Source organism: Lagopus muta, chromosome Z (genome assembly GCF_023343835.1).
Source record: "Lagopus muta isolate bLagMut1 chromosome Z, bLagMut1 primary, whole genome shotgun sequence".
In the NCBI taxonomy this organism is placed as follows: Eukaryota; Metazoa; Chordata; class Aves; order Galliformes; family Phasianidae; genus Lagopus; species Lagopus muta.
The window spans coordinates 35,907,511-35,965,616 of record NC_064472.1 but is presented as its reverse complement, the minus strand read 5'-3'; the positions used below and the strand labels follow the sequence as shown (position 1 = coordinate 35,965,616).

Here is a 58,106-nt window from a genome sequence, read left to right as displayed (position 1 = left end):
TCAGTGTATGCTCTAAGTCACACATCCTATCTTGCAATGCACCCACAGTTTGCTTGATCAGCCTTTTATGACTAATGTAGCAGTAGAATATCTTGTTGCCCTTAACATCCCTTCTAAATCTCAGATGCGGCTGAAATTTGGTTTTTCTGACCCTATCTCTCCATGCCTTGGCAGCGTTTCATGATTCCTCCTTTGTAGCTTCTCCTTGGCTCTCATTCTGTCTGCTGCCTTTTTGCACTGGAGAGCTAAGCTGGGAAGTCCCACAGCTGGCTTCCTGAGATATCTTGTTTTCCTGAGAATTGAACGTTCTTGCACTTGGAGTATGCCATCCACAAAGACCAGCTAGATTTTCTGGGTTCCTTTGCCTTTTGTAGATCCTGCCTATGGAATTCCACATACAAGTTCTTTGAATAAGGTAAAACGTGGTTGATTTGCAGTATCTGTGCTCACATTCCTGCATACGGGGAATAAAGGCTATTAATGCCAAACACATGTCCTTTTTTAAAGGCTGGAACACTGATAGTAACTGCAAAAGAATGCCATCTTCATAAGACACACTTTTCTTTCATAAGACACACTTCACACTTTTCTGTTCCTGGAAGAAAAGAAGAACACATTCTGTTTCTGAAGAATTATTTTCTGTTTGTTCTTTTCTTTTTTCCTATAAAATCAGACCAATTTGCAGTGAAAAGCTTGTCAAAAAAGAACAGCTATGCAGAACATTAAGCCCAGTCATTACTTCCAATCAGGAAAATATAAGTGCATTTATTTGTCCTTCACAGGAAATTTCTGTGAAATAATCAATCAGCTAATTTTCTACTATTATCTCTGCTAAGTTTATCTACGAAACAGATCTGTGCTTTATGCTTTCTGGAGGGTCTGACGTTATATAGCTACTGTTTAGATAATGTTAATTTACTACAATTGAATAAAAGACACACTGAACTCATGTAATTTGTCAGACTGACATTGTCCTCCTTCATTTTATTTTTAACACAAAAGCAGACAATCTTTGGAAACTATCACCTCCCCCCTGTTCAGAACTTTACAAACGAGCAGATCTTGTAGTCTTCAAACTTTGGCTTGGTTAAGGTAGGTGGAAGAAATGTGGGCCATCTCTCTTTGGAGATATTCAAAAGCTGTGTGGACACAAGCTTGAGAAACCTGCTGTAGGGAGCCTGCTTGAGCACAAGTGTTGGAGCAAATGGTCTCCAAAGGCCTCTACCAACCTCAGTCTGTGATTCTGTTATATTGCATAATGGGGTCTTTCCAGGTGGCTTGGACCAGGTGAGGTTAGAAAGCTGTGTGCAGTAAAACCAAGGATAATTTTTTCTAGTTACAGTACATGAAGCACATGTTTCATGACACATGGGAGCTGTCAAAAATTAATGCTATTGATAAAAACTGTAAGGTGATGAGGAATTAGTTGCAGGAGAGAGAACTAAGGACTGAATTAATAGATCATCTTTCAGGATAGAAAGATGTCAGCACTGGAACTAAAGTTCTGTTTCTTTTCTTTTTATTGCTTAATATTTCCACTTAGCACTGTTTCTCAGAAATTGTGCCTACTGATATTTGATGACAATTAGGAGGAAATATGATTCTTAAAAGCAGAAGTTTAAATTCAATATAGTTTAGGACCACATGAGAAGGAGAAGATGATGAAAAGTAGAATGTTTATGAACTACTAAAGTGCAACAACCATGAAAAAGATAAAAATGAGCATTGAATATGGCAAGAGATGTGTTTTTCAGGAGGAACAGGAGCACCTTAGTGGTACTGTCTGGAAGAACCTTGACTCTATGTACTGGTTATCAGTTCCAAGAAGGAAATTCTTATACAACAAACAAAATTTAAATTAGATATATGGAAACAATTCTCAAGAAAGATGATCAAACATTGTAACAGCTTGCCTAGGAAAGATGGTCTCTACCCAGGAGACAGGCAAGCATCAAATGGGCATGGTTCTGAAGTGTTTAATCCCAGTGGACTTTGCATTGTGCATGAAGTTGAATCATATGGAACCCACCATTCCTGTCCAAAACAAGTTATGCTATGCTTCTGGAAATGGAGATCATCCATTAAAAGATTATGACTGACTTGGCAAACTAAAAAGGGCAGAAGTTGAAAGCTGTGATTTTGTCCCATTTTTGTCTATACCTGGCTGTTGACTGTGGAGCATCATGTATCACTTCAGCTGCTGCCCGCCAAGGAGTCGTCTTGGTGGGAAGCATGAGCTCAGAGCCCAGGGGAGAACAAATGGAGACGGCTGACATGGTCACAGCAGTTGTATAGCATGCAGCCCTGCATTACAGCCTTGCTGTTGCTGGTCACAGATCTCATGCTTTGTGCTGACCTTGGAGACCTCAAGGCTCACACTTGTCAGGCTTGCAATGTCTGAACTTTTTGTGTAACTTTATTTTACTTGATCACAAAATCAATTTATTTGAGTGTTAATGACTAATTTTTATTTTTATTTTTACTTCTGCATAGTAAAACCATAGTTTTATATGGATAGTAGCAACAAGCATTTATTCCATGCAGAATTAAGTATTTTCACCTCTAACACAAAGACACAGCATAATGAAATACAGGCCTGGTTTTATAGCAAAAGCCTTGAGAAGTAAGACACAAGATGTGGTCCAAATTTATACAGACATGAGCTTGGCACTGGGAGCAAAACAAAACAAAACAAAAAAGCAGAAAGTGACATAAGTAAATACCACCATACATAGTACATTCGGGTGTAGCAGGCTGCAATGGACCACTGAATACAGGTGTGAAAGCACAATAGTGGTAAACATACAAATTACCTCAAGCGGATCTTGCAGAGAGAAACTAAAAACCAACAGCTTCAACCAGGAGGCTAACATTGTCTGATATTGCCCTTTCTAGGAGCTCAAAGCTATTGACTTCAAGACTCAGAGGAGCATTGGAAACGTAAGCATAGCACCAGGAAAACAAGAGTAGTGATTACAAACTATATATAACAGTTTCTATTGTATTATTACCAAGAATCTTCTATACGGAAGTTTCTAACTGCAATATTATCCATTCAATTTCTGTAATAATTGTATCTCTATGACTAATGGTTTTGAATTAGTCTGTTAAAATTTCCAGCATCCTACTTAGATTTTTATTTATTTACTTATTTATTTACTTGTACATAAGATATAATTCCTCTTTGTCCATAAGCAAAAATTTGAGAATGAAGTCCAACTGGCTCAAGGGCACAGTGGATGGACACATCTCAGTGGGTCATCGTGCTGGCCACTGCAGGGGTGTAGTGGGGAATAGGGTTTTTGTTTATAGCTGTGCTGTAACGGTGCTGATGTGGTGCATGGAGAAGTCCCCAGCATGAGCTGGGATGGCAGGTCATCAAGCATACCCACTCTCCAGCCTCCATTAGGCAACTTTTGACTTTTTTTTTTCAGTTCTGGAAGCAGAGTCAGAGAAATGTCACAATAAATCAGCGTGATTGTACAAGTATAATTGTATTATTCAGAAAAAATTACAATTAGACCAGCTAGGCTGATTACCAGCACTTCTGATAGCAGTAGTTTTCAGAAACCAGCTGCAAGATTAAATTATAATAATGTAACCATGGTAGTCAAAATACTGTTCATACTCCGGTAATTCCCTGAAAGATTTGGATATTGGGGCATAACACTGAAAAACAAATCTGAAAATGCTGGTAAAACAAGCTGTAAATGACATTGTTTGTGGGAAGAAGGTTTGTTTCTCAGATATTCCCAGAGGTGATATATACCTCTGGTTCCTGACAACATAAGCAGTGCGGGGAGATAGTGGCTAACCAACTGTGGTGCTATGTGAATTTTGGTTACTGAATTTGTTACTGTTATTACTGCTGCAAGTGTAGAGTCTTGCATCTGGGGAGGAGTAATTTCATGCACCAATGCAGGTTGGGGGATGAGCTGCTGGAGGGGAGCTCTGCAGAGAGGGACCTGGGTGTCCTGGTGGACGACAGGTTGGCCATGAGCCAGCAGTGTGCCCTTGTGGCCAAAAAGGCCAATGGCATCCTGGGGTGCATTAAAAAGAGCGTGGCCAGCAGGTCGAGGGAGGTGATCCTCCCCCTCTACTCTGCCCTGGTGAGGCCTCATCTGGAGTACTGCGTCCAGTTCTGGGCTCCCCAGTACAAAAAAGACAGGGATCTCTTGGAAAGAGTCCAGCGGAGGGCCATGAAGATGGTGAAGGGCCTGGAGCATCTCCCCTATGAGGAAAGGCTGAGTGAACTGGGTCTGTTCAGCCTTGAGAAAAGGAGACTGAGAGGGGACCTGATCCAGGTCTATAAATATCTAAGGTGTGGGGGGCAGAATGGCGAGGCCGGACTCTTTTCAGTGGTGAGTGGAGACAGGACAAGGGGAAATGGCCAGAAACTGCAGCATAGGAAGTTCCGCACAAACATGCGCAAGAACTTCTTTACAGTGAGGTGACGGAGCACTGGAACAGGCTGCCCAGGGAGGTGGTGGAGTCTCCTTCTCTGGAGATGTTCCAGACCTGCCTGGATGCCTACCTGTGCGACCTGGTGTAGGGAACCTGCTTTGGCAGGGGGGTTGGACTCGATGATCTCTGGGGGTCCCTTCCAACCCCTACAACTCTGTGATTCTGTGATTCTGTGATGTGAAAGTGGAAGGACGTGATGGGATTGGGCAAACTGCAATTTGCTTTTATTTATCTTCAACTAATTAGCAATCCATCAACTGCTAAAAATCAAACACTAATCAAATACAGTGTATTAATTCTTAGGTATCCTATTCCACGTGCTTCTTTTCTGGCACTGATGTTCACAGTCTCAGAGGTCTCTGAGATGAGAATCACCTAAATATATCTAAATATTTGTATCTAAAATATCTTTGATGAAAGAAAACAGAAACAAATTTGGCTAGTTTGGTCCAAAAAACATTGTCCTTTTATTTTTTAGATAAGAAACAATCCATTGTGGCCATTCCAGAAACATCTCATTTCTTTGCCAGAAAGGTGTTACCTATTAGATGGCATTTCCCTCCAACAGTCATGTTCTGAATGTCTTTGCCTTGCTCATTCTCACAGTATGTCTTGCTGTAAGGCAAACAGAACTAAGTCACTACCAGGTCTTGATGCCATAAGAGAGTATTCCTTCATTAAGAAAGGGTGTTGAGCCATGCAGATGTTTCTGCTGAAGTGAGGCTGTGAACTTAGTTAAAAAAATTTCGGACCAGTCCAGATCTAACCTGAGAAAAAATAAAGCTTTGTCTAATTTGAAGCTTATATGATGGTCAAGAGATTCTGTAGAAAAGGAAAGAATAAAAGCTCTCCTTCCTACCAAGACACATTCTCCAGAAATCTCCCACAGTCTAAACTCAGAAGAGCTTGATGAAATGCTAAGTAGAGCAGGAGCATGTGGAGTTTGCTTAGAACCTAGCACACATTTTCTGTATTTATATCTTTTTTCTCTGACTCATTCTGTTAAGTGTTTTCTCATCAACCAACCATTTATGTTTGGTGGAGAATAAGATACTGCCATTAATTCAAAGACTGGTGTTGTTCTTATGTTTTTAGATATCAAATAAGGTCAGGAAGTATAGTTAAAATATATTCCACATTTTAGAAAAATATATTTTACAGTTCCTAAAAATTATTTCAGCTTTGTTCAAATGGAGGGAGGAGACCTGAGTCAAACACATTTGTCCTCTATGCAGAATGACTAGAACAGCTACAGACTAGGGGATCTAAATTGTTACGTATTTTAACATCATTTGAAATTAAGGGAATTGGTTTAGATATCTTTTGACAGATGGCATACAACTGAAAAGCTAAATGGCATGTATGTTTTCTATTCACATTTCTGAAAAGTGAAGAATGAAGCAACACTGTCATCTCCAAAGCAGTCTTTACATTATAAACCGAACAAGAAACTGTTTTTCCAGGCAGATGGCTTCTCTCACCTGGTAACTTAAATAGTGCTATAGCTCAGTGACAAGTGCTGCAGGGGGAAGGCTTAGTTGAAGTCAAGGAATGAACCATCATGAAGCAGCAAGTATTTGGAGAGATTATCTTCATTTTGGGGCTGGTAAGCTTTGGCATACTTCCAAAAGAGCGAGAGCTCGATTTACAGCCGTTATTTTAAACACCACTCATGCATCTCCAGTTTTACTCCAGAGTGGCTTTGTGCATTGGCAAGGGGAAGGGATCACTTAACCAGCTCTGCTCCTGCTGCCTGCCCAACCACCTGCTCTGCTGTGCCCACTCCAGCCGGCCAGTGCTGTGTTTGCAGCACACACGGAGAGAAGGAAGGACAATCTTCCTCTTTATCTTCTTTACCAAAAAACCTCCACTCCCCCCCAAAACCACACTGATCTCTTTTCCTTCCCAGACACAAAATCTTATTTCCTTCCTTTCCAGCGAAGGAAAGATAACATGCTGTTTTCCCATTAGTTAAAACAATAAAACTCAATTTTTACCTTGGTCCTGGCAGTCTCTGTAACATTGCAAGCACTGTCTGGAATTTATAACTGCTTCAGGAAAAGATCTTATAGCTAGCAGGATCCTTCGTTCACTGCTCATCCTGCACCAAAATCCAGTAGTAGGCGCCCTCCCTAACTCTAGTGTTAATGCCTTTGCAGCCCTAAGGAGATGAACCATTTCACCATTCAAATGCAATATAGATTAAAACAAGAGGAAACCTTGATTTCCTTTTTTTGTTTTCCAGTTCAGTCTGTATTTAAATGCAAGCTCCCTCCTTGTCTGAGGCTTTGCATTGTTCAATGAGCTTTAATCCAGGGTGAATTTCCATGCTTTTCAAAAAGGGCTATACTGAAATGGCTTGAATAAAATGTGTTGTCATATATATACAAGAAAATCACCATGAAACCTTCATTCTAACCTCATTGCCAAGGGTTGTTGGTTTTTGTTGTTGTTGTTGTTGTTGTTGTTGTTGTTGTTTTTTCCCTACCTTTCAGAATTTTGTATAGCTAAGGTAGTTAAATACTTGAAGTAGTCTTTGAAAAATTACTTTGGAAAATGGTACTACAGCTAATTTCATCATTGTATTTCTTCTTTCTGTCAAGGTAATTTCAGATAAGTGAGACTTTGAGAATAACTAACAGCAACTGAAGAAAAAAAGTGTATGTTTGATGTTGAGATAAAAGCAGTTTTATACAAAAGCCCTTTTTTACACTTTTCCAAGAGTTATACAAGTCATGGTAGCAAGAGAAGGAAGGCATTTTCTCCTAACTGGATCTTGGCCACTGTATTGATCCAAGGCCAGCTAACCAGGAAGAATGTTTACTGCATTAGTTTTGTTAGCCAGAGCCGCACAACTGGAAACATTTGGGTGCACTTTCTAGAAATGTTTTTATTACCTGTTACATATCAGATATCCAATTCTCCTCTTGCTAAGTGGGGGAACTTTGGAAACCAACTCCTTCAGCTGCCCCCAGCTGGCAGCTCTCAGCACTTCACCTTCCTCCTGCCCTTCGCTCAAAAGATCCCTCGTCGCAACGGTGCTCCTGAGCTGCTCCTCGTGTCAGGCACAAGCCTACTGAGTGCCCACTGACCCCAGGCGTCTGTCAAAAATGAATTGGCCAGCTGGAAGGGTTTACCAGTGAGCTCCACGTGTTGAGGCACCAGTACTGCCTGGGAAAGGAGTGCGGGCTCACTGGTCATGCAGGTGCTTTTATCATGTACTTTGGACTTGTTTGATCAGCTTTTCTGCAATTTACCATCAGAATTCCCATGTAGATATGCGATTAGAGATAAACTGTTGCATGATACAGTAGCTCCATTTTAAAACAAGGATTAGTTATAACAAGTTTTCTGTTAGCAATGAGTTGCAAAGTAGCAAGTTTATTTTGGCAATGTAATTCTTTTGTGGGGTGAAAGAGAGCAAAACTGTGAACAATGACAATTGCAGAGTCTGTGCAGAAGTTAAGCTTTTGCTATCACCATGGTTACTTACTTCTAAGCCAGAAACAGGGAGGGAACACACTGTTAATTTCCTGGAAGCTGTTCATCCCATTGAAACTATGTTATGTTTAGAGTCAGCCTCACCTGGCTTTTAAACCTATTCAAATGAATGAGCCTGCTCTAGATGTTGGGAAAAAAAAGAAAAAAAAAACAACACAGAAATTAATGTTCCTGAGCTCAGAACTGATAACAAGAGAAAAAGGAAACAAGCACAACCAGTTGAGGCTCTCTTTTTTTAGTTGACACAAGAATTATTTGATTTCTTTTTCTTGTGGTGAAATCTGAATCCAAGGAATTTTCTACACCAAGTGTCGCAAACGGACACAAACTACACTATACAGTACTTCAAAGAGAGAAGCTTAGATATGTTTATTGATACACTAGGATTATACATACTGACATATCAAAACTTAATTGTAAATAAGGCAGTGACTGCATAAGATTTGAGGTGGCTGTATATGTACTTACATATTGACGGCACAGAGAGTGGGGTAAACACCCTTACACAGAAGGCCTTCCCACTGAGTCACAACGTTCAATGAGGATCCCTTTCTTTTCTAAACTCCTTCAACCATGCAGATAAGGAGCCTATGTGCAGCTGGATCTGTATGTAGTCCCAGGCTTGGGCAATGGTTTATGCCTGAGGGATTGTATGAGCACAATCTAAGACACAATCTTAGTGATGCTAATAAAGTTTACAGTCAATCTAAGATGTGATCTTAGCAAGGCTGACCAAGCACAGAACAATCAATCAGACACTTACTGAGGATCTCTGTCAGCAACTTGTTCTGACATTAAGGTGTAAAGGATCTTTGTTTGGTCATAACCTCAATAAGTATCACTGCTTGAGAGAAGATCTTGTCTTGCAGCTCAGTACCATGTAGGAGAGCTCAAAGGGGCTTTTGGGCTGCTTACAGTTGATGGGATAAGATAATTGACTCATAGTCAGATGTTGCTTTTTATGTTCATGCTCTATCGGCTCTTTCAGACCCTGCCCCCAACAGTCACCCTAAGTTTGAGAAAGATTTGTGGTTATTAATCTGTTTTAGCAAAAGTGCTATCAGTCCAGCTGTGCAAGGCCCTGTGTGCAAGGCCAGCTGAAGGATGGAGCAGAGGGAAGGAGAGGTGGGAGCAGGGGGAAGGAGCACTGTCATACCAGGCCACAAGGACTCTTTAAACTTGTAAAGCTTCTGATGCATGGGGCTTTTTCTAGGCCTTCTACAGTGATGTGTTCACCCTTGTGCCTTTCAAACCAGGAAAAAATTGTTAATAAATAAGTTAACATCTGGAAATTATGATTAAGAGAGTGTTCATGAAGTGTAAATAAACAGTGTTTCTGTTTATTAATTTACCTCTCTCAGCCAAAAGAAGGACTTTTTTTTTCTCTTCTATCACTTGCTCAAATTCTAATCAACTCACTCCTACTTAGGAAGAAAAGGAGGTGGTTATTCTTGGAAAGGAGCTTCCTCCCACCTTTATTCTTCTTGAACTTAAGAAATTCCTTGACTCCTATTTTTCAATAGCTTCTGGAAATTCCTATCCTAAAATTGAAAACAATTGGATCAAGAAACTGGAAGTTTCAACCAATTCATGCAAGCATCAAAAACTTCTTATTGGAATTGCATCATCAGCTTATTTGCATGCATTTTGGGTACCTTTCCATTATGAATGTCTGAAACTTAGTACTGAATAACACTGTCATCTTGCTATATGTTTTCCTAGTTAAGAAACATTTTACAGAGGACAACAAGTTGCCTTTAACTATTTCTTGTCCATATCATATAAACCATTTCCTGCTAGATCACGCTGGCAATATGCAGGTTATTGCTGCACAAAATGATGCAAGGCAAAAATGTGTATAGGTCTGTAGAGAGATATATTTTCTTTTGTTAGATACAAAATCAGCAATCTGAGGATTGTCTGCCATTTGATAATCAAAATTGGTTCTTTTATTACATATTAAGCATTAAGAATGGTGAGATACCACCAAATTTATTTTGTGATAACAAATATTAATTTTACATTTTCATATCAATAATTGCATTTGTATATCTAATGCTAATTTTGACACTCTTATGCTTTCCTCTACACAATAGAAGAGTTCTTGACAGCTGAATATTGCTGGTGTAACAAACCCATTCACTGCATTAAGTACAGTTAATGCAAGTGACTCATGAGTGGAATTGAGAATAAAATGAACATTTTGGCTGCTGCACCTTCTCTGAAAAGCAAAACAGCAAGAAACTATCTTTTGTTTTAAGTGTCTTAAAGAGTCTTAGACTTTATAATGGTTCAACTTAAAACACCTTCCAACATCTAAGAACACTGGTGCCCACCCCCGGTATGATGATACAAATATAGAAATACTGTTCTGCTGTTGCCATAGAAATGATTTTGGATCACAACAAAAAATTATTGAGGAATTTAGAGAAGATTTGACTGATGCTGTTAAATTTAATCTACTTCACTTTCAGTGCATGAAATTCAGCCAAAAGAACAAGTCAAGCCTCTCTGCATTAAACCATCTAAAAGGGATGATGAGGACTGTCAGGACAGTAAAAAGTTGAACAGATTGTGACAGTGTCCTTGCTATCCAGAAGGACCTTAACACGCCCCAAAGGTGAGCCTGCAGGAATATAATGAAGTGCGAGGTTTTGCACTTGGGTCAGAGTAACCCCAAACACAAATACAGAATGGGAGAAGAACTCCTTGAGAATATCCCTGTGGAGAAGGACCAGGGGTACCGGTGGATGAAAAACATAACATGAGACAGCAGTGTGCTCTTGCAGCTTGGAAGGCCAATGGTATTCTGGGCTGCAGCAGAAGACAGGGAGGTGATTTTTCCTCTCTACTTTGCCCTCGTGAGACACCATCTGGAGTACTGCTTGCAGGTCTTGGGCCCCCAGTACAGGAAAGATGTAGAACAGCTGGGGAGAGTCTGAGGAGGGCCACGAAGATGATCAGAGGGCTAGAGCACTTCCCCTACGAAGACAGACTGAGGGAGCTGGGCTTGTTCAGCCTGGAGAAGAGAAGGCTGCAAGGAGACCTTACTGCAGCCTTCCAGTATTTAAAAGGGGATTATAAACAGGAGGAGAGTTAATTTTTTTACAAGGGTAAATAGGGATAGACAGGACAAGGGGGGAATGGTTTTAAGCTCAAGGAGGAAAGGTTAAGATTGGATGTTAGGAGGAAGTTCTTTACAGAGAGAGTGGTAAGGTGCTGGAACAGGCTGCCCAGAGAGGTTGTGGATGCCCCATCCTTGGAGGTGTTCAGGAACCAGGTTGGATGGGGCCCTAGGAAGCCTGATCTAGTATTAAATGTGGAGGTTGGCGGCCCTGCCTGTGGCAGAGGTTTGGAACTTGATGATCCTTGGTGTCCCTTCCAACCCAAGCCATTCTATGATTCTGTGATTCAGTGACTCAATGATTGCATGATTCTATGACAGCTGGATAGCACATAAGGGTGGTAGGGAAGGCTGGTCAGCAACAGGAAACAGTCTGCTTGGAGATCTTTTAATCTGCCACTCCCTGAAAAAACAGAAAACATGGCTAAAATAGCAGAAACATCCCACTCCACTGTGCTGCCAGTTTTGCACCATCAGAAGATGCATGCTTTTGCTCAGCTGACATGGGACTTAGCTCAGAAGAGAGACTTTGCTTCAGAAGTGAGTATTTATTATATCACTTTGTTGGGTTGGAAAGAGGTTTAAACAAAAGTCTGAGAGCCGAAGCCTCTGAAGCAATCACTCTCCCTCTGTGACAGCTTTACACCAGAAACATGACTAGTTTGGATAAACAAGGTTGTTACCATTTGTGAGCAAATATCTTTGTGAATCACAGCATTATGCAACATTATGCTAATACTCCGCATGTCCATGAACCCTGGTCTGTGGAGGAAAAGTTGTTCTAAATGTGTATAGTTGAACAAGGCTCCATAGTCAAAATAATCACTAGCACAATACAAATTTTAAAATGCAAACTTCATAAAGCATTAGATTTAGTACCAAACTCCCATTGATTGTTATACGGTTTGGATTTGTACCAGGAAAAAACACCGGAACTTCCCGGAACAAAAAATGTTTTGCTGTACTGTTCTGTGAAGCACTATCCAGACCTGTCTTACTAATTAAAAGAACACATCAGTGAATGCTCTTATGCACATGGCTTATTGTCAGAGATTACTGACCAGAATATGAAATTAATAATAAGAGGAATAACAAAAGAGCTCAGTAACTGGACAGTAAGTAGTTTTCAGATTTCTAATCTCAAGCACTTATGTTGTAACTTGTCCTGCTCATGACCACTCTTGTATGCACAATTCTCCAGAAAGCACACTCCCACATGATTCAGGAACTTCTAAAGCAGAAAATACAAACCACCTCCCTCCGTAGACTCAAATATCATTCTTTGTTTCTAAATATTCAAATGATGAGCATACAGAACATTATGGATATTTTTTTTCCAGAGCCTTCAAATACGTAACTGACATTATGGGACATTATTCATCTTTTTGTTGTTGTTCTTTTTGCTGTCATTGTTGACATCTTTCTTTCAATAAAGGATTTGCTGTTCATGAATTTTATCCCATAGTGTATACAGCAACTAACTTTCAGTGACATACAGGCATTTCATCAGTTTGATATACATGGATCCCTATGTGCATGCTCACAAATTTTCTTACAGATTTGCTAAATCTGTGCCTTGAAATGTATGTATTAACAATGCTACAGTAATCTATATTTTTGGTACTCAGAACTGAGATTGCAGTAATGTAGAGACAATTTAGATAACACACTCAGTAAAAGGCAAACTGGGTCTGGCTGGGAAGAAATTGTCTTCATAGCAGCCCATATGAAGCTGTGCTTTGGATTTCTGTCTGATTCTGTCAGTAAGACACCAACGTTTTGATCATTTCTGGTCATTGCTTGGACATATGAGAGTCTTTTACTCTTTTCTACTCTGTCACTCTGTAAGAAGTAGTCTGGGAGGGGGACACAGCCAGGAGAGCTGACTCCAACTGGCCAAAGGGAAGTCCCATTCTTTATGATGCCATGCTAGTAATAAAAGCTCAAGGAAACGAGAAAGAAGGGAAGTTATCTTTGATGGTGTTTGTCTTCTGAAGTGACTTTCCATTTGATGGTGCCCTGCCTTCCAGGGAGTTGCTAAACACCTGACTGCCAACAAGAAGCAATGAATGAATGCTTTTCTTTTTCCTTGCTTGCTTCCCATCTTTTGCATTCAGTTAAGCTGTCTTTTTCTTAATCCACAACTCTTCTCACTTTCCTTCTACTTTCTCCCAATCCTGAAGACTGAAGAGCAAGTATGGGGCTGCATGGCCATGTGGCAGTTAGCCAAGGCTGATCCGCCATGGGAAGGCAAGTGCTTAGTTAGACAGACGATAGCATGAGAAAGTAACATTACTCTTCTTCACTTCCTCTTCTTGGCTAACTGAAGATTATTTTATTTTCTTTCTACCCTGACATGCACCCGCTTTTCTGCACTTTATTTACTAACAGCTCAGAGATTGTCCTGCAAAGCAGCTGCTGAAAACTTACAAGCTCAGTGGACTGTCATTTGGTAGCAGCATTTTTCATTTTTAGTTTCCTTCTGTCCCAACAGTTCTGAGCTGGTTTTCTAAGACTACCAAGGAAATTCACAAAATGAGGTTAACATACCCCATCCCGGGAGCCACACAAGGCCAGGTTGGATGGGGCCCTGAGCAGCCTGATTGGTGGGGAGCAGCCCTGCTCATGGCAAGGGCTTTGAGGTCCCTGCCCATCCAAGCCATTCTGTGATAATTTATATGTCATTTGCACATTGATTTTATTTTTAAATTCACACAAGAGAAGGCTAGATTTCTGAATGAGGACCTTAACACTCATTTTAAAAATTCACACAAATTCACACATTATCTATGTGCAGCACTACAGCTACCAGAGCAGAGCCCAGGCTGGGAGGCATGGCCTTTTAAGCCTTCCCTAAAAGCAGATTCCAAATCAAAAGCAGAGCTCCTGGCTCAGTTGTCCACTGTTGATCCCAGCTCCTCTCCTGAGTAGCTGTAACCCCTCTAGAAGTGCAGAATAGACACACCTTTCTGCACTGGTATCATCGTGAGACAAAATCTGGTGAAAACAAGGCATTTTCATGGTACAGAGCCTGGTGCCTTGAGGAACCAGTTGTTTCAAAAGCCTCTATCACACTTAGTACAAAGCCAAATTGCAAGCCAACCTTTTCACTTTGTTATAGTGACACCTGGTGTCACAAGGGAATTTATTCTAGAGAGGAATGTTGTCAGCATCACACCAGAAAGTCTTGCTTCTTTTCTTGGTGATACACTGCATATCACCAGCAAGCATATTTTGCAGGCTTTTGGATATAATATATACATTTTTTTTCAACACTGTTTTTCTTGTTCTGCATTCGTTAAGAAAAAATATATGTATTAGTATATAAAAGGTTATGCTTCATTTTACACAGGCTACAGAAAAAAAGCTCTGGTAAGGAATTGGTTAGGATTTAAGATTTTGGGATTCTACTGACACCCTCTTGCTGAGCTGCCAGCTGTGAAACTTTGCAGATCTTATGACCCTCATGTTTCTGTCTTATCTCACAAATTATACTCTGGATTAGGATCTCCCATTCAAGTTTGAGACCTTGTCATCAATGGAATATCAAAACACTCATGCAAATAAGAACGCGCAAGTCAAAGAAACCTCAGTCAAAGTAAGTAAGTCAAGCATCAAGTCCAGTGGAATATCTTGATGTTAAATCCATTAGAAAAGACATATTTAACCATCAATATATATTCAAGATCAGTAAATCAAGTTTTGTTGTCACACAACTTATTTTTAAGAAAGGGCAAAGGCGTCCCAGGTGGAGAATAACGTGACTCGGTGGTCTTGGTTATGAAGCAGCTTTGCATGGAGCAGAACTTTGCTCATTAACATTAACAATGCTGGACGATGCTTAAAGGAATGGGGAAGGAATGGCTAGGGGTGGAAACACCATCAAATTACAGTGATAACTTTGTATTTTGCCACTGTTATGGCCTAGTTTTAACTTCAGGAACTGGATTAGTAATTCTTTCTAGGTGATTTGTTTTTGGGCTCCAGAACAAAAATTACCCTGCAGAGCAGTTTCCATCCATTACAAAATTGCTTTCATTTTCACCTAAAATTAAGAGGCCTAAGACAAGAACAAGGTATTTCTTTCCTCACAGCTTGCGTGCAAATCTCGTTAAGAATGCCAGGAGGCAATAAACACTAACTTGTTTTCAGATCAATTATGCTAAAGCAGTAGGTTATTATTTGGATTAATTTCTACATGTATTACAATGACAGCTGGAACCTGTGAAGATGAAGAGAGGCGGCTGTGGGCTGTGTGAACCTCTGAATTTCCATACTCACAAGCTCAGCATTGTGTTTATTTCAGTCAGTGGCTTTTTCTTTGTTTTTCATCTCCACAGGGCATTTTGAACAGACCTGGCTCAGGAACTTTGCCTGACACCCTCAGATATTTGGCAGAGACCCTCTTCTCCATTGAAAGGCTAGAGGCATAAACACTTCATTTTGTGTTCTCATTAATGGTAAGCCAAACTTCCCCCCTCAGTGGGGAGAAAAACACTCACTTTAACCACTATGGAAGTGAGGTGGGGGCTGCCACATCCTTGGAGTGGCAGGAGAGAAGAATGGCCAATTGGACACATTTCTGGGGTGCTGGGCGAGCGCTGCAGCCCTTTTTGTGTCACAGTCAGTCAGCTGCTAATGGGATTTTTTGAAATAATCCACATAGTTAACCATCCTGGTTGTTTGGCTCCCACAGTCATCAGAGAAAAGTTAAGCTGTGGGGGTGTGATTGGAGCAACTAGCTGAATAAAGTGATTCAATATGTAATTCTGTTCTGATGCAGAAGAGATCATAATGTTACAAATGATCATAATTATTTGTACTCAAATGCAACCCAAGCTAATACAAAGACTGTGGAGAGTAAGAAAACTTTCTGATGAAACAGTAAAAATTCTGTCATTCCAGAAACCACATAGCTCAGAGATGTCTTAATCCTTCATGTTGCACTTTCCCAAAGAAGAATATTATGTCATAATGGCATCAGATCTTGACAAACCTAGACATTTATGCCAAATTCCTCATTAGATTGTTCTTTTCGGAGCACAGGATTGCAATTCCATAGCATATAAAGAATATATAAGAATATATTATGCCTTTTCTCCAAATGATGCAGGTACAAGCTTGTTCCATTCTGGGAGGTTCAGCTTCTTTTAAGAAAGACTCAGCCACTACTGATGAGTTGAGTATGAGACATTACTTATTGCCAGTGCATTCTTTAAAATCTTTGTCACATAAGCAACAGAAAATCTGCCACTGGTGAAATAATAGGCTTTACCTTCCCATGGGTTTTATTTTTCCTTGGAAATGAAAGGTTTAGGGTTATTCTGCACTTCTCTACGATAACAAGAAATGCCGTAGGGTCCTTTTATCTCTTCTCCAAGAATTTCAGCTTCATTTCATTTTACATACAACAACGTGTTGTTGCTACACAGAATAACCTGGAGAAAGGTAGTTACAGCTCATAGGCTGTATCAATTCTTATTTAAGCTAGCAATTTGCACAGTGCAGAGCCAGACTGAGAAAAAAGGAATTACTAGTGAGGAAGTCGGCTAGAGAGAGCAGTTCAAACTGTCACATAATCCCTCTGCAGTCCTTGATTTAACAAGTGTTACAAGTTTCACTATTGCTACACTTAAAAGCACTTAAACTGTGGTTAATCTTCATGGACTATTTTCGCACACTATGTCAGGCTTGCTCAGGAAGTACACAGGGAACAGTAAGAGAAGTGCTGGGAACATAAGTATGACAAACTTGACTCTCAGAAATACAAGCTGTCCTATAAAGAGACATTTAAAGTGAGTGCTACTATTCAGGAACACACATAACCATTTCATATTTTTGTACTAAAACATGGTCTTCTGTGCTGCAGTTGCATCAGTACATAAATGAACAGATAAATAACCAAACAAACAATTTGGTACTGCTTTCAAAGCCCTCTTAGTTATGCAATTACACCAAACTCTTTAACCTGGTTTTCTAAAAATTCCATCAGTGGTGAATTGAAATACGGACGATGCACAACTGAAATTCAAGTAAAATTCTAATGTGTTGTCTGCGGCCTGTATTGTATTGTGACTTCAATTTGTGAAGTTAGAAACACTGGTTTGCTAACTTATTTCTGTAGGAAAAACAAACAAACAAAAAAGCAAACTTCCCTGTTATTTTATCTTAACTGTTTTAAAGAATCCAACAAAAATATCCACTGTGTGAAACTTGGCAAGTATTTCATTTCTAGCCCGCTACAGGTGATTTGTCTGAGAACACGCTATCAATCTCTGCACAGATCTACCTCATTTCAAACACTAGTATGTTTTCAACTGTTTTGAGGACAAGAACCCCACTTTACATACTCACTGTATGTGATGAGAGCATGTATATAGAACATGTACTTTTCATATATACCTTTGTCCTCTTAAAAGCTTTCAGATAAAAGGCAGGCAGAAGAAATGAAACATGCTGACAGTGTGTATGACCAGCACCCTAAACATCTTGTTATTAAGAAGGTCTCCTTATGCTTCTTAGAATCCTTTCCTCATTAGCAGCTTAAGTCAGAGAGATGCTTCCTATAAGGAGAGGCAGTTTTGCATTTTCTGTCGGAGTCCATTTATTTGTGAGAATTCCTGAACAAAGAAAACACATGTAATTGTAGGGCTAGAGGTGGCTCATTTTTCACTACCTGCTATTTTTTTCCTCTATTTTCCTTGCTAATGCTATGATTTGCATCTCAGCATCCAAGTACATGCCCATTATAGGGAGAAAACTACTTACCCTCTTCTTAATTAACCAGTAGTCCTATAAAGCTTCAGAGGCTGGTATTATATACTTTAGAGGAATATAGATCAATCAGTAGACAAGAGAAAAACTGCCCAACCCCATGCAAAACTAGGAGTAAATCATTGGCAATTCTTTTTGTACCACAAGATACTTTAAAACACTTGAATATGTTTCAGAGATACCAGCAAATTTTGACAAAACAGATTGATAGAAAATAGTGCTAGGAAGCAGCAGCATCCATAAAAAGGACTTTCCTCATGTTGCAATGAATCCAGATTCTCTGAACACATCCATACATATGGGAATTTTGTTTTCCGGAAACCTGATGAAGTAAATAATGACCAGTTCTATGATAAGCATTTCCCCTAATAAAGTGAGAATCATCCTGCATGCCTTACACAAATATCAACAGTCCATTATCTAATTACTATCAGCGATGAGTCACACCAAATGAGAATTGATAACGCTCGTAAGGACAATTAGTTAACAGGAATCCACCTGTACCAGCAGCATCACCCCATCTTCTTTATTCTTCAGATGACTAATTATTAACATCTATCATTCCCTTCTTCAGTAATGTACTAGGCATCTACCCACAATGCTCAGTAAAATTCCTGAAATCTCTGTCAGTCATCCTACACAGATCTCCTAAATATCATCTCAGCATACTGCCTCATGGTGATAGCATTTCCCCTCTTGTTAAGTTTACAAACTCACAATATTCCTTGTAAAAGAAGAAGTAGGAGCCCTTCAAAATCTCAGTTAAAAAAAATACTTTAAAAATCCAAAGATGATTCCTATTGTGTAACTACCCTGGTCAGAAAACATAAAACCTTTCCAGATTGATCATAGAATGGCTTTTGTCAGAAGGGACCTTAAAGATCCAACCACTCTGCCACGGATAGGGTTTACACCCACCAGATCAGTTTGCACATGGCCTCATCCAACCTGGACACCTGAACACCACCAAGGATGGGGCAGTCACAGCCTTTGCAGGCAGCCTGTGCCAGTGCCTCATCACTCTCTCAGGAAAGAATTTCCTTCTAAAAGTTGATCTTTCATGTGATTTTCTCACCAATTTTTTTTTTTTTTCTATCAAAGATCAGTATTTAAAGAGGTTCTATCTCTAGAGAACTCTCATTTCAACAAGCACTTCACGCACACACACACACAACAAAAAAAAAAAAAAAAAAAAAAAAAAACCCTGCAATTCTGAACTATTGCTTAAATCTTATAAAAATTATATCTCCCTATAATTCCAAATATATTCTGACTTCTGTCAAAAATTAATAAGAAAACAAAGACTGCTCTTTTTATTCCCATGTTCGAGGTATCTTCAGTAAAACTTATTTTCCCTGTAACAGCAAACATACATGAACACAGAATTTTACAAGCTGACTCACACCACCATGTGAGTATGCTGTTTTAGTTGCAGCAGTCATTTTCATTAGTGCATCTTTTAACTACAATTAAGACCAACGACCCAACATCAAGAGCTGTCTTCAGAGAGTGTCTTTGTTAGGCTAAATCCTGCCAGCCACCCCTGTAGTTTTGCTCAATCCCAGCAATTTCATCATAGCCTTGTAGAATCAGTCTTGTAACATCTTGTCATACTAGTAGCATCAACTACCCAAGTAAACTCTGAATAGACAATTAGTTACGACACGCAAATATGTTAACTTCAAACTATTTTATAACACCTTTTGTTTTGGTTGCTCTTGTTGTTCAACGTCTCTTCCTCCATACTGATAGATTATAACAATGACTTTGACAAGGCAGCCCTTCCCCTTTTCTTACTGCCAATTGCTCAAGTTTTCCTATCATTTCAGGATTTCCTTTCACCTTTGGACAGAAGGCTAGGTTATTATCAAATTTTTCCAAGTGAAAGAATGTTTCCTGTAGGCATATCATTCTCATGAAAACTCACATTTCCCCTTCGTAGAGCCCCTCTCTGCAGCTGATGCCAGATTACTTATTAACTACACGCCAGAATCACCATGCATTTGCAGTGTCTGCTGGGGATGTTCCATGTTTACTCTGTCTTTACCAGCGTCAACTGGCAGAACAACAGGCAACGTCACACAAAGACAGACGTCACTGCTGACCTGGTGGGAGGACATATCTGTCAATGCGGTGTGACCTTCTGTCCATCTTCTAGTCTCTTCTAAACACCACACAACTTCTACCATTAAGCATCTCTTAGTGACCTGCAGATTAACTAATGGACTCTTCCAAGCCAAGCCAAGCCAAGCCAAGCCATCACCATTCCATACATTTTATAATGATGAATTTTTTATTTATTGAAATTGAGTGAAATAATCTGAGTTGATCACAAAGCTAGTTGTTTAGCTTGTAAACAACATATTTATAGATAGAGGGAAAAAGAAGGAGACTGGTTGTTTTGGTCATAAATTCTTGTGCTTTATGATTGCAAATAAGCATAAAAATGATATTCAAATAGTTAGCAAACATTACACTTTGTCTCAGTGAAGAGCTATAAGTCTTGATGTATTAAGAAGAACAGAGAATCCATGATTTGCAATTGCTTGGTGCTCACGGTTATCATAAAACACTTTGCAAAAATCAATATATGCAGAAAATGGACATAGAAAAATTTCTTTCTTCAAAAGCAGATGGGCAGCACAGAAAAGAAACAAGAATTAAACCATGCAGATTACTAGTCCTTAGAGATAATTTAAAAATGATGTTTTAGATGTTGGTATACAAATTTACAAGAAGTTCAGAAAAAGTAAATGTGATCTTTTAATGTCCCATGGAAATATATAAAAGTGAAAGACAGATCTAAATAGAAGATATTAAAAAGCATAATGCTTAAGGCCTTATCTGTAGTGACGAGCACACAAGCAGTAAAGAAAAAAAAGATACGAGCTCAATGCTAGATGACTGATTACAAGAATTTTGCTGTTGTGTATTATTAACAATACTAAATACTAATGCTGTCATTTCAATCTGAACAGGTTCTGTGCTCCTGACCGCTCTATATCTTAGCACTCCATATCTTGATAAGCAGATTTTCTTTGAAAGTCAGCTACGGTAGAGACATGGTGGCTATCCCTATCCAAAAGAAATAAAAGTTTCAATATTTCCACATTTTGAAAGAAAAACACAAGTCAAAGTCCCTCACAATTGATTTGAAGAAGACATTTTTAGTTTTGTTTTGTTTTGTTTTGTTTTTTGTTTTGTTTTTTGTTTTTTTCTGTGCCTGGTAACTGCAATTCAGACAACACCAAACAAGCTGGTTACTTTTTCAGTGGTCAGTAAAAACTATATTGTTAGTTGTTCTTGCATTAAACCATTTAGTAAACAAGAAGCACTTCTCCTGCATTATTCATAGATGTGGCAGATGACATAAAACAAATCAAACCACACTGAATCCAGCAGAAGTTCATTTCAATGAAGTTCTTCTTAGAGCTTAGTCTACATTGAAATAATCCCTACAAGGAACTGAAAGTCAGGAATCCTGCTATGTAATAGTACGGCATTTGAAATCGTAACTTATTTAACACAATTCTATATTAGCATCCCTGCATGGCACCTAAGTGTTTTTGTATTAGAGGAAACTACATTATGTCTACATCCGAATGAAAAGAAAGTGTGGAACATGTATGAAAAATTCTAAAGTCTTAAGCTCTTTTTTTTTTTTCTTTTTTCCATTTCAAAATTTTGGTAAAAACAAGGTCACAAATATGAAATGGATATTGATGGCACTTAGGCACTCTTCCCATGGAAAAGAGACATCTGGAGTAAGAACAATGATTACTTGATATTTCTGTCATGGCCTCTGGAAGCTCACTGACAAAAGATGCAAGTTCTTCCCTCAAAATCTATTAAAATTGGTTTAACTTTTTTTTTTTTTTTTTTTTAAATGACAGAACTTTTTATTTCTTTATTTGAACTACAGATGTCCATGTAGTTTTACAAATGGCAATACAACAGCTGTGTAATACTGGACTCATATCAATAACACACAGAGGAACATCCATACAAGAAATAACTGTACTTAAAGATTCAAACTCTGAGTCTTTCAAACAAGTAACAAGTCTCTCCACAACAAGAATCAAAACACACTGTGCCAATACATGAGGATTTTAAATGTCAGACCAGGTTTTCAGAGCAGAAGTCAGAGGAAAGCATCAGTCTATCACAATTCATTGTGTACAGTCTCTTCTACAAACTCAAGTTTTTGAATCTCTGTCCTTTCAAAGTTCATACTTCTAAAACTTTCTTCAAGCCTATCAGAATCTTCTTCACTGTCTGTACTACTCAAGTTCGTGTCAAAATCCAGTTCATCCTCCAGTCCACTTTCCTGGCTGTTTTTAGTAGTCTTATCCTCAATTCCATCTTGTCCTTTATTGATCCTGCAAAAAATCAATATTAAGTTAGCAACTATTACTTCTGGAATTTATAAATATTTTAAATAAGAATGGGATGAAGGACACAACAGTCTACCTGGGTGGTGGGGGAAGGAGAAAGGAGAAAATAATCTAAAATTACTTTCATGTTGAGTAGACAGTAAGGGAAAAGAGACTAAGAAATAAAAAGAATACATATTTAAGTATGATAAAATCATAAAATAACTTAAGTTGGAAGGAAACTTAAGGATTAATCAAGTTCCAACTCCCCTACCACATGCAGGATTACCAATCAGTAGATAAGTGCTAGGCCTGGTTGCCCAGAATCCCATCCAGCTTGGCCTTGAATACCTTCAGGGACGAGGCATCCACAACCTCTCTGGGCAACCTGTTCCAGCATTTCACCAACCTCTCAGTGAAAAGCTTCCCCTGACATCTAACATAAATCTTCTCTCCTTTACTTTAAAACTATTTCCCCTTGTCCTATCTCTATCTACCTGTGTAAAAACTTGACTCTCTTGTTTACGACTTCCCTTTAAATAATGGAAGGCCACAATGAAATCTTCCTGCAGCCTTCTCTTCCCCAGACCAAACAAGACAGGCTCCTTAAGCCTGTCTTTACAGAAGAGGTTCTCTGGCCCTCTGATCAGCATCATGGCCCTCCTCTGGACTCTCTTGAACAGCTCTACATTTTTCCTGTGTGCAAAGACTGGAGGCAGGACTCCAGCTGGGGCCTCATGAGAGAAGACCACCTTCCTTGTCCTTCTGGCCACCCCTCTTCTGATGTAGCCTAGGATACTGCTGGCCTTCCAGTCTGCAACCACACACTGCTGGCTCACGCTAAGCATTTCACCTACCAAGACCCCTAAGTCCTTCTCAGCAGGGCTACTCTCAAAGAATTCTTCTCCAAGTCCATATACATAGCTGGGATTACCCAAACCAAGTGCAAAATCTTATACTTTCTTTTGTTAAACCTCATTGGCTTCACATGGGCCCACCTTACAAGTTTATCAAGCTCATTCTGGCTGGCATTCCTTCCTCCTGCCATATCAACTAGAATCATAGAATTATAGAGTCACAAGGTTGGAAAGGACCTGCAAGATCAACTAGTCCAACCATCCTCCCATCACCATTGCTACCACAAGCACTAAACCATATCTCGTAGCTCCTCATCCAGACGCCTCTTGAACACTGCCAGGGACAACGGCGACTCCACCACCTCCCTGGGCAGCCATTCCAGTGCCTGACCACTCTCTGAGAGAAAAAGTTCTTCCTCATGTCTAACCTAAACCTCCTCTGGTACAAATTGTGGTCATTTCCTCAGGTCCTGTTCGTTGCCTGGAAGAAGAGGCCAAACCCCTCCTCATCACAACCTCCCTTCAGGAAGTTGTAGAGTGCAATGAAGTCTCCCCTGAGCCTCCCCTTCTCCAGAGTAAATAATCCCAGCTCCCTCAGCTGCTCCTCATAAGATTTGTGCTCCACATCCCTCACCAGTTGCGTTTTCCAGGGCCTCAATGTCTTTTTTGTAGTGAAGGATCCAAAACTGAACACAGTACTCGAGGTGCGGCCTCACCATTGCTGAGTAGAGGTGGATGATCACCTCCCTGCTCCTGCTGGCCACGCTATTTCTAATGCAGGCCAGAATGCTGTTGGCCCTCTTGGCCACCTGGGCACACTGTTGGCTCATGTTCAGCCGAGAATCAACCAACACTCCCAGGTCCCTTTCCTCTTCACACTCATCCAGCCACTCAGCCCCAAGCCTACAGCGCTGCATGGGGTTATTGTGCCCAAAGTGCAGGACCCAACACTTGGCCTTGTTGAACCTCATCCCATCCACCTCAGCCCAGTGATCCAGCTTATCTAAATCCCTCTGAAGGACCTTCCTACTCTCAGGTGCAATGACACCACCTCACAGCTTGGTGTCATCTGCAAACTTACTGAGGGTACACTCAATCCCCTCATCTAGGTCATCAATAAAGATATTAAACAAGATGGGCCTCAGACCCCTGGGGGACACCACTTGTAATGGGTCGCCAGCTGGACTTCACTCCATTCACCACTACCTGTTGGGCATGGCCCTCTAACCAGTTCCTTACCCAAAGAAGGGCATACCTGTCCAGGCCTTGGGCAGCCAGTTTCCCCAGAAGAATTATGTGAGAGACTGTGTCAAAGTCTTTGCTAAAGTCTAGGGAGACTATATCAACAGCCTTCCCCTCATTTGCGAGTCTGGTCACCTAGTCCTAGAAGATGAGGTTGGTCAAGCACAACCTGCCTTTCATAAACCCGTGCTGGCCAGGCCTGATCCCTTGGATGCCTCGCACATGCCGTGTGATCTCACCCAAGATGATTTGCTCCATAACTTTCCCTGGTAGCAAGGTCAGGTTGACAGGCCTATACTTCCCTGGATCCTCCTTATGATCCTTCTTGTAGATTGGAGATCTGCAAGCCTCCAATCCCCTGGGACCTCTCCAGATAACCAGGAGCACTGGTAGATGACCAAGACCGGCTTGGCAATCACCCCCGCCAGCTTTGTCAGCAACCTAGGATGAAGCCTGTCCAGTACCATGGACTTGTGACAGCCCAGATGGAGGCGGGGCTCTCTAACTGTATCCACCTGAATCACCCGGGAGTCTAATCCCAGACTTCCAGATCAGGGTGTAAAGTCCCTGAGAATAACTGATCTGCCTATTAAAGGAAGATGTAAAGAAGGCATTGAGAACCCCAGCCTTCTCCTTATCCTCAAAATACCATATGACAGTATACAGCTTGGTGTCATCAGAGAACTTGCTGAGGGTGCACTCACTCCCACCATCTATGCCATTGATAAGGATGTTAAAGAATACCAGTCCCAAGGCAGACACCTGGACAACACCATTCGTGACCAGCCTCCACCTGGACAGAGAGCCATTGACCACAACCCTGTGGCTGTGACCACACAACCACTTACTTACCCACCAAACAGTCCACCCTTGAAATCTATCTCTCTCCAATTTGGAGATAAGGATGTGGTTGGACCATATCAATGGCCTGTCACAAGTCCAGGCAGATGATACCAGTTTGCCCTTCTTTGGCCCACAGATGCTGTCACTCCATCATCACAGAAGGTGATCAGACTGGTCAGGCATGATATGTCCTTGGTGAAGCCATGCTGGCTGTATGGGATTGCCAGCTCATCCCTGATGTGCCTTAATATATCTTCCAGGAGAATCTGCTCTATGATTTTCCCAGGCACAGTGTATACACGTATATACGTATGATTGTATATAAACAGTCTGACTAACTAGTTAGCTGCTGATGAGCAGTCATAGACCAGTAAATTAATATAGAATGCTCAATAAAAGTGACTTATTTACTAAAAGAATTAAAAAAAAAAGAGGAAAGCCTGCTAAAAACACTGCAGTAACTGTGCTCAGTATCAGCCCATCTTTATTTCTGTTCCTGGTAACTGAATCATCAAATGACACACAAGATGCAAACAGTAAATTGGCTTATGCATATTTTATGATGCTCTATATTTAAATCTATTTCAAAGTACTTTGTTCCTAAGGTAGAAATACAATCTTCTCTTTGGTATTATAATAAAGTGTCTTATTTGAGTAAGACTTATTTGGCCCAGCCTCACTAACATCAATAAGCATTCCACCTTGGTTTCAGCAGAAGAAAATGAAGCTGATGACTTCTACTGATTTCTGTCAGGATTATTCAGAACATGGCATGAAGCGTAACAGTGTCTTGTATAGTTTCCAAACAAGCCTTATTAAAAAGGGAAAAAAGAAGCACAGTACTGAAACTATATAATTTATGAGCTACTTACGGAATTACAATTTCTTTTTCCTTTCCACATTTGGCACAAACTTCTAGTTTACTAGCACATGGTCGACAAATAATGTGGTAAGGATCTTTCACAGCTTTCTGGAGGCACTTCACACTGTGAAGAGAAAGAAAACATAATTACTTGTTTCTTTGACAAGCACTTATTAAATATTCTGTGTTGAAAGACAACACACACAACACAGAGAGCCTTCAAAAGAATTTCTATAGTCCAGTCTCATTCTTTAATATTAAAACTAAAACTGAAGAAAAAAATATTAAATTAAAAAAAAAAATCTCACATTAAAGTGACAAAACAGATCTTTCAATTCATTTCAATAAGTTATTTTGCTCTAAAAGCTGCATAAATTATTCATCTGGCTTACCAATAAAAGAAAATAAAAACACAGTATAAGAAGGTGCATACATTTTTACAGATTGAAAGGTTTCAAACAAAACAATGCAATGTCTTTTTCTTGAACTTCTCAGAATATAAACAAAACCAGTGCTGGACTTTGCTTTCTACAAATCCATGCCTGCAAGGAACTTTATCCTAAACAAAACCATCCTAAATTTCTAGAGGTTTTTGGTTACTGTTTTCAAGTATGGTAGAACTCTGTTCATCAAATAATTTCTGAAATGCTATGGCTTAATGTTCAGCTGACACTTTTAATGCCTTGTATTTTTGTTGAACAGAACCTGGAATTAAATAACCCACACCAGGCAGCTGTCTTAAAATAAGTCATCCTTGCTTGGTTCTTCAGGCACTCAAAGTCTATCAGGAAAGCTTTAGTATGTAGCATACAGTTCTAAACACTCAATTTGTAGACTAACAGGATAAAGACAAACATCAAGTATATATCAATGTCTTGTAAGACTCTAACATTTCTACAGATCTTCTCAGTTGTGTCTCACTGTACACTATTAATGCAAGCCAGTTTGTCTTTAATACTTTAATTTTTAATACTTAAATACCCAAAATGAAATTAAAGGCTAAGCTGTAGTTCTACTAAAAATCGTAATTTAAAAAGAGGTTAAAAAAATATAAATAAATTTATATGCATAAGTCCTTAATTTCCATACTCTGTGATGTAAATATTTCAGTTTCTTAGCTTGAAAGTCATGCTTTTAAAGTATGTATTTATTTCATTTTGAAGCTTAACCAATTGAAATTCTTAATAGCCTACGTCTTTCAGAACACTGGTCCATTCAGCCAGCATAGTATCCAATGGATGTGGGAACAACAACAAAAAAATCACTGCAGAATTAGAGTTAAGAATGATATGAAGTCTAATTTTCTTGTTCAAAACTATGACAACATACTTAGTCAGAAGCAGCTGTCCTGCAAAGCCACTTTTTCTATTCTTCATGCTTCCCTGATTTACAAATCTTTTTGTATGCTTTTTTTTTTTTTTTTTTCTTACTTTTGGAGGTGGATAGAGAGAAGACAAAACAATCAAGCCGGTCAAGATCCATCTAGATGACATCCCTTCCTTCTGCCATATCAACTACAACATTCAGCTTGATGTCATCAGAGAACTTGCTGAGGGTGCACTCACTCCCACCATCTATGCCATTGATAAGGATGTTAAAGAATACCAGTCCCAAGGCAGACTCCTGGACAACACCATTTGTGACCAGCCCCCACCTGGACACAGAGCCATTGACCACAACCCTGTGGCTGTGACCACACAACCACTTACTTACCCACCAAACAGTCCACCCTTGAAATCTATCTCTCTCCAATTTGGAGATAAGGATGTGGTTGGACCATATCAATGGCCTGTCACAAGTCCAGGCAGATGATACCAGTTTGCCCTTCTTTGGCCCACAGATGCTGACACTCCATCATTACAGAAGGTGATCAGACTGGTCAGGCATGATATGTCCTTGGTGAAACCATGCTGGCTGTATGGGATTGCTAGCTCGTCCCTGATGTTCCTTAATATATCTTCCAGGAGGACCTGTTCCATGATCTTTCCAGGCAAAGAAGTGAGGTTTATCAGCCAGTAACACTTCACTTCTAGTTGGTCTGTCCAATATCTGGATCAGGAATTTATCCTCAGTAGACTCCAGGATTACTTGTATCATGCCATGTTGTTTTCCCAGCAAATTTCCAGGTGGCTGAAATCCCCCTATCAGGATAAGATGCTGCAAGCACAATGCCTCCTGTAGCTGAAGCAAGAAGGTCTCGTCAACAGGTTCCTCTTAATAAGGCAGCCTGCAGTTAACCCTGACAATCAGATGTCCTTTGTTGGTTTCGTCCCTGATTTTAATCCACAAGCTTTTAACCTGGTCATGGCTGTTTCTCAGTCAGCTGTTTGCAATCTACCCTCTTCTTAACATAGAGAGAAACTCTATTGCCCCTCCTGCCTTGCCTATCCCTTCTAAAAAGACTGTAGCCCTTAATCACAGTATTTTGGTTGTATGATTGGTCCCATCATGTTTCTAAGATAGCAATTAGGTCAGTGTTTTCTAATTACCAAGTTTCCATCTCCATACACCATGCTGTGTGCACTGGTGTAGTCACTTCAGCTGGCCTATTGACCATGTTACCCTCCCATATGTCCTAAGTTCCACCAGGATAAATCTGAGGTTTTCCCCTTCTGCTTCCTGAAGTGACAGTGTTTCCAGCTCTTCTCTGTCACTCAGTAGCACATCTCCTTCCTCCAACAAATTTAGTTTTATGCTCTGATGATCAGTCCTGCCAGCTAGCTGCCAAGGTATGTTCTTTGCCATCCTGCTTAGTTATATCCCAACCAACATAAACATGTCCAGTTTATACAAAGGTGCAACCTAAATCATACAATCAAAAGACACCCATGCGTCCATTCACAAACTGGTCCATTCTCTTCCTGGTTCCTAGTATCCAACCAGGAGGACTGAGGAGAACTGTCAACGGTTTACAGGCTGGTTTGGCCCAGCTCTGTGACTAGGAAGGTGGAGGGATTTTGCAAATCCATATCTCCACAAAAGGGAAACAGGGAGCCCAAAATAAAAATAGCAGCAACATCTGAGGAGAATCAAACTAATTTACTAAATATGGTATCGGAATGCATGACAATACACCATAATACAATATAATTAGAATTGAAGCTAATACATATAATGAGAGAGTGTCTGAAAGGTGGATAGGCCTCACCGTAACATTGAGGTGAGATGCGCAGTCTGTTTCAGCAACATGGAGGAGAGCCTGACTTAGAAGAGGAGGTCAGATGACCTACCACAGCCTTATGTCTGCTCCCCCTGAGCAGAAATGATAACAGCACAGTGAACAGTCTTCTAGGGAATCTAGTTCTTCTCTTCTGGGTACCCAGAACTGGAGCATTAACACTTCAACTCCCAGTGGACTACATGATGTTATGATGTGGAACACCAATAACCAAAAATCACAGAACCATGACAAGAATACTACCTATGCTTCCACTCCCTTCATCATCTTCCCAAGGGTCAAAAAGTCCTTTTTAACATTTTGTAATTTCCTAATTGCAGCCTTCTGTGAGCCAGCTTGAAAGACCAACAGCAGACAGTAGCCCCCCAGCTTTTTCACACCTGGTAGCCTCTTCTGGATGTCCCAGATGCAGGCTTCTGGCAGACAGAAAACTTCTTAAATGATTATCTGGGCAGCAAATGGGAGCCTCAGTGCTTCTCAGGGCAAAATCCCTAATCACAAAGATGCTTTGCCTTTTCTTTAACTGCACTGGTTCTAACTCAGATTTTTGGTTGGACCATCTTAACTTGGTTGCTCCTTTCCAGTTCTCAGCCACTGTCCAGACGTTCTTCTCTTCCCATCCCCAGAGCTTCACATCTGTTGCTTGAGAATATTTCAGAGGCAAGAGAAAGGCTTCTCCTGTTGGCCTGAGTAGAGACAAAGGTCCAGTTTCCCTCATTTTGAAATTTTTTTTGCCGTCTGACTCCTTAGGGCCAGAAGTCTGCTTATCTTCTTTCCCTTGCTGAAACTTAAGACAGGGCTGTTGGTCTGGCTTCTGTTACTGTATGACACCAAGCATCACAGTCTCTCCAACTGCTGGATACATCTCAGCCTGGTGTTTTCCTCATGCAACCTGGCCACCAGCTCAAAAAGTTAATCAAGCTGGGCACACCTGCAACCATGACACCCTACTCTGCCCTCAGGCTCAAAGTTCTGGGCAGCTCTGTCACTCCTAGGGAAGTCCATCCAAGTGCACATATCAGACCGAAAAGGTTGTGGTGCCTCCTTCATTTAGGTTTCTACCTCGGGCCAACTGCTTGGTGGGTGGTCACCATGTTTCTCAGTAGAGTGCTGCTCCCTACTGTAACCAGATAGACAGAAGAAAGCAGACCCCCTTGTGCTCTTGCTGTGCTCACTACCTGTGTGAATTGTGCACCACACCCTTACTGCCATGCCATGCCCATCTGCATGATCTATTTGTCACCTGTGAAAGATTTTTTGTTTTTGAATCCCTACTTAGTGGTAAGCATAACCCAGAACATCCACTTTGGAAACTAGAGACTTCTACATTAAGTAGAACGATTTTTTCTTGAACATGAAAGGATGACACTGTTTAAAAACAAAATATTTTTTGTGTATGGCTTCATATTAAAAAGTAAAACTTCATGTAAGTAGCAGATACAGTATGAACAGATATTCCTTCTCTTTCAGACTTAAGAAAACCAAAATTAAGACACAATCATTCAGGAAGTTATGCATGTTCTCACATAACCTCCCCAACTGGTTCAGAAGCATATATATCAGAAGTATGTAACTAAGAACAACATACAAATACAGAAGGAGCTAGGGAGACAAAGCTGATTACTTTATGCACCACATCCCAGCTACAGTTTCCTTGAGTTCAGTGTTTCATTGCTGGAATGTTAGCTGCATCTGGAGACATTGATGTAAGAATCTCTACAGATGTGCAATTCTGACTTGCTACAAGATCTGAGAAAATCACACTGTAACTGATTCAGTTCTAACTCTTTTTCTGGGAGGACACTGACATGTTTTTGGAAACTTACAGGTTCAAAATGATCATTAAGAATATTCAAACATTTTAACAGTGAGGAAGGAAGCAGCTGCTTTGCTATGTTTTCTAATATTTAAGATAAAAGCATTAAAGAAATGGAAAATTAATACAGTATTTTGATTATTGCTGCAGACTCCAGACTGAAAAACATGATATATAAGTAGTATAGACTTGTAGCATCTACGAGTTTCCAAAAACAAAATATGCTCCAGAAAGTTCATAAACAATACTGCCAGTGATTAAGACAAAGCATCTGTACTCACCATTTTTTAGGTTTTGATAGTAGTTTATACTTGCTGAATTTTACCCGCCACTCCAAAATACCTTTACAATGCTGACACACTCCGTCATGAAGTTTAGAATTTATTTTCTAAATAAACAAATAATAATGAGAATCAGAGAAGCTTTCTTATCTTTATAAGTATAATCTTGCTTAGAAAGCATTTTTACGCATCATGTGATTCACACTGTATTTAGAAAATTATCTGATGTTAATCATTTTATACATTTACCACTTGTTATTTTCTTCAGCAGAAAGAGTGGTGAGGTCACCCTCTACTTTGAGGTAGTCTTTGGTATTACTAACATAGTTACAACACTAATATAAGTAGTAGGTATAATATGAACTGTGTTCTTATGTTATTTATGGTATATTGTTATTTTATTATTATCATTATTATTATTACGTCTCTGAAGCAGAAATGAACCCTGAAAAACACTGTCTTTATTTGGAAAAGATACCTCACAAGACTTAAAATTTAGCTTATTATTGCTCAAGATAATTCCACACTACAGGTGTTCTCCAAAAGCAGTGTCCCCTATTTTATGATGTTGGACAACAGTATCAGAGTTAGATGTTGGTGATATGGCAGTAGAGATTGAACCCTCCCATCAATATTCCATTACGTTCTGTTGCTATGGGACAGATGGCAGTCGAGGGGCAGTCCGACAAAATGGCATCCGACATGGAGTGTGTATGAAGCGAAGGTGTGGAACTGAATTCATGCAAGCAGAAAAAAAATGCACCCTCTAGCATCCATCAACATTTGATGGACACCTATGGAGACCAAACAGTGGTTTTGTAGCTGAGAATTTGCTCTACCAAATAATGTTTTTGCCCTCTTTGTATCACCATAGTTTTCATGAAAGTAAATAGGAGGCACTACTTTCAGAGCAACCTGTGTACACACTTGAAATGAGTAGTCTCACAAGTCTTTCTTAGACCACAGTCAAATGGAATTAGCATATTTGCTGGCAAACCATTCCATGTTTCTTTCACCATAAACTTCCCCTATGAAAATGTAGTACATTTCTGCACTTGAGCATCTACGATAAAATTAAAAAAAAGTCAAAATGGTCTTTCAAACTACAATAAATTCTCAAGATAATACCAAATTTATTGTAAGATCTTCTGTAACTTTTTGTGTTTAGTTTGATTGGCAATATGAACTATCAACTGGTTGGTACGGTTTGCACAAGGCAAGTTCTTCAGAGATAGTGAACAGGAACAAACCACACTTGCCTTAAAGACCAAGTGATGAATACTAGTTCACTCAACTTACTTTCATACTTTCTCTAAACAAAAACATCAGCAGTAATTACAATTATTATACAGTTTTACTCATGCATAACTATGAAAACAAAATTTTCACTGAAAATAAAAAAATAATAAAAAGTCTGTGTATTTTGAAACAGATGCAAAATGATATTCAAAAACTATAAGGTGGCCAAAACCACATTTATTGATTTATTGCTTAAAATATCCAAAAGTTCTTTGGGATAGATTCTACATTAATCAGTATCTGGCTTTATAATACTATTTCAGAAATAAGTTAAAAAGTTCACCTATGCATACAGCAGCTACTGAAATAATTTCTTAGTTTTATGACCTTACTGAGCTTCTTACTACACCAAAAAAGTCTACCTCAATTAGATGGAAGTTTCAATTAGAAGAATAAGTCTAGCTTTAAACACGCAATATCTTACTCCATGCCTAAAAAGGTATGTGGTAGAGGAAATACTACACATGAGTGAGACTACTATGGAATCTGCTTTGTAATGTTTTCATTTTCACTCGGCTTCACTTGTTCAGCTGCGGCACTTCTTGTCTGGAAAGTTAAAAGACAGAAAACTTCTTTCAAGTAATTGAATACTGACTTAGCATATTAAAAAGAAATAAAAGACACCATACTCCCCCCCATTCAGAAGGAAAAAAAAAAAAGAGATTTTGTAAAATGCTATAATAAAGAAAGCTCTGATGCCTGCTATGTACTGGGAATGAAGTTTGCCGGGAAACACAGTTATTCAGACAACACAAAAACTTTCTGAGAGAAGAAAATCAATAAAAAGTCCTCAGTAGATACCTGTGAAAATGTTGCCAATCAAACAGGTCAGCTTGATTGTGCTCATACTTTCAAAATACATGCAATTTGAAGATATGCCTTCTTTCCAGTGCTTAATTTGCATAAAGATTCCAAGCAGGATAGCCATAATAAGTTTCTAAAAATGTGCAAATAAGACCCAACTTCCCAGTTCTCCCTCTCACTATCCTAATTTGCATTAATTAGTAATGCAGGAGGGAAGACTGACACAAAGGTCATTTGTATTCACAAGCATGCTTTACTGTAATCAATTACTTTTGGTATTGTCAAGGCAGAACCCAATAAACTTAAAAACACTGCAACAGTTCACACTGAAGACAGTTGAAATAACTGCTAAAGAAGTTGCTAACACCTTCTTTTGAAACAAGAGTTAGCTTCCTTGCTGACAAACACCTAGTTTCCAATAACGTGTCATACTACCAGTGCTGGGGACAGAACCCTGTCCCTACGTGACACAGGGATTGGCTCAGCGATGTGTAACACACCTGGAATTTAGGAGGCCACACTGAAGGTGTGTGTGGCGTAAACAGTGCAGAGTAAGGCAGGCATTACTTTCACCTCTCATTTGAAGGAAACTCAAAGTCTGTAGAACAGACATCTTACTTCAGATGCTACTGAATGATTCTTATGGTACAGTGAAATGCATATAGTTATTATTAATAGCACTTCTTCTCCTCCCTTTCCCCCCCTTCCACTCCCATATCTCATACAGCTCCTGAATATATAATAATCACAGAATCACAGAATCACAGAATTGTAGGGGTCGGAAGGGACCCCCAGAGATCATCAAGTCCAACCCCCCTGCCAAAGCAGGTTCCCTACAGCAGGTCGCACAGGTAGGCATCCAGGCAGGTCTTGAACATCTCCAGAGAAGGAGACTCCACCACCCCCCTGGGCAGCCTGTTCCAGTGCTCCGTCACCTCACTGTAAAGAAGTTCCTTTGCACATTTGTGTGGAACTTCCTATGCTCCAGTTTCTGGCTGTTTCCCCTTGTCCTGTCTCCACTCACCACTGAAAACAGTCCAGCCTTGCCATTCTGCCCCCCACACTTTAGATATTTATAGACCTGGATCAGGTCCCCTCTCAGTCTTCTTTTCTCAAGGCTAATCTTCCAGTCATTAATTTTTCATTTTATTTTTTAAAAAACAAAAAGGCAGATCATGCTGAGTTGCAAAGATGTCTTTTCACATTGCTCATAAGACAGCACTCAGAATGCTTGGAAATGCCTCTTAGAGCAAGACCAAGGACTTGCCACATAGCATATATGCCAGCTTTGTTTCGAACAAGTTCCAGAGTCTTATCTGAACTCATTCTGAAGTCCTCCCTCCAATACTCTAATTCACTGTTTCCCCACAGAAACTCTCTCATGTATTATGAGTAATATATGAGAAGCTCAAAAAATAAAGTAATTCCATTTCATAGTAACAAGTACATTATCTATATAAAGTCAGTCAACCTCTGCCAGGTACAGAGCAGGTCTGTATATTTAGACTGTTTTTACAGTCAAGTTTCAACTATTCCACATTCCTGGTTCAATCAGTCATACTCCAAACATTCAGGACAAAGCTATAAATTAAGTACATTGACCAAAACACCAAGAGCTTGGACACAAAAGTCACGAAGAGAAAGAAATTCAACGTTACCAAATTTAATTTTTACATATCACACTGAGTAGTTAAAAGATAATCACATTTTGAAGAGATGCCCATCACCCTGACTAAACAAAGCTTCAGTGGGAGAGGCAATGAAACTGTAGATTCCCTAGGGGAAATGAAGAAAGATATAATTGAAGTACAGAGGACTGTGCTGTAAGAATGAAGGTGGCTTCTGCAGAGACAGATTTTCAAGTCACAGTAGAAATGATAAGTAAATGCAGCAAGTCAGGAGAGCTAAGAGGCCAATTTCATTCCAAACAATGGAGTGCTTATCTGCCAGTACAGAGATACAGTTACAGGAAGTATGCAGGGATGCTCCTGCTCCTTCCACCAATATCAAATGTACCACTTCTGTTCTGTTCCTTTCTCAGATAAGAAATTTAAACAAAGTGCAAAAATGAGACTAAAGATAAAATAGAAGAAACTCAAAATTGAGATAATTCCTAAGATCGGTAACAAAATGAATCACCATTCCCAAACTTTCCTACCTCTTTAATTTTGAAATTGCTTTTGAAATTACTTCCAGTCATATTACTAACAGTTCTCCAACAGACATGTAGCTGATAAACAATAAGAGGACTCTAACATAAGTAACAAAGAATGTTCTCAAGAATCTAAGAAGATTTAAAACCTTATTGAATAGGAAATTTAACACTTTATTAAAGTACTAAATGTTCAATCGTAATAGAAACAAAACACTCTTGGAAGAAGCATGCCGTAAATGCTGTGGTATTACTGGTACCAGAAAAAGACACCAAATTTGGCTGTAGCTACTGTACTTCAGTCCTGATGCAAGGCACCTGGACTTATCAACAGCCATCTGTAGGACTACAAATTTAACAATTTGGAATTCAAAGAAAAACGAGGAATCTGCTCAGAAGTTGGCAATTGGAAGAAAGACAACAGATTTTAAGTTTCAACTTCATCCTTCTAACAGGCACATATACAGCACAGTACCTTCCTCCTCTTCAGCCATGTCCTTTATTTTTTACTCAATTTTGGCACTGCAGGTATGGGGTGAGATGGTTAATCATTGGCTCAGCATATCTGAATGGGAAACCAATTCTAACATCCTTCCACTAGCCAGGGAATTAGAAAATCAAAACAGAACAATGGATTGATGTAAAGCACATTAAGCCGCAGATTTACCCAGTTAAATCTTGATTTGTGCTTGTCTTCTACGTTTATCTTGCTCATAAATAGTACCTGATTTTTAAATCTTACTAATACAAGCTGCTCTTCATGAGCAAAACAGACTTGATGAAGCCAATAAAATTGTGCAAAATTAAACATTTGGATCATTTTTTATTATTTTTTGATTGAGAAACATGTAAGATTAAGTTCCTTTCACAAGCATGAAGAGAAACTTCCCTTCTATCTCAGCCATAACATGGAAATTAATAGTAAAATAAATTTCTCTGTTGCTTGTTTTTCCCATTAATATTCACTGTTGTATGTATCTGATACGTTTCACATATTCAGACTTCTTTCTTTTCAACCATTTAATAGCTTGCTTTCATCTAACAGTATAAAAAACCCAACTACATACACAAAGACCTGAAATAGGATTTCAAACATCTTTTCCATTCAAACTTTTTTTTAAACAGCTTTCACTCAGCTTTCTCACACACAACAACATGGTAATGCTTAATGCTTCTGGTCTGAAATGTTTTTTCTAGGTGTGAAAACTACTCAGATTAGATTCTGCTTCTGTCACAGTCGTTTTTTACTTTCATTTCCCTATTTTACATACTAGCTCTTTCCTCTTCCCCTTTACCATACTTCCTCCAATATCAGGATAGCTCATTCAATGCTTGCAGTACTTCTGTACGTTCTCCAAAGACACAGCAATTATGCAACGCTGGCATATATAAACAAGTCTGAAGTATACAGTCACAAAACATTCCATGTGCATATAATATACACAGTCAGGTCAACTGCATCAATAAAACAGCATCCTCTGTATGCTCAACTAACCCAACATTAAAACATTTAACAATCTGCCAAAAGCAGTTCAGAAAGTATTAAAGTAAACACATGTGCCTACACCTACTAACCTGGCTCACAAAATGACTCCTAGCTTAAGCTTAGCATTAAAGAAGCAGTCACAAGGAGGATGTAATAATGGGGTTTCAAAGATGCCTCACTGTCTGTCTGGAAGTTTCTAATTATGTGTGCATGCACGTGTGTTTTGATTCACTGCACTGACAGCAGACTTCTACGACACATCAGTGGCTTATTCTACTATAAATCAACACGGCATCAATGCTATCCAAAATCTTTCTTCTCATAAGAAACAGCAGATACTGATTGGATCAACAAAGCTGAATGCAACATTTCTGAGTGACTGCATTCTCAGAAAAACAAGACTCCACACAATCTCCAGTGTACAACTACAAAGTAGTTAGAACAGAACAGTGCAAACTAACAGACAAACTCTGTGATAGAAAATCCTTGTATTTGCTATAGTACATGCCTCACAGACTGAAATCAGTTTCCCCAGCAAACTTCACTTGCTCACATACAGCATACACTGACTTTAAAACACACGAAATCGAAATCTTCCTTTTAAGCCCAATTCCAAATGGCCTTCTTGATCTCCAAGACATTTAGCCTTTTTTCACATCAGCGGAGAGGTTCTTAACAACTTCATTCTCCAAGAACAACCACATATCTCAGAACGTATGAGACTGTGCATATTTAGAAGAATTTACAATGTGCATATGTACTGAGTCTACCTTCAGCGCAGTCTTGTCACAGTCCAAAATATATGTTCAGTTTACTTCTCTTCTACCTACATGAAAAACTGCAAGATAAGCCTGAATTCACTTTCAAACTCAGAAGAAAAGGAATAGCTAGAAATCAGACTTTATCCTGCCAAGTTGCCCTATGTTGCAGCAAGACAAATTCCAGCAGTGTTATCTGTCACTTCCATTTGGCTACCAGTGTACCTACATCTTCCCTTCTGAACTTCTAAGTCTCATTCATTGACTCCGCAATTAAGCCTCTTCCCAGTGCCTTCTCACAGTCTTGACCAGTGCCTCAACTAAAACAAATTATCTACACAGCCAGCTGAAGAAGTAGCTAGCATCAGCATAATGGTAAAGTTGAGGTTCAGAGTTAATAACATCCGAAATTTTGGAAAATCTGGATTATCATCTGGAGTGTAATTAATGAGGGGAAGAAACCGAGAAACAGATCAGTCATTTGGGTGTAAATATGAATCATTTTGTGGCCTACCATCTCATTACAATGGAGTTCTAAATGTTCCTATTGAACACTGCTTTCTTTCATCTCTAGAATTACCTTTATTTCCAGTTTCCACACTGTCTTAAGTAATAATAATAATTAAGAATTTATGTTTATATAACATAATGTATATTCCTCAGCTCAGAGTCACAAGCATCTGTTCCAGAATATACTAGGTAAAGCAATCACCCACAAACAAAATTCCCAATTTCAATAACTAACAGCAGTGTGTTTTATTCTGTCCAGCCCTTCCTTCTTCATTCATCCCAGCATGCAGGCTTTCCCAGCACTTCGTAGGCAGCTACCCAAACATGGGTCAGATGTAACATGCACTGTTTTCAGCTCATCTAGCCTATCCCAAAGTAATGCAGGCAGTAGGGCCTGGTCATTAGGAGAAACACAAGTGCCCTTTCGGCATGTTCTACAAGTAATCGTAACTAGTCTTTAAGATTAGAAAATGGATGCCAATTCATTTCAGATAGAAAGTATAAAACCTTTCAAAACATAACAAACAAGAAATAGCAACAAAAAGTAATGACTATTATAGTAATTTCCTCTTCAGCCACTTATTCAAAGAGAAGACTAGAAATAGACATGAAAATAACTACCTCAGCTTCAATCACAGTACAACCTGAAGCTACCGAACTTGATATCCAGCATTGCTAATGCAGTGCACACATGCACAAAGATATGAATTTTAAGCTAAAAATAATTCTACAGACTGAAGATGGCACTGAGCTGCACTGTGTACAACAGTAGCTAAAGACAGGCCACAAACTTAAAATAGTAGTGATTTACTGGAGATCCACCCACTCAGCAACTCAGCATTCTAAACTGATAGCCAGTAGGATATGGAAAGGAGGAATGTCCCAGTTCTGTGCCATGATCAAACTACCACTTTCTTCCTTTGTCTCATTACAGCTTAGATGTCTGTAGTCAATGTGATCACTCAGGACCACACCAGTACATAGGAGTGACAAGAGAAGCTAAGCTCATGCCAATATTCAGCATGCGTGGCATAACATTAGTCACCACCTAAATCTTGTTAAATCTCTTTTCAAGTTTCTTAAATGGTAGAATCAAGCCAAGTTATCATTATAATGGCCTCTGCATATTCTTTATTAAAAGAAGGCAAAAATTTGAATTTGTATACAAAAGTACAACACAAGAAAACAAACTTTCTTTCCCACTACCCTGTAATAGGAAGCAGCTTCTTCCCTATATTCAGCAATCTCCAAGAACTGGCAGGTACAAAGAGGAAGAAAGCACTTCCTTGGAAAAGAAAGACACAGTTTCACATTGAATTCAGTTCCTGCACTGAATCTTGACTGTGTTCAAACGATGCTTTTTTAAAAATATTTATTTATATAAGTTCATGGCACTGTGGAGCCAGTTCTCTCAGATATCAAATATACTAAAAAAAAAAAAAAGAAAAAAAAAAAAAGGAAAAAAAAATACCAAAGTGTACTTTAAAGAGATCGTTTCAGTTACAAATCTGAACTCATTTTCTCTTTAAGGACTTTTCTGATTGACCTGCTCTCTAGGATGTTTCATACGGATACATACAGGAAAACACATTTATCTGTACAATCGGAGATCACAAAGTGACTCAAACAATTAATAATACTGGTGATGCTTGGAGCAGGAAAACAGCCCGTTCAACTTGCAGAACCAGTCCTACAAACACTTGGGGAAAAAAAAAAAAAGAAACCGCAACCCTTTGGTGCCACTGTTTTGACTTACCAGTTTATTCCCCTCCTCTCAATTCTTTTTGACAATCTAACCTACTTAAAGGGACACTGACAGAATGACAACAGCGCTACATATTCCTCCTCCAGAGTGCTCATCTCGTGTTTTGTTTTATTCACATTTCCCAGTTTCATAAGGCATTTTGTCATAAAACCAAGCACCTCTCTGCAGTGATGATACTGCTCAGCACACTGAGTGGTCTTCATCCTCACAGCACTATTATGTTGCCACAACTGTATGTAGATAGAAGGTATTCCAGGAATACATTGTGAACCATTTCCTTTGCCTTTCTTGGAAACTAATTAAAAGACAACAATGGTCTTTTGTAACAGTGGTGTGAAAGTACCAGACCACTGCCATGCGTGCAATAGAGGCCCTGATGAAGCAGCAGGAGGCAGCTGTATGGAGCCACCCCTAAGCACACCTCCGGGTTTATTCAAGCCTTAAAGCAAACATGAGTGCTTTCTCAGTTGTCTCAAAAGCGTGACTTGTCGCGTAGACATGATAGCTGAAGTCGTTCAAAATTAATTTTGACTATGCTGAGATGTCAGAAATAAGGTGATACAAGAGATCTTCAATGCGAGCACCTTTCCAGAAGTCGGGCTGCCAACCCCGCAGACAACTCTGCACTCACAGTGCAGAGGTGAACACTTTATTTCAGCTTTCCTTTCTTACGTGGAAGTGACTCGACGAGCATTTCTCACTGTAGGTTCCAATCACCGCACGAGGCCTCGGCTCCTGCCGCCCCGTCCGCCCCGCCCCGCCTCTGACCCCGGGTGCCTCCCGGGCCTCCCTTCAGCCCTCACACTTCCCGGCGGCGGGCCCAAGGCCAGCTCCGACCCCCGCCTAGGCCCAGCCCTGCGCCTACCTTCAGCCGCGCGCTGGTGTCGTACTTGTCGTTCCTGAAGGCGCGCGCGTTCTGGTGGCGCTGGGGCCGCCTGCGCGCCACGTTCCCCTTCTCGGAGCTCATTCCCCCGGCAACCGCCGCTGCAGGCCGCGCGTGCCCCGGAACCGCTCCTCCCCCGACCCTCCATCTGCCATTGGCGGAAGCAGCCATCCGTTAAGCTCGCTCCGCAGCGGCGATTCGCCGTCCGCTCGCCACGTCCCGCCCGCCCGTTCTAAGGCGGATCCCCTGCGGTCGGAGCCGCGTTGCGGGCCGTGCTCCGATTGGCGCTCGGCGGCCGTTGGTCACCGCGCGGCCGGCTCCGCCCTGCTGCCCCTTTGGCCGCCGCGGCAGCCGCCGGGTCAGATGCAGCCGCTCGGCGGGGCGAAGTCGGCGCCGCTTCCCTAAGCTGTTCGGCGAGAGGCTTCCGCCGGCCGCGCGTCTCCTTCCGAGTGCTGCGCGGGAGGCAGCAGGCACCGCTGAGCCGGCAGCCGCCGCCAAGCCGTTACTCAGCACAACCGACGTCGCCGCGCCCGGCGCTCGCACGGCGGTGGTCGGGAGCGCGCGGGGTCACCGCTGCCCAGCGAAGGGGAGCCGGGAGCCCCGCGCAGGTAGGGGCTGGGGACGGCGGGCCGAGCTGAGCCGAGCTGGGGGCGGCTGCAGCGGGGGCAGGGAGGGAGAGGGAGGGGCTGCCGGGCAGGTGAGACGTTCCGGGTGGCTGCGGCGAGGGGTAGGGGCGGGCGGCGCCTTCTCCCGTTGCTCCGCCCGCGGGGTGCTGCGGGACGGCCGCTGCCCCGCTCACGCTGGGGGCGCCTTTGTTCGAGGATGGAGCAGCTGCTGCCCGCTGGCCGCTCCCGAGCTGTGCGTCCTCAGGCCCCGCGCTCTTAGCGCCTCTGTCAGCATTGCGAACTGCTGGGAGCCGTCTGGGGAGATCGGGTGTTGCGGTGAGGCTGACTTACTGCGTTTTCTCGGCTCCTGCCCCTGCCGGCGAGGGCGAAGCTGGCCTTAGCCTTGCTCTCGAGCGGTGATCGCTTAAAAGTTTAACGCCTTCAGCCCGGAGGCAGCCACTCGAAAACACACGGTTTGTTTGTAACCAGTGTGTTCCGAACTCAAGTTCTATTCTCATCTTGCCTCTGTACGGTGTGGCTGTTACTGTTGCTTGGTTTTTTTTTTGTTTGTTTTTTGTTTTTTTCTCGAATGTAATTGCGTTGATAGGTTGTTTTTTGTTTGTTTGTTTTTGTTTGAGAAGAGCTTGGAGGATTAATAATATTATCTTGGGTAGCTTTTCGTTACTGAATAAACTTCCTCAGTGTTATTTTCTGGACGTTCATTCTTAATAGTACTGTGTAGGTTGGCTAACCTAATGTAGCTTACTTGTACACCGGTTTACTTAACGTTTTGTTCCTTTATGTGTTGAACTGATACATGTTAAACTTGTATTCAAACCCTTCTTTCTGTAGCAATGTACACAGGTGTTAACGTTAGAGTTTCAGTAACGGTTTGAACTACAGTTTTCATTGCCTTGCCTTCAGTAAAAGGGATAGGCATTCGAGTACATTATTTCAGGATTGCATAATGAAAAAATGATTATTCATAAAAAACAGCACACCACAATGTGAATGTCTTGCTTGTTGCAAAGTTAGGGCAACAATAAGGTTTACAAGCTGGCAGTAGTGCTTATGAATTTGACTTTATTCTTTTGAATTGTTCTTATGATGTAAGTAATTTAGTTTAAATACATATTTGCATTAAATCTGTAGAATTTTAAATGTAAGATTTCTAGATAAGTGTTTGCATGGGCAGGGTTTTTGAGGCTAAGATGCTAATATGTAGTAAAGTACTTCAAGATGTGAATAATATAAGCCAATCTGATTTACAGAGGAACAAGCACAAGAATAATTGCTTATATGAAAGAACTATGTCTGCATTATCCTAGGAGTAGCAATATAAATATTTAAGGTGTACTTTCAGATTAGGTGGATTTTTTTCCCCTCTTCTGTCAGCCTTGATCATAAGGTTAATTGCTGAATTTAACTACTGCCTGTAGGCAGTTCTAAATTTTCCTTCTTGTATGCTACTTCTTAATTATTGTTATTATTCGTGAGAGAGATAAATTTCATAAAATGGTCTCCTCTTTCTTTTAAAGGCTCTTCTACAAAGAGCAGTCTTGTCACTTGAGTCTGTTTTGTTTCTTCACTTTTCTTGGAGCTGTAGTAAAAATCATGCATTACAGTTCCTTCCACAATTTTCCTACTATATCTGCATGAAAACACAGTGTTCTTTATATTTCTAAAGGATATTTGCATTTCTCTTTCTACATTCTTTCTGTTATTAATAACTTCACCAGCATTAGGAACTATGTTTGCAGTGCAGCGCTGTCATCTTTACTGTTATGTTGTTGAAATGTGTTATCTTTGTATCTGGAGATTCTAGTGTTATGAGGATAAATTTTCATCATGCATACTCAAAAGCTGTTAGGTTGTGACCTGGGTGTTCTCTGCATATGTTAATCTCATTACTAACATTACTAACCTATCCTTGTGGTAATTCCTGGTGGGAGTTGATTTTATCCTGGTTTTAGTGATAGAATTCATGTGAAGTATACTCCAGCCTTTTTGTTATTGGTTTGGTATTTTTTCAAACAGTATCACCTATGGTATTTAGAGTTCCATAAATTATAAAGTAGGCTTATTAGAAGCCCAGAGGTTTCAGTAATGCTCTTGATGTCTAGATGGGAAATTTGAACTGCTTTTGTGAAGACTTGGCAGTAAATGAAGACTTAAATTTTTTTGAAGTCTTATCTTAATTCCTGTGTTGGGAAGTCATTAAGAAATCATGTTGAATGTCTTCCTAACATTTAAAGGAAACAAACTTTAATCACTTCACTGAAGTATCTTACCTGTATACCTTCTGAGGAATGATAATATCTGTTCTAATTGAAGTTATGACATCATGTGTATATCTACTAGGCTGAAATGCTGATTCAATTGTACTTTTAAACAGTGATATCAGAATAACACTGTGCACCATGGGGATTCTCACATCCTGGTTCCATTCCAGATCCAGAGGTAAAGAACGCACTCATGTGAATACAATGAATGACAAACCAGTTCCAGTATAATGAAGACATTGTTTACATGTAGTTGACGGTATCCTCCTGAGGAGGACCAGTAGGTGTTCTATGACGCATTTGTTCAGTTAGTGATGCTAGGGATCTAATTTTTTTCTTCAGTTTTTCCAAGAAAAGGTAGCAGTGACTCTTTTCTTTAAAGCAAAGGCTGTTGCTGGCCGTGATTCAAGTGGAGAATGGCTCAGGAATAAGAAACTGAAGTTTCAATAAAGATTAAATGGGCATTACATAAAGTCTACAGTACAGTCTGGTACAAGGAGAGAAATGATACTTTATCCATTTTCTTCCACATATTTCATTTGTCATATGTGGCAGCAACCCATATTTAGCACATTTAAGCTATGTTGGGGGCCCTGTACCTCCTCAGCTGATTATCTCTAATTATTGCAGTAATGTGAATTCCACAAACCAGTTAAAATTACAACAGATAGCAAATACTTTGTGTGAAATCTTATTTGTAGTGTTGCAGGGCTGTTTATGGTTATAAACAATGTAAACTCCTGGCTTCAGTTCTTTCTGACGTGTGGTTTATAAAGGAAGTAAGAAGTTTTGCAGTTATTACTTTATGTTGGAATAGAATGCAGTCATGTATTCTTGGACACAAGAGGCTGTTTGTACCTTAGTTTTGAAGGTACTGCTACATTTTTTCCAATGAAATGAAAATGCTTCCCTCCATCATAAAGTACACTGTATTATCTAGCTTTGGCATTCAAATTTTCTGGAAAAGTGGGGAAAAAAATACTCAATTTAATAGTTTCTATAGAATTAGAGGTGTGATTGAATACTGAGTCATTGGTGATGTTTGCAGAACTAAAAAAGCCTCTTGAAGTATTACAACAACACTGTTGTTCAAAGTCTGCAAATATGAGCTTTCTGATTAAAGTGAAGAAAATGGTTCCTTTGGTGCTCACAGCCATGAGAGACATAAAGCAGGAAATAAATATTTACCTGTTCTTGTGCATAAGATGTTCAAAGCCTTTTGAAAGTCTCTGGACATCTTCGGTAGGTCTTTCCCACTTGTCTTTATTTGCATGTTGAAAGTAATGTCCAATAATGTCACTTGAAAGAGAGCAGATGAGCAATTACAAGTTAAGTGACTAATTTGCTTATTGCATTAATACATGAGTCTATTTCCTTAACTGGTAGGTCGTATACTTCAGATCTGTTCATTAAGAGATAACTTACCTGTTCATGGCAGCTGATGGGCCCCATTCTCCTGTAACTGGTTATGTTGACAACTCTGTGATTTCCCTTTCTTTTGAAGAAAACTAGAGACTTGGGGTGAAAACACCTGACCAAAAAAAAAAAAAAAAGAACAACCAAGCCATTGTTTTATGCTTCGCAAGAAGCAGTAATATTTCAGAAACACACATCTTGTTTATTAGACTTGCTGTGATTTAGTTATCAACAAATATGTTCTATGATTGTGTACTTCTGTATGAGTGTCACACATTGTACTAAGGGAAGAGACCATTCATATGGTCAAAATAAGGCTAACTGTTCAGTCATCTGCATTCAGAAGTTCTTATGGCAGTGCCCTATAAAACTTTTCCAAAGTGAAGTGTATACAAGTTAAAGAACAGACTAAAATGTATTTTGATGTTGCCAGGTATCATAGTTACAGTAAGACTTTATTGTTGATTGACACAAGGGAATTGTTGCCTGAAACCACAAGGGAATGTGACATCAGAAGTTGGCTTTCTGTTGTTGTTATTCCTGTTTTTAAGCTTGACTCTAGCTGTCAAAGCTGGTACATGAAATTGTAGGAGAGTTTCCGTTTGCATGACCAATAGGAACCGAGCATGAGACCTGTAGTAGAGCTGGGGTGGAAAATTTCTTTGAGATAAAACATCAGATGTGTTCACAACAGGAAAGTAAATACTTATGCTAGGTGTGCTGATGTACTTCATGGTTCTTGGCAGATTGTCATTCTCCAACCTTCAAGGGAAAAGTACTGTCACAATAAAGATTTCTTTTCCTCTTCCTTCTCAGCCTTGTAAATTAGGAGGGCTCAGTGTCTCTTCATCAGGGCAGCAATGTTGTTAACTACCTTGCTTTAGGTCTGTGTCTATTTTGCTCTTTTTCAAACTCCCTCTCCCCTCCCTATTAAGTGCTTTGAATTCATAGTATAGGTTATTTTGCTTTGTCAGTTATTTGTGTTACAGTATGTCTGGAGTGTTTTTGTTAAAACATGGAATAAAAAGTAATTTCTTTAAGATTGGTAACATAACCCCAATTCTGATGTGCAAAATGAGGAACTTAGTTGATAACCACTTTAAGGGAGTTGGAAATGTTGTCAAACAGAATGCAGAGCTAAGAATAGTTTTACAGCCGGATTTTAGAGGGGTGAAGGTCTGAAGTGCTTGCTAGGCAGTAGAAGAGTCTCTTTTTGACCTTTGTGCAACTCTTGTACTGATGATAACTGTTTGCAAGACTTCGTGACTCAAACTGAGAATGTATTGTCATTATATGGGAAGAATAGTATCAGTTTGTGGCTGTAGGAATGAATCTGAGTGATCTTGATATCCTGCAAATACAGCAGTGTGCTTTAATTGCTTTTTTATAATGCCAGTTTGTCAAGGGAGTGAGTGCTTCTGTTGCTCTGAGGCGAGTAGCCTCAAAAGAAACTAAAACTCATGCTTGTTCTTGGCCTAAGCAGTTCTAGTGTCTGGCAATGCTTAAGAGTTACCACTCTTCTGTAATAATATGGTAATTCTGAAGATGCTACTAATAACAAAAAAGTGCTGTATAGAAATTTACACATATACTTAAGCTTTTGTTTTGTTTAAATAATTCCACTAAATTTCAATGTTATTTTCTAAGAAGGTTGAACTTACAACTTCAGTGAGGTTTTTTCTTTTCATGTCACAATATAACTAGAAACTGATACCATTCTCTCTTCCCGTTTCAGACTAGAAGATGAATAATCTTTCCTTCAGTGAACTGTGTTGCCTGTTTTGTTGTCCACCATGCCCAGGGAAAATTGCTTCCAAACTGGCATTCTTACCTCCTGATCCCACATACACTCTGATGTGTGACGAAAGTGGTAGCCGCTGGACTTTGCATCTCTCAGAGAGAGCAGACTGGCAGTATTCATCAAGAGAAAAAGATGCTATTGAGTGCTTCATGACTAGAACAAGTAAAGGTAACAGGATTGCCTGTATGTTTGTGCGTTGCTCACCTAACGCCAAATATACTTTGCTCTTCTCGCATGGAAATGCTGTTGACCTAGGTCAGATGAGCAGTTTTTACATAGGACTGGGTTCACGGATTAATTGCAACATATTCTCATATGATTATTCTGGATATGGTGCAAGCTCTGGCAAGCCAACAGAAAAGAATCTGTATGCTGACATTGATGCTGCTTGGGTGGCTCTTAGGACAAGGTAAGACATTACAGTATGCTTTCTAAATTGCTGTGCTTATTCTGCATTGGTAAATGAAACAGAAATGCTTTTTTTGTGTGATTAATTTACTCATATCAAAGCAGACTGGTGATATCTTGTAACAAAGGTATTGTTAGTATTGAGCAGTATCAGTATTTAGCACTGACATACTTGAGAAACTGAAATGGGATGAATTTTAGTAAGGTGTCACCTGATGTTATTTGAATGTTTCAAATATAGCCCTTACTGTCCTAATTAAGGATCCCCTTTGTTGACGGTATTAGAGGAGAAGAAAAATCTATAGTAGATTCCCCAGTCACAGACCTACTGGTATAATGGGTAAGAGAAAACAGAAGTTTATTTTTCAGATTTAATGGTCTTTGAGTGTTCAGACTTCCATTGTTTCAAAATTCAGACTAGTAGCTACAGCGTTTCCAGAAGGTAGAAAGCTTTTTGTTTTATAAAGAAAGCTATTTTAGCAAAGTACAGTGTCTGAGAGAGGAGGTAATTAATCTACATAACTACCTTATGGTAGGAACAAAGCCCAGGAATCTGAATTGCTGTTGTTTTAAAACTGGATTGAAAAACAGATTTAAACTGGACAAGGTAAAATAAAATCCCAAGCTGGGAAGATGTGTTTCCAGAGCCTGTGTTCTAAGCTTTTACTTTACAGATGGTGAAACAGTAAGGTAAATACTATAGACACATGCTGTGATACAGCTACCAAATAAAGCCCACTTCTTCATCTTGACAGCATTTTCTTGCCATGAGTTGTCAAATTTAAAGCAAAACTCTTGTGAATACTCAAACTACAGAAATTAGAGTTAAGCTAGTTGGTAACTGTCTCCTCCCCCGCTCTCACCACATCATCTTTGAATGGTTTCTGTATGGAAAACTCAGAAGGAAATACAATGGCAATTTGAGATCTCCCCTCCATTCTTGAACAATAGCTTTCCTACTCAAATAAGGTTATAGCTCGTAACAATATCCCATCTGAATATATCACAGAATGGCCAGGGCTGGAAGGGACCTCAAGAATCATAAATCTCCAACCCCCTGCCACATGCAGGGCCACAAACCTCCCCATTTAATACTAGACCAGGCTGCCCAGGGCCCCATCCAATCTGGCCTTGGACACCTCCAGGGATGGGGCATCCACAGCCTCTCTGGGCAGCCTGCTCCAGTACCTCACCAGTCTCTCTGTAAAGAACTTCCCCCTAACATCTGACCTCATTTTTCCCTCCCTCAACTTAAAACCATTTCCTCTTGTCCTGCTGTTATCTACCCTTTCAAAGAGTTGATTTCCCCTCCTGTTTGTAGGCTCCCTCTAGGTACTGAAAGGCTGCAATGAGCTGGACAGCCATTGTAGGGAAGGAGAGGGGTATATGACTCTAAATGCGTATTCCTTCCCTTTTACTTTCCTTCTTCTACTCAGGAATGATTCTGCCTTGAGCCTATTTGCTCCTGTGAGATGTTTTATGTCAAAACTTTGTGTAGAAATATTTAAGTATCTAGAGCTAGGTTTTATATCTAAGTATGAACTTATTTCATTGACTAAAGTGATTATTATTACTAGCTTTCACTTTCTACTTTCAACAACTTTCCAGCTGGTAGTCCTGGTTTTGCTTTTGTGTTTGAATGCTGAGTGGAATACAGTGAAGTTCGGTACATGATTCTGGATGTACTAGTTCATACAGTATGGTTGCCAGCGTTCTCTTGAGCCCTGAAGCAGTGCTCAGCTGCTCTTTACTAATTAATATCAGGATCAGAATGCAATCTTAAGCATTTGCTGCAGTGCTGATTCATTTTTCTGGTGTAGCCTGTTCTGTCAGTGTTACACTGGCATTGTCTTTAATGCTTTATGAAATCAGTGTTCTGTAAAAGCAAATTTAGTTCTGTGGGTTCTTTGTAGGGTAAATGTAACTTCCTTGAAGTTCCTTTTGATAGGAAAAGTCTATGTCTTGCAAATGTAGTCCTACAAACCATGCCTCATTCTTTATGTGATTGGACAAAGAAAGAAATAGAGAAGTTACATCTGTTGAAGGTTTATCACAGTCATTCAGCTTCCTCCGTTCTCTTTTCTGAGAAATGGGATCACAGAATCCAGCATTGAAATATGTGGGAGATGGAGAGGTTGGCTTGATCTTGTTGAGTCTTGACTTGCTGATAATGAGGCTCTGGAAAGGAAACAGAAGTATCTGGGGTAACTGAAATTCTCATGTGGACATCATTCTACAGTCAGAACTGCTGCTTGTGTTAAAGACATTAGTTATTTATTGGAAGAACTTTCCTGATGGGCAGTGCTTTCCTGCGGGGAGTAGAAATAGTCTTTGAAGTAATATTCAGGGTGAAATTAAGATTAGTACAACACCATTTTCTCAAAAGAGGTTCTTTCAAAGATACGTGAATATTATCATGCGTGTAGATGAATGTGGAGAACTATTTGCCAGTGCAGCAGAGGAGGAGAAGTGAAAATAAAGAACAAGAACAATTCAGAATCTGTCTGCTTTTAATATTTCGGTTGGACACAGTAGCTGTTCTTGTGGATGCTGACTGTGAGAGGTGGCAAGGTGATTCACTGCCATGGTGTTTAGGAAAGATGCACAGTATTGCATATTCATCTTCATGGCACTGTATAAAAGCCACAAGTGAGAACATTCTTTTTCTGACTGTCATAGCTACAAAGTGTTGAAATGCAAGCAGTCATTTTGGGATACACCCATCTTCTGCTGCTCTGGTCTCTGAATGCCTTTGATGACACACTAGAAAGGGTGGAAAGGTTTAACCAGCCCCAGGCAAATGCAAGGCAAGTGGTGCTCATTCAGAAACCTCAAGACATGCCAAGGTTGACTCATAATGAGATTTATCTTTAAGAAGTCAAGCTACCTTGCCACTGTTTCCTACCATGGATCAAACAGTATTTTAAAAGCTGAAGGATCTCACTGTCATACTGATGTGTCAAAATGGATAGAATAGCCACAACTCAAACTTAATTCAAATCTATTCTGATGATGACTGAAAGTATTCTTTTGAAAATCGACGTATTACACTTTTCATTCAGAAGTGTCATTCTCTCATGCTACTTTTGGTGCACATTAGGAGAAGGGCTATTTCTTTGTGTGCCTAAACTTACAATATTTTTAGACAGATTGCACTTTTAAACTGATGAGTAAAAATGTCCTTATTTACTGTGGTAATCTTTCAATGCTACTCATACATTCATTCTACTGATAAGGTCTATAAAAGGCCAGCCTATCTTGAAAGAGATAAAGGAGATATGTCTTGTTGATTACTGCATGCATCATCAATGCACTTGCCTTACCTCTCTTAAAACTTGCTTCTTTCAACCTTTCTGGCAACGTTATTTGTTGCATACACAGAAAGGAAAGGTGCCTCTGAGTTGAGCAAGAGTTTTAATCTCATGAATTTAATTCATAGCCTGGAATGTTGATAGTTAGGGATGTTGTGTCCTTCATGTTCTGCAATTTGCACCTGTAATTTCATGTGTTATGTACATAATGACAAAAGGTTCTGAAATGTGCATTTAAAACTCCCTTAGGATGTTCTCCTTATTTCATCTACCCCAAGCAGTGCTGTCAGTTGTTGTCAGTGTTGTACTGATCTAACAAACAGTAGCCTCTCTAGAACATCTACTGTCTTTGTCAGTAGGAACCTAAGAGATGTTACTGAAAATGCACCGTTAAGGTTGGTTGTCCAATGCTTTGTCTTGTAAAGGGAGCAAGTCTTCAAGATCAATGGCAGTACTTTGGAGATAATAAGATAAACTGCTCTCTGTCTCCCTTGGGTGTGTCAAGAGCAAAATGGCAGATATTCCAGTGGCCCACATTGCACACCATAGTAACTTCTGCTTATTTTTTAGTTGTTAAAGGTAACTTTAACCTTGCAAACTGCAAGATTTCTATATCATAATAATGTGTATGTTAAATAAAAAGAGTAGAAAAATAAGAGACTGTCACTAAGATAAGTGTAGAAAAGGTCTTATTTACAGAGACAAATATAAAGGAAACAGTAAAGGAGTTCTTGCTACAGCACTTTGCGAAGGTTGTCACACAGGAGGGAGAAGAATATTTTGTGCTGCTTAGAACATGAGTACTTTTCTTACCAGAAGGTGAGAAGATTAGGAAGGGGAGAGATCAGGGTTGCCTCTATTACAAGGGACCATCATTTGTAGGCTTGCAGAAGAGTAGATAAGGGTGACTAATAAAACCATATGTTAGGTTGGGTTACTAGTACTAGGAAGTGGTGTGATGATACAGTTAGTGGTATACTGGTTTGCTCTTTCCTTGTTTCCTCTTCTGTCAAGTCATTACTTGTCTATGAAGACAGCCTGCACAAATGAGCAGAAAAGCATCTGCTCTACTCCCAGAAAGGATTAGTACTCTGTCCTAAGCTAGTTAGAGGAGACCTATGAGGGCAACATGCTGAAAATCAAAGTAGGAAAGTACTGTTCTCTTTGGCAATATCGCATAGTTTAGTAGTGACATTAACCTATTCCTTTACTGTGATGCGTGTGAATGTTAGCAAACTTGTGAGCAGGGTTAAATCTACTTTTGTGAAAGTACCACTCATCAAGTTCCATGTGTTCTGGAAGGTAGCCCTTGGGTACGTAAACTTAAAGGATAAATCAGATGTTGAAAGGAATTGAAATCTCAGTTGCTCTGGGAAAACAATGTTTTGGCAGCCTTTGTGCTGTGGAAAATGTCTAGATTTTATGCTAAATTCAGTCCTGAGTAACTTGTCACTGCAAGGCTGCTTTCTCTGAGAATGTGCATCTCTTTGCTTTCATATTTTTTTTTTAAGTCCATTATGGTGATTGTGACCAAAAAGCCCTCACAATTATCACCACCAACAAAAAAATTGTCTGTCTAAATGAAGTTATCTACAACTTCCTTAATAGGCAGTAGCATGCATTACTACTGTGATCAATGTAATGAGTTTTCAAAAATGCCAGCAGTTTTCATGGCTGAGCTCTTGTCTCCTGAATAGGTGCTTTCAGCATATAGCTCTATAACTTCCCCTTCCTCGGGATGGCCTGCAATTCTTAAGGGACTGTATCACTGTTACATTTGCTGTTGATTTCATACTTTTCATTCTGGAGGAAGAGGAAATTTTTAGTTAATAATTCATAGCAATAAAAGAATCATCGAATTATGAAGTTATTAACTTATTAACTGTTCTCCCAAATTAGAACCTGGACATTCAATAACTTTCTATGAAATTTATTGGAATTTACCAGTATAGGACTGCCAAAAGGAAGAGTCAATCAATTCTATGGAGAAGGAATTTATTGGCAGCCTTCATCTCGCAGAACTTTTTAGTTTTAAGCTAGAAGGTGATACTTCGGAGAGAGGAACTGAAGGATGTTTGGACTCCTCTTTTTCTTTCAACTTCTTTTTTGAGGAGTGGGAGGTGAGGAAAGAGTGGAGAGGGTAAGGGGGAAAATACAGAAACAGATACTATTGATACTGTTATTTGGATTTCAAGGGGCTTTTTGCTAATTTTTCATACCAGAATATTTGAAAATCTAGCTGCTTTAAACTGCCACTGCTGGTTATAGGTTTAACTGTTTTTGTTTCCAGACTGTAAAAGCTGTTTGAGTGGTGCTGTGAAGGCAGTCGGGCTGTGGTGCAGAAAAGGTTTACTTTAATCCAAATATAGTAAGCACTATTCCTGGATTACTTTTTGTAGCTGATATTTGGATCCAAAGAAGAAGAATAAAGGCAATGGAGAACATACAATGAAAAATGTTCATTTTTTGATTTAAAGCTTCGTGCAGTAGTCTTCACCTTGTAGTGTCTAATACTGGTGAAAATGTGTGATGGGTTTGCAAGGTGGTGTTCTGTGATAATTTACTGCACAAGTTTGATGTCACACTAATAACACAGTGTGTCACTTATTTAGTGTGACTTTGTTCTGATTTGTAAATGGGATAGAAGGACATTGTATTTCCAGAATGCAAAAATGTGCTGTTTTAGGGGACTTATTCTGTTTTCAAGTGTTTCAGTATAGATAAAGAAATAGTTAAGACTTTGCATCTTTTTTTTACATTTCAAAGCATTAATTCATTGTTCTGTAGTATGTTGGAATTCTGAGAAAGTATTCTTAATAGGAATGCTAGGTGTTTGGGTCTTTTTGCTGTGCTCTGAGAACTGTTTTGAAATAGAGAGCTTGCCAGTAACATAAAACTGATGATTAAGTCTTGGTATTTTAGAATTCTTAATTTGGTTGTATTTTAGAAACTCTTTCTAGGAAACATTAAGTTTTCATGGTATCTATGCATGCTGAATGTCTTGTAAATTCTTGAGAAGTACTTGTTCTACAGACATCCATTCATATTTTACGGAATCTTGAACAATTTTCTTGTTATCTCAATTTTTGTATTTTATGGAGTTATGCTCATCAACCTGAGAACTCTGAGCATGGGTGATCTTAGCTGGTACAGATCTCTCATCTTTTGCAAAGAAGATGCATGTGTTTATTGTAGAGAAGGTAATGGCTGAACCTTCCTTAACTTTAAATGAAAACAGTTGTCAATTCCCCTAGGAATCTTGTCAAACATTAGAATTACAATATGCTATTCCATAGCACTGTTAGGCTAGCCTAGCGTAAATTAGAGAGCTAACAAACTTCTGATGATACATTATAATGACTTATATTTTGCTTTTGAATGCAGTGCAGTATCTCTATTTAAAGTACTTCCTCTCCTACATAAACTACAGGTTTCCATATAGACACTTCTGTAGATCCAATCTGCTGTAAAAATGCTTTGCTGGTATTTTGCAGTGTGTCAGTACTTATTTTCTGCTGTGGGTGCTGTTCTTGCCAGTGTAACATTTTGCTCAGATTTTTCCAGTACTGTTGTGTTGCTTGGCAATCAGATCATACTTGCATCCACATTACTGCAGAAAAACACATTAGATTTGATCTGAATAGGTGCAGCTAGATGTTTCACAACTTTTGTCCACCTCAGTTACAGGAAAAAAAGACTTTTTTTTTCTCCCTTAGAGGGAGAGGAAATTGACCTGAGCTTTGTACTGCTTACTGGGATATGTTAATGGTATTAGCTGAAATATTTTTTTCTAACCTGTGTTTCAAATACCAGACCAATCAGAAAGAAGCATCTCACTATTACAGAGAACATGTAGTATTTTGGACATTGTCCAAAATTGTCTGTTGTAAGGGCATGCCTTGTGTTTCATGAAGTTGAAGGATGTCACCATCCTGCAGTTTTTACCAGGTAACAGATGAGTAAAACTGACAACATTTTTTGCATGCTTGACTATCCTCTAAGTAATGATAAATATAAACTTAATGAGGCTCTAATTCCTATTGTAGCTCCACAGGAGTTACGAATGAAGATACTCAACTAGTTCACAAGTTGCAACAACATTCTGAAGTCTATGCTTCAAAATCTAAAGCATCATTCTTTCTTAAGGCAAGAAATGTGCTGCAAATACAGACTAACTCTTCCTTTTACCTCAGCAATGATCTTAAAATATGCTTTCTTGTTCTAGCTTCAGTTTTATCTTCCTCAGGAAAGATTAGTGTATGGAAATGTTTTGTTTGCCTTTTTACAAATTGTTTATTTTCCTTTACATGCCTTTTTATTAACTTATTTGATCTTCTAGGTACGGAATCCGCCCTGAAAATGTGATCATATATGGCCAAAGTATAGGAACAGTACCATCTGTGGATCTTGCTGCTAGGTATGAAAGTGCTGCTGTAATCCTACATTCTCCACTGACCTCAGGAATGCGAGTAGCTTTTCCTGATACAAAGAAGACCTATTGCTTTGATGCATTCCCAAAGTAAGTTGTGGGATTTTTTTTGCATGTATTTTTTTCCAATTACACAGACTTTGTATTAGGGAAATGGTAATATGATAAATTCTCAGAATGTTCTTTAAAGGCTTAAAGGATAACTGGAGTAGATAACAAGAAACATTTTATTTGAAGGAGTTTGTAGAACTACTTAAATCTTTAAGGTTTTTCACATCTCTAATTGTTTCCGTGGATATCTGAAGAGTGATTAGTTTTCCTCTGTGTAACCCATAATACCTCTAACAACGATAAGCAGTTCTCTTCTAGTAAGTTGCTAATCTGAGTAACTGCAAAGGAAGCCTTCTGCATGTTTTTCAATAAGTATTAAAGACTGGGAAAAATGGGGCATAGTAAACTCCTGTCATGTATTTCAGATGAACTGGTACACTTAGCTCAAAGATCTAAGAACTTTAACATAAAGAGCCAAAACTATTTTAGTTCTGAAAAGCATGTGTTTTTTTAATTGAAAATATCTGAAGTAGTAATTTCATCTGTTCTATAACTGATTCAGTATATATTTCAATAAATATTTTTTAAGCTTCATGTTTTTAATGAACATAGTAATGAATATCACTTTCGAATTGCCGAGTTATTCAATCCTACTAGTTTCTGGGAGTGTTTGTCCTTTCTGTTTAGCTCAGATGTGCTGCTACAATGGTTTCCAGAGTGTTGATAAGATCTATTTTTTTTTTTAATTTAAACAGTTCCAAAATTAAGTAGTTAAAACTAGAGTATGTAACTAAAAAGTGAATTCAAGAGTCTCTGGTCCTTCAAAGAAGTTATAATAAAACTGACTGCACTCATAGAAACAATCTTTTTCTTACAGCATTGACAAAATTTCTAAGATAACATCTCCTGTGTTAATTATCCATGGGACTGAAGATGAAGTAATTGACTTTTCACATGGCCTAGCCTTATTTGAACGTTGCCAGAGACCTGTAGAGCCACTGTGGGTAGAAGGAGCAGGCCATAATGATGTGGAGCTCTATGGACAATATCTTGAAAGATTAAAACGGTTTGTGTCGCAGGAACTGGTGAATTTGTAATTTCCTTTGTATATTTACGTGCTTCTTCATTTCACTGCAGAACTGCACACCCTGACAAGTACATAACATAAAACCTGAAGGTTGTGTTTTCAAATCAGGTTGGTTGCCTTCATTAGATGTACAGGTAATGATTTGTCAACATAATTAGTGAAGGTTTTGATGCCAGTATTGTTAACTGGAATTGCATCATCAGTCAAGGTTGGCAATTCGTATTACTCTGTGAGATTTTTCGTTATAGATTTAAAAAAAAACAAGTACTGTATGAAATTTTAATTATATAAAATCAAATGCTGTAAAAGTGTTGCCAAAAGCTCTACCATATTAAAAGCAAGTTTATAAATATTTTTTAAACAGCTCAAAATGTACTGTGACTTACTCTGTTTCTCAGATGTAAATTTAAAACCAGACTTTTAAGCAGTTGTCCTGTAAAAATGCAATAGCCATGCAATTTGAGCAATTATTCATGTATGTAGTAAGAATGAAGCATCACTGGAAATGACCTGTGCCCTGTTATAGAGGGAGGGGATCAAATTAGGTCTTTCCATATCTTTTTATATCTTCTGTGCTTAGTTTTACTTCAGTTGTTCTGTTTTGTCCTTGTGCTGTTTTATAACTTGAAAGGGACAAATTTACTCGTGCATCTTCTTAGCTGCCCTAATCTTGCCAAAATAATGTCAAAATTGTCATTGTTACAACTTAAAGATCATTACATGATTGCTACTGAGGCCACTAAGTACTATTTTGAAACAAATTGAACATTTAAAACCTAGAAAGCTTTGTGGACAATGTAGTTTCAAACACTGATTGTATAGAGATGCAGTGTTCCAGTAGGAAGAACCTGGAAGTTTATTTAACTTTGTAATAAAATTTGAAAGTTGCAGTTTGTTCAGACTTACTTTTGGATGTTTAGTGTAAAAGTTCCTTGGTTTTTAGTATTGTATGGAAATTTTACTTATTGCTCTCTCCTAGACAAGAGTGGGAGGAGGGGCAAGAATGTTGACATTTTCTTGTTAAGTCATACTAAAATAAACTTTGTAAGTTGCCTTTCCTTGAATGCATTTTGCTTGAATAAAAAATATGAAAAAAATAACTATGTAGCCTATTTGTAAAATGGGTAATCTGAAAATACGCACTGTGCTTCTAATTTCAAGGCCTTATGTAGTTTAATTGTTCTGCTTGTTTTGTGACTCAGACTATTGTATAATTAAATGTAGCATCACATTGTGAAATCTTTCAGATGTGTTGATTTAACAGTAAACAATATTCCAAGTACTTGTTGTTCTTCATGTCTTTTTTTTTTTTTTTTTTTTTTGAAAAGCCAGAAAAGGAAAACTGGAAAATTAGAGTAGTAACCTACAGCTAATTTTATTGGCACATCTTATGTTTATGAGAAACTACTGCTCTGACCGCCTTCCCACCTCCATGTCTCCTTAATTCTTACTGCTCCCAGTTGTTCAACTTAGTTTTCATTATAACTTCATTGTTAACATTCTTCTTTGTGGAATTCAAGATTCACTTTGAAATCAGTTGTGAATTTCTCTTATGTTCTCTGGTTGTTGTTAAAGATATTTAAGCTCATGCTAAAACAACTTGGTACCTTTCTGATCAAGCATGATTTAAAATGTTCTGGATTTCAGACTGGTAGTCACACAGTAATATTAGTTGTTGATTTCCATCCTGGTCCAAGATTAAGTTAGAAATGTGCTCAAATAGATCTGATGCAATTCACCTGAT

General features: G+C 39.3%; 2 protein-coding genes across 3 annotated transcripts; one reads left to right on the top strand and one right to left on the bottom strand.

Moving 5' to 3' along the window:
* Positions 1-21,486: 21,486 nt before the first annotated feature.
* CZH9orf85 (chromosome Z C9orf85 homolog) lies at positions 21,487-41,109 on the bottom strand. Its single transcript, XM_048932517.1, has 4 exons — positions 40,955-41,109; positions 31,316-31,422; positions 26,051-26,164; positions 21,487-22,242 (listed from the first exon to the last, which is right to left on the bottom strand). Exons 1-4 carry the CDS (start codon positions 41,054-41,056, stop codon positions 22,026-22,028), a joined length of 540 nt encoding a protein of 179 aa, XP_048788474.1. The 5' UTR covers positions 41,057-41,109; the 3' UTR covers positions 21,487-22,025.
* A 109-nt stretch (positions 41,110-41,218) lies between these two features.
* ABHD17B (abhydrolase domain containing 17B, depalmitoylase) lies at positions 41,219-57,263 on the top strand. 2 transcript variants are annotated; one of them, XM_048932515.1, is made up of 4 exons: positions 41,219-41,580; positions 47,011-47,485; positions 55,135-55,314; positions 56,153-57,263. In XM_048932515.1, exons 2-4 carry the CDS (start codon positions 47,019-47,021, stop codon positions 56,370-56,372), a joined length of 867 nt encoding a protein of 288 aa, XP_048788472.1. In that variant the 5' UTR covers positions 41,219-41,580; positions 47,011-47,018; the 3' UTR covers positions 56,373-57,263. The 2 variants fall into 2 exon arrangements, with proteins under 2 accessions (XP_048788472.1, XP_048788473.1); XM_048932516.1 differs by lacking the exon at positions 41,219-41,580 and adding an exon at positions 41,782-41,913.
* Positions 57,264-58,106: the final 843 nt, after the last annotated feature.

Coding starts and splice junctions, on each gene's coding strand:
- CZH9orf85 (XM_048932517.1), bottom strand. CDS start 41,056: ATGAGCTCCGAGAAGGGGAACGTGGCGCGCAGGCGGCCCCAGCGCCAC. Junction 26,165..31,315: donor CTATCAAAACCTAAAAAATG/GTGAGTACAGAT, acceptor TTCTCTTCACAG/TGTGAAGTGCCTCCAGAAAG. Junction 22,243..26,050: donor GAAAAAGAAATTGTAATTCC/GTAAGTAGCTCA, acceptor GATTTTTTGCAG/GATCAATAAAGGACAAGATG.
- ABHD17B (XM_048932515.1), top strand. CDS start 47,019: ATGAATAATCTTTCCTTCAGTGAACTGTGTTGCCTGTTTTGTTGTCCA. Junction 47,486..55,134: donor TGGGTGGCTCTTAGGACAAG/GTAAGACATTAC, acceptor TTGATCTTCTAG/GTACGGAATCCGCCCTGAAA. Junction 55,315..56,152: donor TGCTTTGATGCATTCCCAAA/GTAAGTTGTGGG, acceptor TTTTTCTTACAG/CATTGACAAAATTTCTAAGA.